Source organism: Phragmites australis, chromosome 17 (genome assembly GCF_958298935.1).
Source record: "Phragmites australis chromosome 17, lpPhrAust1.1, whole genome shotgun sequence".
NCBI classification, from domain to species: Eukaryota; Viridiplantae; Streptophyta; class Magnoliopsida; order Poales; family Poaceae; genus Phragmites; species Phragmites australis.
The window spans coordinates 10,500,267-10,572,355 of NC_084937.1; the positions used below are offsets into that span (position 1 = coordinate 10,500,267).

The 72,089-nt window shown below is 44.6% G+C and overlaps 2 protein-coding genes and 1 long non-coding RNA gene across 3 annotated transcripts; 1 reads left to right on the forward strand and 2 right to left on the reverse strand.

Annotated features, from left to right (window-relative positions):
• Positions 1-8,648: 8,648 nt before the first annotated feature.
• LOC133897673 (uncharacterized) lies at positions 8,649-9,154 on the forward strand. The gene is made up of 3 exons (XR_009905951.1): positions 8,649-8,716; positions 8,817-8,934; positions 9,030-9,154. It is a non-coding gene; the product is annotated as an uncharacterized LOC133897673 (long non-coding RNA).
• Positions 9,155-11,495: 2,341 nt separating this feature from the next.
• LOC133897674 (SEC14 cytosolic factor-like) lies at positions 11,496-29,644 on the reverse strand. Its single transcript, XM_062338471.1, has 11 exons — positions 29,362-29,644; positions 29,222-29,250; positions 27,363-27,446; positions 27,205-27,258; positions 21,623-21,700; positions 21,261-21,314; positions 20,873-20,932; positions 20,700-20,795; positions 12,739-12,840; positions 12,573-12,653; positions 11,496-12,189 (listed from the first exon to the last, which is right to left on the reverse strand). The coding sequence occupies exons 1-11, from the start codon at positions 29,414-29,416 to the stop codon at positions 11,875-11,877; spliced, it is 1,008 nt and encodes a 335-aa protein (XP_062194455.1). The 5' UTR covers positions 29,417-29,644; the 3' UTR covers positions 11,496-11,874.
• A 12,799-nt stretch (positions 29,645-42,443) lies between these two features.
• On the reverse strand, positions 42,444-42,941 carry LOC133896855 (uncharacterized). Its single transcript, XM_062337499.1, has one exon. It carries the CDS (start codon positions 42,939-42,941, stop codon positions 42,444-42,446), a length of 498 nt encoding a protein of 165 aa, XP_062193483.1.
• Positions 42,942-72,089: the final 29,148 nt, after the last annotated feature.

Below are 72,089 nucleotides of genomic sequence, written 5' to 3' on the forward strand. Positions count from 1 at the left end.
GAGGCAAACTGCCTCTGGATATAATGTTCTAATGAGTGCAATGCTTCCATCGCCAGACCTTCCGGTGAGAATAATTTCTCTGGGACTTTTTCTAATTCAATCAAACTTTGTCCCAGCTGCAGTGGCTTCTTAATGTATTGCATCCATGTGACCTACTAACATGTATTCTTGTTATTAATCATAAAAATCACAATCATGGCCTAATAGAGCCATTTTTCACTACAATCTCCCCCTTTTTGGTGATTGATGACAACACAACCAAAGCGAGAGGCAAATAATATCAATTTAGACCAATTAAGAGAATACATGATTTCAAAAGTTCATAAGGCCATACCTCTTTGCTTAGGTGTATGGTAAGAACAAATTATGATACTAATTGTAAGGCAATCTTGTCCTTACCAATTAGTATCTCCTGTTTTTGCTACAATCTCACCTCTTTTTATATCTCCCTCGATTGACCCATACAAGAGCTTCTTCATCTCCTTTGTCAACTCAAGATGAATCCCTCTTTGTCAACAACCTACTCGAAATAGTTCTTGCTTTCTCTTGCTTCTTGCTTTGGTCTCAAAATTCTTCGTCTTTGTCAACAATCTCAAAAAGGCTACAAACTCATGTTGAACTCAAGGGAAAGCTTTAGGGAATTTGGGAGAGAATTTTATAAAATATGATTCATATGAATGATACTACTTAAGATATGAGATAGTGATACCAATTGAAAAGATATACCAATTGAAAGAATAGGAGGCATTGATACCAATTACAAAAGACAAACAAGGATCACAAATCATGAAACTCACATGATATAATCTAAACTCCCCCTATATGTGTGCATTCATATGATGAGAGTAAAACATATGCACAACTAGATAATATGACAAGATAAGAAGTTTAAGACATATCATGCATGGAGGTAGCTTAAATGTAGAAATGAATTGACAATGATACCAATTTAATTTTTTAAGCATTGCATACCTCCGGGGATTTGTTGATCACTTCATGAGACAACAAAAGATATCACTTGAAACACATGTTAGTCTCAAAATCACAACCTATAATATATACTCCCCCTAAAAGTGTGCATACAAGTGTTGAATACTTGTAAGAGAGATGCACTTGTTATTGGTAACAATGGGGAATTTATCCTATGGATTAGTTCATGTAACATAAGGAATACTAATTGAAGAGCTAGTGATTACCAATTAAAGGACTAGTGCCATGAAAGAAACCAATAACTAATAAACCATATAGGTTTCTCATAGGAGAGAGAGAAACACAAGCAACCTACCATATGTAAAACCAACACTAGGCATTGCAATGAATTGAATTAAGCATATGCAATCCTAGGCAAGGCAAAGATACCAATTGAAAATATTTTATATCTAGTACCTTTCACCTTTGCATGGGGATTTGGGTATATGATGATCTTGATCTTCATCAATGCACTCAATCTTGTACACTTGGCTTTTTGCTTGAATTTTCACTTAATCTTGTGTGCCAAGTCTCCAAATCCCTAAATGCCTATGGACTTTAAGTCTTCTTTCGAACCTGAACCGATTGGGGTCCTTTCATTTGGTTATGACTTTCTTAAGCACCCAAATATGTTGGTTCCACCCCCGATCCTTTCTCCCAACTATGTGTGCAACCACTTTGCCATTGTTCTTCTTCTTGAGCTTGTAGTGGTTGCTCTTGATTTTGTTCTTGTAATTGGGCTTGGTGTAGATGTTGGATGTCTTTTTGGAGAGGTTTATCATCTTCTTCTCCTTGTTCTTCTTCTTTACTTGCTTGCATTGGAAAGACTTGTGGCCTTCTTAATGGCACTTGAAGCATGTCATGGTGGACCCCTCCGCAAGCTTCTTCACTATGGTGGAATGGTTATATTGAGGAGGTTGGACATGGTTCTTGCCCTTTAGTCTTGCCAAGTCCTTCTTGAGCTTCTCCACTTCTTGCTTAAGCTCACCATTTTCTTGTGCAATGAGTTCATTAGATGATTCTACAATAACATTCTCAATGCATTTCTCATTGCAAAGGGGTGAGCTAAATAAATCAATTAAATCATCACAAGAAGTGGAAGCATCTACCTTAGGTTTGAAATTAAAGAGAGAGATAGATTGCTTCAAAGGGACCTTAGGTTGAAATTCAATGCAGTCAAATTTAACCTTAAGTTCTTCATGCTCCTTCTTTAGCAAATTGAATTTGCACAATAATTATTCATAATTAAAAACAAAGGTAGCATGAATCTCATTAAGTGCATTGAATTTTTTAAGCTCTTTAGATTGTTTTTTAATGGCCCTTTGTTGCTCATTTATCAAGTCAAGAAATTTTTCTTGAGAGGGTGAATCCTCATTAGATTCATCATCACTTAAATCACTTTCCATACCTTTAGCCATAAGGCACTTGTGAGATGACATGCGCGATGATGATTTGCATGATGACGACCTTGAGGAAGAGCTTCTCTTAGAGGAGTGGATGGTGAAGCTTTTATCACTTGAGCTTGACTCTTCATCTTCACTCACCCATCTTCCTATGCTTGCAAATGCTTTGCTTCTTCCTCTTGTCTCAAGAACATGATATTTCTCATTGCACACATCCTTTGTGCCTTTATGTATTTCAATGAGACTAGTCCAAATATCATGTGCATTAGTGAGAGAATATACTCTATTAAATGCATCAACACATAAAGATGACAAAAGGGTACTCTTTACTAAAGCATCAAATTGTTTCTCCGTTTTGGTGATGCGTTCTTTCATCCCCTCTTCAGTGACCTCCAAACATCTAGACTTTTTGCTTCCAAATAACATGTCATAAGAATTTTCCAACGGGGGAAATTAGTGTCGTTAAAGTGTGGAGCACTACCAATATCCATCCCTAACCTCGGGCGTCATACCTCTATGCGGTTAAGCCCAATTGAAGAGCACGGGGCTCTAATACTAATTGAAGGGAATCGAGGACGTCCTAAGAGGGGGGTGAATTAGGACACTTAAGAACTATTGGCTCCAAAACTTTCATAAGATAAGCCTATATCAATTTCTATCTAAATGTTCTCTAGGCTTATCTAGAGTGTCTACTCTACTGCTTAAGAGAATTACAAGGTAAATTGCAAGTAAGTAATTGCGGAAATGTAAATGAGGTAGAGAGACAAACTCAGCACGAGCGATTTTTATCTCATGGTATTGGTGGCACACAAGCCACCCCTAGTCCAAGTTGGAGCTTCACAAAAGATATACTCCCATTCATCAAGTCTCTTCCGATCATGGCTCTTGAGACACCAAGTAATCAAGACAAGGCCTCAAGCATGATGAGCCACCAAGCCACCAAGGTGAGGTCTCGCCACTAACCTCTCTTCCGATCATTTGTACGTCATCTTCACTTTGGAGCTTTAGTCACAAAGACAAGAGCCTCCACGTCCCTGCACAATCTTCTTGCCGCCACTCCACACCAAGTCAGAGGATCAACAAGTTACCGGCGAGTTACCAAGACTCCAAGGTGCCGGTGTACCTCTTGGTACACGTTTGGATCACTCCTTGATCTGCATTCTAGGTTACAGCACCTAGCAACTCTTCTCTCTAGGCCTATAAGCTCTAATCACTCACTAATGGTGTGCTTAGTTGTCTTGGATGAACACTTTATGTTCTTCGATAGCTTGGATGTCTTTTTAGGTGTATGAGGGTTTCTCTGGACTCCAGCACCTTCAAATAAATGAGTGGAGGGGTATTTATAGTCTCAACCCTGCAGACTAGCAGTTAACCCAACAGCTCACATATAGGATGATCCAGCGTTAATAGAGGTACAAGCACCGACCATTCGATGTGTACATTCTTAGAAACTAGTCTATGGTACTCCACTCAGAGTTCTTCTGAACACCGGATTGTCTAGTGTAATCTTTAATCCATCACCAGACTATCCGATGAGTACACTTGAGCCTTCTCATCTTCAGCAACCTCTCTGTGTAAATTGCTCCGGCGTTCATTATCTTCATCGTCGGACCTTCCGGTGTGTTGAAATTCTCCTTTTTCTGGATTTTCCACACCTTCTGTTAAATGCTTCGGTGAAGCCTCCGGTGTGCATCACTTCATCACCAGACTATCCGGTGAGTAGATCTTTGATCTTTTGCGCTTGGATTCTTCTCTGCAAGAATTAGTCCAATGAACATCTTTTCTTATCACCGGACCTTCCGGTGAGTGCAATCCACTCTGACTCCTTCTGACAGAATTGCTCTAGCGTGTACACTCTTTATCACCAGATCATTCAGTGAGGCAAACTGCCTCTGGACATAATGCTCTGGTGAGTGCAATTCTTCCAGCACTGGACAATCTGGTGAGAACAATTTCTTTGGTACTTTTTCCAATTCAACCAAACTTTATCCCAGCTGTAGTGGCTTCTTGATGTATTGCATCCATGAGACCTACTAACATATATTCTTGACAAACATGTTAGTCCCAATGACTACGTTGTCATTAATCATCAAAATCACAATCATGGCCTAATAGGGCTATTTTCGCTACAGGAGGGAGAGTGATAAGGAGGAGCAAGCTTCAGTGATGAAGGAGGCGGCTGGGAAGAAGCAGGATGTCACGTCCCAAATTCTTAATCACACATTTAAGTAAAATCATTCTTCTTAAGCATTATGCTTAATTTTGCGTAATTGTAATTCGGAGCGCTAATGCACTTCGTTTAAAATCATTTGGATGAGAGAAGAAAATTAGGGGAGAAAAGAATAGAAATTGCATTGAAAATACCCATTTTCTCTAACATGTGGGCCCCACTTGTGGCCCCACACATCACCCACTCCCTCTCTCAAGTGGGCAGTACCCCACCTGCCCTCTCTCTCTCCTCACTTCCCACGTCTCCCAAGCTGCAGCAGCAGCTCCCCTCCCTCTCCCCCTCTCCCACTCAAGCACTCTCTCTTTTCTTCCAAAATTCGAGCTCAAGTGGAGGATTCAAGGTATGCATGTGGTACCATTGCATTCTCTAGCTCATGAGCTACTCATATATCCAATCCATTTTTGTTTTCGTGGAAGAATCGAGTAGTTCTTGAAGTTCTTGGTGTTCTTGAGCTTTTTGGAGAAAATAGAGTTTTGGTCGAAAATGAGCTATAGAGTCGTGTTGCTAGTTGATGAGCAAGTTCTAGTACCCTTAGATTATCCCTAACATGTCCCCTTTAGGCTTGGAAAGGATCGCAACTTGAATCAACCAAAAATCCACTCGAGAACAACTTTTCTAGCTAACTCGAATACTCCGGACTGACCCGGATACTCCGGATTCAGTGGAATGTGTCTGTTGAATTGTGTTCAAAATTGGTTAGGGTTTACGGTGCGAGATTGGTTTAGAACCTTTTGGATAGGGCATATGCACGTTTGTGTAGCACAGATTTGTAAAATGAGTCAAATCACCCGAGGGAAAAATCGTGAAGAACCCAAGTCTATATCACTCGGATTATCCGGACAAACCCGGAGAATCCGGGTAGTTATGTCATTGTGTAGCTGAGAGCTTCGTTCAGAACCTCACTACGGAATGTCCAGCACATCCCGGATAGTCCGGACCAACCCGGAGGTTCCGAGTCAAGTTAGAATAGTGCTAACAGAGAGCCTTCACCAGAGGATGGCCCGGACACTCCAGAACTCGTACATTCCGGATTCACCTGGATACTCCGGGCCAGCCAAATAAAAAGCAGCAACCGAGCACCTCTTCCGGAGGGTCACCCGGAGGGTTTGAGCCCAGATACTCCGAACCATTCCGGATACACTGGATGGCTGTTATTTTTCGGATTTCATTTAGATCATTTAGTATGGCGTTGATTTGCATATCTTATACTTCTAGTATGTGTTGAGCTTTGTGGCATACCTTTTTGCACTTCATTCATACTCATTTGCATTGCGCGCATTGATCCTTTATAGAGATCGCCGATCCGTCGATCCTGGAGGCCGAGGGTGTTCCCGAGGCGCCCCACCTGTTTGAGCCAGTGCATCCAGGCAAGCAACTAAGCATATTGATCCCTCTTGTATAATTGGATAGGATTAAAATTGATGAAATATGCTTATGTATGTATGCATGTTTAGTGAGTCAGTGTCGGGTACCAATGGGTAGAACCTATGCTGATTCCATTCTTCTACCTTGAATACATGTGTATTTACATTCTTTGTAGCCTTGAGATATTGTCAATGTCTAGGTATAAGTTTAACTTATATGCTTAGCCATGCTTAGGTCATTCGGTAGAAGTTGAACGATGGCGCATTCCGTTGTTCGCGAGCATAGGACCTTCTTATGATTACATACACTTATCGAGGTTGAGATGGTTGTATGAGTGGTGAGTATGAGACGAAGTGTGGACGATGTTAGGATGGTGTTTTGTCATGCCCGGATGTGGAGTTCCCCTAGATAGGTCAGTAGAGAAACCGGATACCGTAGACCGCTTTGCGTCGGTTAAGCACCGATCGTCGGTGTTGTTGGCTTTAGCACTTACCTTACTCACCACATGCCAATCAAATGGTAAGGCGAGTCGAATAGCTTCGTAGCTGTGGCTTTTTGGGTATGGACATCGACGATATGAGCGGACGGGCTTGTAGCAGTACTAGTTTGCTCCAGGAGTAGTTCTAGTACCGTCGCACCGAGCGATGCATGATCCAAACGGTTGTGGCTGGTTGGGAAAGGTTGTCACGAGTACCCCTTGTGTGCACTTTGGCCGGTGGCACAAGTCGAATGGTCCTCGTGTCGTGTGGCTCCAGGAGTATCTCCTTGCAGGGTGTATAAACAATTTGAACTGTCGCGCTCTCGATCATGAGCATGCTTCTGTCCATCTGCATCAATCGTAGAGTTTCGAATATGGTTTGTGGTTCGATATGTGGGAGATGGTGATGTTGGTACTTGTTACTTATTGTTATACATGTTGCTTACAGTTACTTGTGTTCAGTTGTTAGTTGCAAGGTAATTTTCATATATTTTGGTAAAGTTTCATTCGCTCACACATATATCTAGGATGCTTAGTGTATATGTTTTACCTAACCTATGGTTCATTCTTGCTAATGATCAATGCATAATTCTTGAAGTCGAGCTATGTATATGTGCTCTATATGGTTTAAGTCTTGCAAGTACCTCGTACTCATGCCTGCGCTTTCAGGTACTCCTGTTGCTAGAGAAGAGGCTGCTTTTGGCTACTTCGTGCCTACTGATCAGGGTGGTGGGCAAGAGTAGTGCATCCTACTCTGAAGGTGACGTGTTGAGATGGTGCCTAAGGGCATGTGACGCCATTCTCTTTTATTGTTCATAAGTTTAACTTTCCGTTGCGTAGTTCTTTTGTGGTTGATACACATATTTTTAATAAAAAATGTTTGAATATAAACATTTATTGTATTTTTGGATTATTTTTATTTAAACTTGTAATACTTATCAGTGACTCACTTCAATATGTAACAAAAAATAGAGAACATATTTGATAAAAAAAAATTCATCTATTGGTCTACTCTTAAATGCATTTATCTAAGTAATTTTGTAAAAAATCATAAGTTAGAATAGATTCGTGAGCAATTTAAAAATAGATTAAGCTAATTCATATCAGATGTTCAACAAATTTTAAGAATAAATTAGAATAATTCAAAGATAATATTAGATCTAGTTGCTACATATTTTTAATAAAAAATTAGAACAATTTGTGAATAATTTTGCTACAAGCAAATTTTAAAAAAACAAATTGATTCAAACAAGTTAGTAATTTATATACTTTTAGAGCAAAATAGGTATGTATGCTATATGACTAAAGCGTGTAGTTTTTAGATTTTACTATATAATTGTCCCTCCACAGTTAACGACAGATCCAACGTTTCACTCCATCGCAGCTGCGCGCTTCCACGGCGCCCTGACCGGCCGGGCGGGGCGGTGGCGCAGGTGACGGACGCAGCCAAGGAGGCAGAAGAAGTCCACGACGGGCTGGATCCGCCGGTCACCGTCACGATCGCCATCGTCTCCATGGTCTGGTCTGATCTGATCTCCCTACAGAGAAACCTTCACTTGTACAGCCGACCACTCTTGGCATATCGGTCTTGGATGCATGCAGATCTGGCTCGGTGAAGGAGAGGGAGATTTATGCAGGAGGACGGGGACTCGGTGTTGAAGCTGTTGGGCTGCCTCCACGGCTTCCGAAACGGCTATTTTGGGAGGGAGCAGTTAAGGGTGATTGGTTAAGGATATGCAATTTAATGTTAATGACTTGTTTCCGAGCGTGCATGCGTTGAGCGCGCGGCATGCACGCTGAACCGGCAGGGGCTGTGGAACTTTCAACTTGTGTCTGCGTTCACACAGCAGCAACGCACTCGTCGAGTTATCATTTGGGCTCATGAGGATTCGCGTGATTTTTTCACATCCGCTGTGTTGTGTATCTTGTACTATCTGATTATAAATATAGATTGTTTTAGTCTCTTTAACTATTCTTTAAATACAAATCATTCTCAAACTTTTATACATTTTTTTTTTCTTTTCTTATTTTTATTTAATAAATACTATCACTCTCGTAAATAAATGAGTTATCTTTTCAATACAGAGTAAATAAGAGACAACAAGATCATTCGATCTATTTTTTAATTCTTATATATAAATCTACAATAATCTATATTTACAATTATATACTTTGTCATTGTCAGTGATACGGAGAAACAAATGGCATGGGGAGGCGAGCAGTTTCAGGAGATGCCTATTCGAGTCATCGGCAGCCGCGCCTGTTCATTTTGTCTGCATCCTCTCTCTCACCAGGTTCGTTCTCTCTAGTGTGTTTTCGTTCCCTGTCCCCAAATCGATTTACAACGGTTTTGTTTTGGTGTTTGATCCAGTGGGAAGAGGAAATCATAATTTCGATGGAGGGGATCACAGAAAGGTGAGTCGTCATGTTTGGTGTTTGATCCAGTGGGAAGCGGAAATCATAATCATGATGGAGGGGATCACAGAAATGTGAGTTCATCATCCTGTGTTTTGTATTCGATTCCATTCCCCTTTTCCCAAATCATTTGAGATTCTGAGTTTTTTGTGATGGTGTTTTGATTCAGTGGCGCGGAAGTGGGGGTTTATGATTTGGCATGGGGACTTGCCTGACAGATGCAAACGCGGGGGGGGGGCTTGTCGGCTATCCCCCACATGGAGTTCGCCGAATCTGCCTGCCCTCGCGGTGTAAGAGCATCTCCAACCAAGCCCTCATATTTGACCCCCTATCCCTCTTATTTAGGGGCTCCTCATCCAGATTTCATCCCCTATTTCTCAACGTGTTCCAACCGACCCCTCATATTTGACCCCCTATATTCGAATCATCTTTATTTTATTAATATCTGGTAACTCTCTCTCTTCTCTCTCCCCTCTCTTCCTCTCTCTCTCTCCTCTCTCCCAAATGAGGGGTTGGATGAGGAGCCCCTAAATTTAGGGGATGAGGGAGGAGATTTGAGGGGTCCTCAAATAAAGGGGGTCGGATAGTGGGTCGGTTGGAGATCAATTTTCATCGTTTTTTTCTCAAATGTAGGATAGGGGGTGAGAAGAGGGCTTGATTGGAGATGCTCTAATGTTGCCTCAGCACTTCCAGCGGCTTCCAGCGAACTCCTCCGTTTGGTGTCAGCTGCCACCTCCGCTGGCAGGGGCTCCAGGATGGCGCGACCTCCACCTTCGCTAACCGTGGAGACGCCATCTTTGCCAGTTTGGTTATCCTAGGAATGGCGTCGCCTCTCCACCTTTGTCCGGTGTGGAGCCTCCTGATCTGGCAGCCTCCACCCAAATCTCTCTCTCTCTCTCTCTCCCTTCTCTGCTATACCAATTTTTTTTTGCATTTTGTATCGATTTGCTTATATGCTGCTTCAAATGTGCCTAGCTGAATAAGTCAAATTGTTTTTCTTAGTTTTGTTTGCAATTCTACAGCTTTGCCCATACACTGCTACATTTTGCCTAGCAAAATACATCAAAGTGCTTTTCTGGTTTGTTTCAGATATGTTTTTCTCCTTCTGGTGGTGATGCTCTATTATGCCTTTCCAGTTTCTCTAATTTTCTCTCAAAATTAATAAAAATGCTTTTTCACGTGATGATGAGAACTACTTAACAATTGACTTTTTCGTCCGATCGGTATCTCCCTGTGAGAGCTAATGGCACCCACAATCTAATTTGCTTTAAAGTTATTTTAATTTGCTCACTAAATTAATATAATTGCTTTTCAAGTGATAATGATTTGCTTTTGTCAATTCAATTTTTCTAACACTTATTATGTCTCAAGTATGCTTATTATGGGGGAATATGGGATGCACTGGTCCATGCATTTCAAGTGTGATGAGCTCGCTTCATGAGGTGGAGTGCTTGCGCTGGCGCTGGCATGGGTGCGCTATCGTGTGGGGTTCTTTTCAGGTCGTCTACCATACTATGAAGGTGCATAATCAAGTTCTTTCCTGATTAAGTGTGTACGGGCAGAATGACCTTAGGATGCACGGGTGTTAGCCACATTCTAATTTAATTGTTATTTTGTTGCAGAAGTTACAAAACCCTCACCGTCTTTTGTTCGGTCAGCAATCGCTCAGCAGCAACTAAACATAATCATTTTTGAATTATACAAATTGGCAAAGTTTAGTTTAACTGCATGTAGCCCAAAGCTGCATCACATCGCATCGCCTTCTGATGATCGGAGAGAGTGTATATTAAGGTGGTAAACATTTCGCAAATTGATTTTTAGGCTACTTCAAGTGCTAGTTTCTTAGATATTAATTAGGTATTCACATAAGTAAAAAGAAAATGTAGCAAATAATTTAAAGATGAGAGAATGAGATTATTTTTTATGGAATAAATTAGCTCTTTGAGCAATTCTAAATTACTGTGAGATAATAAATTGTTTTAGAACCCCTCAAGAAAGCTTATTTTTTAACATCAATTTCTTTTTTTTAAACATCACCTAAGAAACAAAACATTAGGGATGACTTTATGACATATAGTAAGAGTGATCATCTTGAGAAAACTAGCAGGGAGTACAAGAGTCTCCATATATAGACCACTGCATCGAGTTGGCAGTTATGTACAGGCATTATAGCCAATTTTGTCCTAAATTTTGCTCATAGGCTCAAATTAGTTCTTGAACTACCAAATTGGCCAGTTTAGTCCTTGAATTTTGCTCCGAGGCTCAAATTAGTTCTTGAACTATCAAATCGGCTAGTTTAGTCCATTATACCCTTGCTTTATTGTGAAATATCCATTATACCTTTGTTTCATTATGAAATGTCAGTGAACATATCTGTTTTGTAAACTAATCATGAATTCATAACATGGACAATATAATTTGCACTTAATTCACACATTTTTATATCTACATCAAAAAAGCAAGTTTCATTATGTGGACGTATACTATGGGTTCTAATGAAGCAAGGATATAATGAATATTTTATAATGAAGTAAAGGTATAATGTATATTTAATGTAGGAGGAAGGATATTTTTAGCCAAAAATAGATACTTCAGGTGCGAAACTAACCGATTTGATAGAGCTAATTTGAGCCTCTAAACAAAATTCAGAGAATAAATTCGCTGATTTGATAGGTTAAGGACTAATTTGAGTCTCTCAGCAGAGTTCAGAGACAAAATTGGCTATTATGGCTTATATACATTCATGGATACATAGGGAACACTCCTTTCATGGGTGGAAGCATCACATTTCCATGCCATAAGCATGAAATACAACGATAGTCACTAGGTAAACTAGAAACGACAATCTTGGATAACACAGACTCGGTTATTAGAATCGCATTCTCTGCTACACTCTCTACTCGTCCTAATCAAGCCTGCAGCCAGAGATTGCAAGCAAGAGGTACTACAACCCCAGCATAGGTTCCTGGGGTCCAGATAAGCTGAATATCTCATCTCCATGGACCGTCGCGCCCTCATGGACCTTCAATCTTGATTCTGTTGAATGAGTGGGAGAGCCCATTGCTTCCCCTCAAACCGTGGAGCTCCGACTGGATAGTCTCCACGATCTTGACCTCCTCTAGGTCAGGTGTGGGCACATCCACATGGAACGAGCCTTGCTTTGTGGGACCAACAAAGTCCTGGTTCAGAGATTGCTGCTTCATGTAGTTGTACAGCTGCTGGTGGAAAGGGTGATCGTAGGAGTAGCAATCAACTCCGTCGAGTGACTCGTTGGATGAACCTGACCCTTCTCTCTTGCAAAAGTGTGGAAGTGACTGGTAGTCCATAACCTGCGGGTGACAGAATCGAGATTGTTAGTCGGAAACATGCAAATCAATCAATGGACCACCCCATAGTTAGAAAAGCCTATGAGAAGGTAGTTGTGCAATGCTGTGCCCACTATCAAATGTCCCTTGTTAAGCAAGAGGGGTTTTCATTGCTCCGAAATGAGCAGCTAAGATGCACCTATAATTTCCAGAGCAGAATGGTTGGCTACAGCTTTTGTTGAGATGCTTTTAACATAATCACATCAAGGAGAACTTCAGACTAAGGCTCAAAACTTTCAAAATAGGGATGTAAAACCAGACAACGTTACTATGAGGCTATATGTTTCGTACCAGAAAAGTGATATCGTTTTCAAACTTAAGGGAAATGTAAAATGAAGGATCTTTACCTTCAATAACTCATCCCTTCCGGAGCCATACAAGACTTGGATCTTCTTTTTAGTTCTTTCTTGTAAAAGTGGCTTCACAACCTGGCCATGAGTGAAAAGAAACTTCAATTCAATCATGGTAGAACATGACAGCAAGGCAACTTAAAAATCTAATAGGTGCACTGACCTTCCAACATGCCGAAAAAACATATGGAGCATTCACAATGTAATAGGTCTCCGTTTTCTCAGGATAATTAAGGTCATCAACAGTTGTAATCATGGTCAACATCTGCAGTATGGGGAAACAATTGACAAGTATTACTGCAACATTTCTTCCTGTAAGTAATACAAGCACATGATTGGCAAATAACTTGAAAAAACAAGAAAAAAGTTTAAATTACTCCCTGAACTATTCCTAGTGTTCGGATAACCCATGAACTTTAAAATCATCTATTTAACCCCCGGACTTTAAAACCATTTATTTAACACTCTGAATTTTAAATACCGAATCACATAATCCCTTGTAGTGGTTTGCAATAGCGATTTTGATGACGTGGTTGCCACACGTGGCTACCACGTCGTCTCTCTCTCGTGCGTTTGGAACTGAGTTAGCTTGGGCACTGGTAGAACTCGTCGCATATGACTTGAGTCATCCGGCCCGAGAGAGAGGACAATGGGAGGGAGAGAGAGGCCAGCGAGAGGGAGAGAAAGGTAGAGAGAGAGAGAGGCCGACCGCAGGGAGTTGAGGCAGAGAGGCCGACCGGAGGGAGAGAGAGGCCGACAGGAAAGAGGTGAGCGAGAAAAATATGACATGTGCGCATGCATGCCACGTATGCACTACCATGTCAGCGAAAATGACATCGTGAACTGTTCGTCACTGAAACTACCGCCACGTCAGTAAAACCACCGAGAAAAATCACTCTAGGGGTTATGTGATCCGCTATTTAGAGTTTGGGGGTTAAATAAACGGTTTTAAAATTCGGACACTACGAATAGTTCCGGAGAGTAATTTGAATTTTTACCAAAAAAAAAGTATTGTTTATGAAGATTTAAAGAATCTACAGCTATTAGAGTCTACATAATAATAATAATAGTAAGAAAAATTTCATGTGGTGTCAGCTGGGAACTAGAAGGACTGAATTACCCTCCATATCTTTTAATTCTTATCAAGCATTATCCCAGGCAAAGAATGCATGAAAAACAGATTAAACTGCTCAACAGTATTTGTCAATATAATTCCCGTTCTCCCATTGAATCATTACTGAGATGTTCATTTTACAGCTTTCAATCATTCCTCAAGCAATGGAGACATAAAACATCATACTACAAAATCTTAGGAAGCCCTTGCCCGCTTAGCAATGCAAATATGCTCTAGACACAACTTTTACATTGGCTATTCAGCCTGTCCAACCACTGTAACTGTTTGGATACGCTGAATTTATATGTTGAAATTGTTTCGATAAAGGAAGCTTTATTATCTCTTATCGTTATAACAAGGAGATACAACTGCATAAGAGTTCGCTTTCAGTTTCTGCACCACAATATGCACCCAGCCCGAAAGACAAGTACAAACATCACAAACAAAATCAAAAACAAGGCTCTTCAATAGGGCAACTCGAAGTTGGCAGTATTATTATGGGGGGCTCATGATCCGAAGCCTAAAACCCTATCCACGTCCGACGAAGAGTGTTCTGATCACCTACTCCAGTCACATACATGCCACAGGTACCACCTGTTGAGAGTCCATCTGTTGGAACTTGAATTCTAATATTATTTCCTGTTATATATATGTCCACGCCATGCTTATGTCCATTCATTTTACAGTTTCAAATTTCATGTCTCAGAAAGCGTCTCCATGCATGTAACTTGATTCAAAGGAAAGGATAAAGTGCAAGCATAAAAATAATAGCTCCAAGCATTTTTCTAGGTAACATGTCGAAACATTTCATGAAAGGAAAATCTCAACATAGAAAAACAAATCTTGGAACATTTCAAGCCCAAAATGTTAAAAAAGCAGGCATAAATGTAAGTTTAAACAGTAAATATTACAAAAGCAATGACTCCAATTATATACATAAGTAATCCAGTTCGTTGTGGCCTCATAGCAAATACACGTCAATACAACATAAATGAAAACGAGGCCATTTTATTGTTTCAAATGGCATATTTGCCATTGATACTAACCCTGAGTCCTGGCCACTACTGTGCGCTGTACCTTACACTTTTCAACAAATTTGTGCCCCGTAGGCTTCAGGAAGGGGCACAATGCACAGCATTATGTTTTCTAATGCCAACAAAGTAATTCTCTGCCCACAATATGTACATGGTTGGTAGATACATGAAACTAAATACTGAGACTATGGAGATGGGGAATACTTGGCTTGATTATTACCATTGGAGTTAGCTAGCTTATATAGATGTACAGGGTGCTAAACTAGGAAGAGATGAGCTATACAAGCTAAGGGATCAATCTCTCTAAACTGGGAAACTGTAGCTACCCTATCTATGCATACAAATCCTTTCTATACAAACATAACCCTAATAGGGTTGGTTGGCGGCTAGGGTGATAGGGCCGGTCAGCTGGACCTAGGTCTGTCGGCTGGGCCTCGAAGGATAGATATTCCAACACCCTTCCACAATATCAACTTGTAGCCTCGCGCATGTTGAGACTGGAGCATAAATCCTAGAACACCGCGGTTGGCAGACCCTTGGTGAAGATATCTGCGTACTGAAGGGTCGTTGGGGCATGTAGAATGTGGATGTCGCCAAGGGCCACCCTTTCGCGCACCAAAAGCAAGTCGATCTCCACATGTTTAGTCCGCTAATGTTGGACCAGGTTTGTAGAGAGATACATGGCGCTGATGTTGTCGCAGTAGACCAGGGTGCCCTTGGTCAACAGGCAATGGATATAGGCGAGGAGTTGGCGCAGCCAGCAAGCTTAGGTGACGGCGTTGGCAACAACTTGGTACTCAACCTCAGCAATAGACCAGGAGACGGTGTGCTAGCGCATGGAGGATCAAGAGAGCAAGTTGTCACCGAGGAAGACACAATAGCCTAAAGTAGACTTGCAAGGGTCGAGGCAACCCGCCCATACTGCATCAGAGTATATAACGAGGTGGTAGGAGGAGCTACGGGAGAGTTACAGGCCATGGTTGATTGTTCCCTTGACGTACCACAGAATACGCTTGATCAGTAGGAAGTGTTATTCTCGTGGATCGTGCATGTGTAGATAGACCTGCTAAACAGCATGTGTGATGTCGGGACAAATGAATGTGAGGTACTGGAGAGCACCTGCAGGGCTATGGTATAGGGTCGGGTTGGAGACCAAGACGCCACTGCAGCAGCCAGCTTGGAGCATGCTTCAATCGACGTGGTGCACGGGTTCCATGTAGACGTGTTGGCCCGCTGAAGAATTTCTGTGACATATTTTTCTTGAGAGAAAAATGCCACAGGAGTCCCGATGCACAGAGATGCCGAGAAAGTAGTGGAGATCGCCCAAATCGGTCATCGTGAATTCATTGCAGAGTGTGTTGATGATCCGCTGAAGCAGGGACGTGCTTGATGATGTTAGGATGATGTTGTCGACGTACAGCACGAGGTAGGCGATGTCGGTCCTGCTGTCGTCGACGTACAGCACGAGGTAGGCGATGTCGGTCCTGCTGTGGTAGACAAAGAGGGAGGAGTCTGTCTTGCAGCCGCGGAAGCTGATGGAGACCACAGAAATCTAGAAGCGGTTGTACCACGCGCAAGGAGACTGCTTCAGACCGTAGAGCGATTTGTTGAGCCGGCAAGCGTGATTTGGCTTGTCGACAAAGCCAAAGGGTTGCTAGTTGAAGAACGTCTACTCGAGCTTGCCATTGAGGAAGACGCTCTTAACGTCGAGCCGGTGGATGGGCTAGTTGTTGCAGACGGCAAGGGAGAGCGCGGATGGTGGTCGGCTTGACAACAGGGCTGAAAGTCTTGTCGTAGTCGATGCCAGGCTGCTAGGAGAAGCCACGTAGAAACCAACGCGCCTTGTAGCGTGCAAGAGTTGTACTTATGGCAAAATATCCACTAGTTGGAGACGATGTTGGTGCACGGTGGAGGAGGCACGAGATCCCAAGTGTTGTTGGCGGAGACGACGGTGAATTCGTCAATTGTCGCGTCTCGCCAGTAGTCATGTCGCGCGGCCACCGGCTTTAGATGCGAAGTGAGGGTGGATTTGGATGGAGATCCGCCACCACTGCGTGTAGATCCATCATCGTGCCAGCTGGTGATGCGGCAGGGAGATCACTGGTTGTGGGTAGGCCCGCCTAGAAACATGGCAGGGAGATCGCCGGCTGTGGACGGGCCAACCGTCGCTTCTAGGTGGAGCGCCGCTGCGGCTGCTGCTCTGGCTGTCGCGGCAACCGATGTGCTGTGGTGGGGCGTCGCACCAACTGTCATGCTGTGCTGAACCAGTGGCCCAGAAATGACCTCACGCGGCCGTCGGCTGTAGACACAAAGCTAATGTGCCGTCACACTCGGGACAGCATCGGCCGCCGGCACGTCTGAGGGACCTGTTGGTGTTGTCGTGCCTCTTGTAGAAGCGCCACCAGTTGGACTGGTTGTATGACCTACTAAAAAAATCAATGGCTGCATCGAATGTCATGTGCTAGATGAGGTTGGTGTTTGTGAAGCAAAGAGGAAAACGGTTTCATCAAACACCACATGGTGAGATAAGATGACTCGATTTGTGGCCAGATTAGGGCAGCGATAACCTTTATGATTCTCTAGGTAACCGAGGAAGACACAGGCGACAGAGCGAGGAGCTAGTTTGTGTGTCATGGTGGCAAAGATGTTAGGATAACAAAGGTAACCAAAAACATGAAGATGATTGTAGGTAGGAGGATGACCGAACAGGGCCTGGTGTGGTGTAGAGGAAGGTAGAGCTTTTCTAGGTCACCTATTGAGGAGGTAGGTGGCGGTGTGGAGGGCTTCGACCCAGTAGCAAGGAGGCATGAAAGCGAAAGAGTAGTGAGCGAAGAACGTCATTGATGGTGCGAATGGCGCATTCGGCTTTCCCATTTTGCTGGGATGTGTAGGGGCACAAGAGGCGGAGATGAATGCCGCATGTGAGGAAGGAGTGTGTGGCATGATTGTCAAACTCTCGGTCGTTGTCGCACTAGATATTCTGAATTGTGATGTTGAACTAGTTAGTGACATTAGCATGAAAATTGCGTATGATAGGCAGAGAATCGGATTTTAGCTTGAGAGGAAAAGTCCAATAATAATGTGTAAAATCATCAATCGTTACGACATAGTATTTCTAACCAGAAATACTGGGTGCAGCAGATGTCCACATATCACAATGAAGAAGCTCAAAAGGTTTATTGGTACTAGAAACCGAAGCAGCAAACGGGAGGCAAACATGTCGTCCGAGCTGGCACGCATGACAGAGGGTTGGTGCCGCTTTATTTGTGGCGATGGCGATGCTAGCGCAAAGTCTAGAGAGGGGTTGGCTGACGATATGACCTAGTCGGTGGATGATGTGATGTAGGCGTGATGACGATGGATAGGCGACGTGAAAACAAGTATAGGTCGTTGGAGTCATTGCACTTGAGAATCACGTTCCTAGTGCGGAGATGCTTCATAGAGAAGCCAAAGGGGTCAAACTCGATAGAATAGAAATTGTCAGTGGTGAATTTACGGATAGAAATAAGATTGATAATAAGGTTGGGGGAAACCAGGACATTACAAAGAGTGAGAGGTCTGCCGACATGAAACTCAGCATAGCCGGAGGCAATGACGTGAAGGACAGAACTGTTAACGACAACGACCTGTGTTCTAGTTTTCGAGGTTGGAGAGATGGGAGAGGTTACCTGGGTCAAAAGACAGGTGGGAGGAGGCACCTGAGTCCATGAACCAAGGTGCTTACTGCTGCATGGACATGGCATTCATGGCTTGGATGAGGGAGGCCTGATCCCATGAGGATGGTGCAGCAGGCGAGATGTTGTACGCGCCAAGTGCAGCAAATGCATGCTACACACTAGGAGCCTGGGGTCGTGGGTCGAGGATGCCTTGGCTGACCCTAGGCCACATGGCGCTCTAGGGCCAAGGGAAGGGGGCGACGGTGACGTGGGCGTCGTTGCCGTTGTTGCGACGATTGTTCTTATTCTTGTTCCTCTTGCCGTTGTTGCCGTTATTGCCCCTGTTGAAGGTGGAGTTTCTGGTGCCAACACCATAGCCAGTTGAGTGGCTGGAGGAGTTGTGTACAACACGTTTGGTGTTGGTTGTGGCCACCAGAGCTATGGAGGAGCCGGCAGGCGCAGCAATCTTGAGGTTCGCCTCCTCAAGGAGGAGGGAGCGAGCCTCAAGGAATGTAGAGAACGACGTCTTTGTCTTGATGACGGTGGCGATGTTGCAAAAGGGGTCGAACAAACCATGCAACATGGTGAGGACGAGAGTATCCTCAGACACCTTCTGGTCAAGGCCAATGAGGGCGTCGACGAAGGATTTGAGGCGCTGGGAATAGACCAAGATGGTCTGATCTCCCTGGGCCAGGTTGTGGAATTTTGCCTCAAGGGAGAAGGCGTGTGCCATCCTGTTGTCGCGGAACAGTCTCTCCAGACTAGTCCAAATAGCGTGCGCAGAAGCGCCGGGCACGATGACGATGGAGAGTATATCCTCGGAGATGGACGTGTAGAGTAGAGAGATGGGCGGCGTAACTGGTCCCCTGTCTTGGTGTCTGGCTTTGGATGAGCCATCGATGTGGCCCTTGGCACCGAAGTTGCTGACGAGAACTTGGAACAATTCGCGCCAGCGGGAGTAATTCGGTAGGTGAAGCTCGAGTGAGAAGGGGATGTGCATACACACGTTTATGGTGGAGAGAGTGGAAGCTTGGGTGTTGGCCATGGTGAAGTAGATTGGCGCCAGGAGGTTGCTGCTCCGGTGGGGGTGCGGGTGCTGCTGCACTGATTTGTGCGTAGAGGTGGGGGGCGATCGGCACAGGGGAAGTGTGCAGGAGGGGGGCGCAGAACTGAATAAGCACAGGAGAGGGGGGGAGCTCCTAGTCTGATACCATGAAAGAGTATGAAGATGGGGGAATACTCGGGATCAATCTCTCTAAACTAGGACACTACAGGTACCCTTTCTATACATACAAATCCTTTCTATACAAACATAACCCTAATAGGGTTGGCCGACGACTAGGGTGATAGAGTCATCGGCTGGACATGGGCCTGTCGGCTAGGCCTGGTAGGATAGGTAATCCAACAAATACATTAATTATTTTAGTTGTCAATACTGGGTTCAAAACCTACCAAAGACATTTATTGCTGAACTGAAACTTTCATGGCTACGATTGAACAATGAATTAAGTGTGTATTCTGCTTCTGCAGTTGTACCCCAGCACCCAGCCCATAGATATTTTAATGGACTAGTGTTCGCTCAATGATAAAATTCTTTTTAAGATTGCGAAAGTCAAGAATAGCTTATGATGGAACCAATCTAAAACAAACATTTATTTTACAAACAAATCGGGGTCAAGAGTCAGGGCAAGACCATAATTGCACAAAGCCAAAAAGCAATAAAGGAGAAACTGATAAAGGAAGAAAATGGAAGAGACATCCGATAAAATTGGAATGATACAGAGAAAATGGAAGAGAGCTACGAAAGATTAATTGTGCCCATAGATCACTTGATGCTCCACATAAATTTTAGTCGTATCTCGACGTCTGCATAATCAGTACTTTAATTACTAAAGATTTGGACTAGTATCTCGACCCCAGAACCAACAAGACAAAATTACTAACAACCGGTAATCCTACCAGTGATGTAGTTTCCCAACACTAAAAAGGTACTATCGGTTTGTGAGCAAGATTCAGTTTCATCCTAGCAAAATTCAAGAGAGCTATTTTATTGCTTGAAACATCCCATTAAAATCTATCCTCAGTTATCCTGCAGCTCTATCAAACAGTGAACTCAATTCTAGATGTCTTCTTAATTCATCTCGCCTTCAATTATATTTTGTTAATCAGTTTCTTATTATGCCACGTGGCTGCAAACCATAACTGCCACCAACAATCATGTTCATCTTTTATAAACTAAAAATATATACTGACGTGCGACAACAATTCTCATTCAGATCACCACAGAGCTCTATCAAAAATGAAAATAATTTGAGCTCACCTTTATCTGGCTCAATGCAGACAACTTCAGGCCAGTCATATCCATAACCTTCAAGCAGGTACTAATCTGTCTCCCGAACCTCTTCGATGCAGCAGGCTAATGAAGAACACAAAACATATTTAATCTCTTTCTCAAAATTTGGTACCATTGATCATTAATAAAAAAGCACTTACCAGGACAACACGGTCTCGATATTCGTTCATCTGTATGTGTGACTGCACATAGTGGTTCACCTAAGGCAATATGAATAAGATATTTTAGAGAAAGCATCTTCTTTTTATAGAAAAATAGTATGCCGTTGCATGTAAAATGAGTAATGTTGATATGTGGTTAACTATAGATCCTACAACTGAAGAAAAAATTATATCATTCAGCTTATCCTTTATATTCATGGTACATTGCTACTCAAATTAAGGGTGTTTTTTTATTAACAGACATGCTGTGCCACGCCAAGTTAAGATCTAGGAATCTGATTCAGAACTACTATTAAAATCCCTTGTCATTATTTAAAAATAATCCAATAGATTTAGATTTTTTTTTTCAAAGACAGTTAGCACCTACCGAAGCCTTGTCAAAGGTACTGAGAGCAACGCCAAATGCATAAACAGGTTGTCCCTACAAAAAGGAAACGACCATGAATTAAAGCACATAATAAAAGCCTTTATCGATACAGGGAAAGCAAACTGCTGCAAACTAAATAGACTGCTTATGCACATGTTGGGATCGGTGATGCCTATTTTGCTAAAGCATGAGCAATGTTCGCATATCCTTCACACCAGTAGTAAATATAATTAGATATAAAACACAGCTCACAACCAGCAAAGGTTAGGCAAATATGTGAGGACTCGAATAGAGCAGAATGAATTGGTAAAAATGTACCATAAAAAATATTAAAATGAGAAAGATGAGTTTGATCATTGTACCTGCTTGGAGGATCCCGTCAATCCAACAAGTAGCGTATCCCGAATAGCCTTGTATAAATCAGATGGCACTATGGGTCTCTGCAACGAAAGCAAATGGTAGATGCTGGTTAGACAAATACCATAAGCTAAATCATAATGTTGGATTGTGATCCAAATTCTTGTTGGGCCATACAAGAGACGCATTTAGCTCATGTTCTGGACAGTCCATATTAAACTCAAGTCGTATGTGTCCACCTCTGTAAATATATCTTGTAAGCTGTCAAGAGAGTTGAGACGCTCATTGTAATCCCCTGCATTGTACACATCCCTGATACAGTGAAGATCGCCGATTGACGCTCGTGGTTATTTTCCGCAAAGGTTTTCCACGTAAAAACCGTATCTCGTGTTTGATCCTGTCGTGCTTGTTTTCTTACAATTGGTACTAGAGCCGGATTGGATCTACACGAGAAACACACGAGTACGAGAAAAAAAAAAGAATAGATCGGTTTCTTCTAACATCCTCGTCACCGTTGGTCAGGGATTCGTCGAATTCGCGGCACGCCCGATCGAGCAACCGTCATCGTCGTCCGTTCTTCCTTCGCGCGATTTGACGTCACGCACATCTGTTGGCCTAGATGTTCACATGTTTACGATGGAGCAGCGATCGGCGCTAGGCGCCAGATCAATTCCCGAGGCGACCTCTCGAAGTCCGCCGATTGCTTGCGCCTATTCCTTCATCTCGCGCGTCCACCAGAGAGAAGCCAAGCCGATTCACCTTGAAGCCATTGGATCAAAGAAAAAAAAGAGAGGATCAAGTCCTGAGGACACCTGGCCTGCTCTCTCATGTGAAAAGCCAAAAGTTGTGATTATGCTACGTGCACACTGGATATTACCTAGAAGAGTTTACTAGCTTCTTTGCAAATCGTACACAGGCTACAGTTTTCCTTCTTGCTAGAGTTACACGGCAGTATACGTAGATCACTACAGATTATTTTTCCTTCTGGTATTTCTTCGTCATGGCTTCTTTGAAATATGATATTCCGCTGCTAGATCGAGATACAAGGTTTTCTCTATGGCAAGTAAAGATACAGGTTGTTCTTGCGCATACTAATCTGGATGATACGCTTGATAATTTTGGTAACAAAGATCAAAAGTCTTGGTCCGATGAAGAAAAAAGAAAAGATCATAAAGCTTTGTCACAAATTCATCTTTATTTATCAAACAATATTTTACAGGAAGTTTTGCGGGAGAAAACTGTTGCTGCTTTATGGTTAAAACTGGAATCAATCTGCATATCAAAGGATCTGACCAGCAAAATACATCTGAAGATGAAACTGTTCACGCACAAATTACAAGAGGGTGGTTCTGTGTTGAATCATCTTTCGGTCTTTAAGGAGATCATTGCTGACCTGCAATCCATGGAGGTAAAATATGTTGATAAAGACTTGAGTCTTATTTTGTGCTCATTGTCCAGTTTTTTTGCAAACTTCAGAAATACCATATTATACAGTCATGATACACTAACTTTGAAAGAAGTTTATGAAACCTTGCATGACAAGAAAAAGATGAAACAGATGATATCTTCTGATGGCTCTACTTCTAACGGAGAAGGTTTGATTGTACGTGGCAGGACAAAAGAAAAGAATTCGCATAATAGCCAAAGAGAAAAGTTCGAACGGTTACAGGGGCCGTTCAAAATCTAGAGGTAAAGAAAAATTCTACAAGTATTGCAAGAAAAATAATCATGACATATCTGAATGTTATAAATTTAAGAATAAAAAAAAGAAAAGGTAAATCTAATGAAGAAGGTAAAGCTTCTGTTGCTGCTTCTGATAATAGTTCTGATGGAGAGACTTTTGTTGTTTTTGCTGGATGTGTTAGTAGTGGTGATGAATACATTATTGACTCTGTTGCGTCTTTTCATATATGTATATATAGAGTAAACTTATAATTCTGTTCAAAATACTGGTTCTGTTAAGATAGGTGATGACAACCCACGTGCAATTGTTGCATGATGATATTGTTAGAACTTTGACAGATGTGAGGCATGTTCCAGGTATAAAAAGGAACCTTATTTTTTTTAGTACTCTTGATAATAAAGGGTATGATTGGTCAGGTGAAGATGGTATTTTGAAGGTGAAAAAATGTTCTCTTATTGTAATGAAAGATGATTTGAAATCTGTCAATTTATATCATCTCCGAACCACTACAATCACAGGTGATACCGCTGTGAGTTCACATTCATTACCAGATTCTAGTGCTACTAATCTATGACATATGCGTCTTGGCATATAAGTGAACTTAGTTTAGTAGAATTGAGCACAAGAGGTCTTCTTGATGGACATAGCATTGGCAAGCTGAAATTTTGAAAGTATTGTATTTTTTGCAAGCATAAAAGGGTGAAATTCAACACTTCAGTTCATATAACAGAAAGTATTCTTGTTTATGTGCATTCTGATTTATGGGGACCATCTCGTAGACCTTCGCTAGGTGGTTCTCATTATATGTTAACTATTATTGAGGATTACTCTAGGAGAGTTTGACCTTATTTCTTAAAACATAAATAAGAAGCATTTAAAGCATTTAAAGAGTGAAAGGTTTTAGTTGAAAAGTAAACTGAGAAGGTAAAGAAACTTCGCACTGATAATGTGATGGAATTTTGTTCTGATGAATTTGATTCATATTGTAAGTCTGAAGGCATTGTGAGGCAGTACACTGTTCCTGGTACTCCACAACAAAACGGTGTAGCTGAGCGTATGAACAGAACTATCATCTCGAGAGCCCGTTACATGTTGTCTAATGCAGGTATGCATAGACGTTTTTAGGTTGAAGTTGTTTCCACTGCTTGCTATTTTATTAATCGATCATCAAACATTGCTATTAATAAGAAAACTCCAGTTGAGGTATGATCTGGTTCTCCAGCTAATTATTCAGAATTGAGAGTTTTGTGTTGTCCTGCTTATGCTCACGTTGATAATAGTAAATTGGAGCCTAGAGTTATTAAATGCATCTTTCTTGGTTATAAATCTGGTGTTAAAAGTTATAAATTGTGAAATCCTGTAACACAAAAGGTGATGATTAGTAGGAATATTGTCTCTAATGAATCTTCTATGTTGTCTAATACTCCTGTTCAGAGTCAACAGAGTTATAACGTGCAGGTAGAACATTTTATTAATGCAGAAAGTACATCAGATGTTGCTGTCCAAGATGCGCCTATTACTGAAAGTTTATTTATGGACCATGATTCGTCTAGTGTTCTACCTTCTTCTCCCGTTGTGCAGCCTACACAATATTCTATTGCAATTGATAGGATTAGAAGACAAATTAATCCACCCAAGAAGTTAATTGAGGAGTGTAATATTGTTGTCTATGTTTTGAATTGTGCAGCAGAAGTTAAAGGTAATGCAGAACCTTCTAATTATAACGAAGCTATTACTTCTTTTGATTGCAATAATTGGATGACTACAATGCACCATAAAATTGAGTCACTTGAAAAGAATGGTACTTAGGATTTAGTCAAATTGCCAAAAGAAAGAAGCCTGTTCGTTGCAAGTAGATTTTCAAAAGAAATTAGGGTATTTCTCCTAATAAAACAGCAAGGTATAAAACAAGATTGGTTGCTAAAGGCTATAGGCAGATTCCAGGTATTGATTATAATGATGTCTTCTCCCCTGTTGTGAAACATAGTTCTATTCGCATTTTACTCAGTATTGTTGCTATGCGTGATTATGAACTTGAGTAATTAGATGTTAAAACTGTATTTTTACATGAGGAGTTAGATTAAGATATTTATATGGATCAACCTGAAGGTTTTGTTATTCCTGGAAAAGAAGATCTTGTCTGTAAATTAAAGAAATCTCTTTATGGTTTGAAACAATCCCCTAGACAGTGGTACAAGAGGTTTGACTCTTTTATGCTCTCTAATGGTTTTAAGCATTTTGATTATAATAGTTGTGTCTATTTGAAGACTGTTAATGGTTCAGCTATTTATTTACTTCTCTATGTCGATGATATGTTGATTGCTGCAAAGGATAAATCAGAAATAACCAAATTGAAATCACAACTGAGTAGTGAATTTGAGATGAATGATTTAGGTGCAGCAAAGAAAATTCTTGGCATGGAGATCATTAGAGATAGGAAAGTTGGCAAGTTATATCTTAGTCAACAAGACTATATTGAGAAGGTCCTTCGTCGTTTCAATATGCATGATGCAAAACCAGTGAGTACTCCATTAGCTGCACATTTCAAATTGTCTTCAGCTTTATGTCTTGAGTCGGATTGTGATGTTGAGTACATGTCTAGAGTTCCATATTTAAGTACAGTTGATTCACTTATGTATGTTATGGTCTACTCTCGTCCTGATTTATCTCATGCACTGAGTGTTGTTAGTAGATTCATGGTTAATCCTGGTAAAAAGCATTGGAAAGCTGTTTAGTGGATTTTCAGATATTTGCGTAGTACTTCTAATGCTTGTTTGCAGTTTGAAAAATCTGGAGATGGACTTGTTGGTTATGTTAACTCAGATTATGCTAGTGATTTGGATAAGAGGAGATTTCTCACAGGTTATGTTTTCACCATTGGTAGTTATGTTGTTAGTTGGAAAGCATGTTTGTAGGTCACTGTTGATTTATCAATTACTGAAACTGAATATATAGTTATTTCTGAAACATGCAAAGAAGTTGTTTGCCTGAGAGGTTTGTACACTAAGCTTTATGGAGATAATTCTTGTATTAATATTTTCTGTGATAGTCAGAGTGTTATTTGCCTTACAAATGATCAGATATTTCATAAAAGAACAAAACACATTGATGTGAGGTATCATTATATTCGAGATGTCATTGCTCAAAGTGATATTAAAATATGCAAGATAAGCACTCATGATAATCCTGTTAATATGATGACAAAGCTAGTTTCTGCTACTAAATTTGAGCTATGCTCAAGTTTAGTTGGTATTACAGTTTGAGTTATAGAGACTTTTGACGTCGGTGATATTTATTATTGAAGGGAGTTCATGGATGATTCTTTAATTGCTACAAGATGGAATTCATCTTAATGTGGAGTTTGTTGAATTGTGATCCGAATTCTTGTTAGACCATACAAGAGACGCATTCGACCCATGTTCCGGAACAGTCCGTATTAGACTCGAGTCGTATGTGTCCACCCCTATAAATATATCTTATAAACTATCAGAAGAGTTGAGACGCTCATGGTAATCCCCTGCATTATACACATCCCTGATATAGTGAATATCGCCGATTTGTGCCCGTGATTTTTTCCCGCAAGGGTTTTCCATGTAAAAATCGTATCTCGTTTTCGATCCTGTCGCGCTTGTTTTCTTACACATAAAATAAAATAGAGTTTCACAAGCATGTTTGTATCAGTATTTAGTGCATGATACAAATGAAGCAATTTTTCAAAAATTATGCTGCCACCAATGTAGGAAATATGCAGACAAAAGATATTGCTATTTGCCTTTAATTCATTTGTCTATCTTTTGCAGTCATTATAAAACATATTCGAAGTCATTGGTTGGCAGTCCTGTCTACCTTTCTGCTTTCTTTGAACGAAAAATTAAGACTTTGTACAATAAAAAAGGTACTTACAGATAGCACAGTGTCAATCTCATTATGTATCCTCCAATTTAAGCAATCCATCAGCTACACCAAACAATTGTATGTTTCATTAGTTCTTGTCAAGAGATCAACATATATAACTTCTCGACCTGAATGTAGAAGTTATGTAAGAAGCCTTAGTGCCTTACCATTTTATGAGCTTTGGGAACACTCCAGTCTCTGGCCTTTAGAAATCGCACCAGAGTCCCTCTTGGGTATCCTTGATGCACGTTCTGCAAATATATCACAACTAATCACTTTTCGCTCGTCAAATTTCTATTTTCAAAATCTAGTATAAAGAATCACAAAAAGTTAATGAGCAACGACACAACATCAATTGTAAAAAAGGAAAGACAGCTGCAAACAGAACACATCTAGCATCACAAGGGGACAAGTAAATATTGTTCCCTAGTGTGAATAGCTCAGTTGGTTAGTGCCTCCAATTTATGAATACCTTCCTAAGAAATTGGTTTCAACGAGTTTTTTCTAGCCAGCCAGGATTCGATACTCCCCTATCTTAAATTTAAAAAATGCCCAGGGAGTCTTTCCTCCTGGTTGAGAAAAATATATATATATTGTTCCCTAGTGGACATATATTGTGATGCTAGCATGTCGACAGAAAAAGAAAATAAAAGTGTTGTTTTTCAGTGGACATATTGTGATTCCAGCACAGTTGCGCAACCCCACACCTCGTTCTGATATCATCCATGAACCTTATTAGCATACTTATCATGAGTCATGAGAAGGACTCCAGGACCACCACCAGGAACAGTCCAGGCCACAGATGTTCAGGAATCAGGAACACATCAATATCCAGGTCCACCCTCATCAGCACACGTCCAAATCAAACAACAGAAACTTCTTTGGCCATTAATTCGCTCTCATTGAGATCCACATGTCGTATGGATTACACAACTACGAGCTTGGACATAGTCACATGGAGTAAATGACTAATTCAGAATCCAACTCCTAACCAATATAATCTTGGCATGATTGACCTCCCAAAGTCCTACATGAGCTTAGAAAGTAGGAAGTCTAGAAACCCTCCTAGCCGGCAGACATGACTGAATTTAGTTACGAGTCAAATAAGAAAAGACGGAGCATTTGGACGCCAAATGGCGAACAGGGAACAGTGGGAACAGTAAACGGCACCGACACCACAACTGTACCAAAACTGCAATTAGGGAACCAGAGTACTACTTGTCATATCTGGTGATATCTCCAAACAAAATATCTCTGTATGCAACCAAAGCAAATAAGAAGAGTTCATTTCCAAATGTTAGGCATGATAACGAAGTGCAAACTTCTCCAAAATTCAAGCTATACGGCAACAAAAAGGTGTTTCTGAAAGCTCCTAAAACACTTCAACCCACATGAACTTTAAGCTTTATGGCAACAAACGATGCTCTCCAAAGAACCAAGTTGAGCACTCAACATCACTTCAATCCACAAGAAAGAGAAAAACAAAGACCAAAATTCTATCTTGGCCAAAAATTCGAAATAATAAACACGGATGAAAGCATACTTGAGCTCAAATCAGCTTCTCTCAAGAAAAAAACCAAACTAGCTGTTCAAGATCCAAACTTGGCGTCCAAGTGAAAAAAAAAGCATGCAAAACCCAAATTTGATCACAATTCAAAAAAGAGCGACACAAAGCTTAACCAAAATTGAGTTCTGGACACAATGAAATACCAAAAGATCTAAGCTTTACACAGCTAACACAGGACAACAGACTAACTCGCAATTTCTTCAGAAAAATACACTGCCATGCCCCCCCCCCCCCCAAAAAAAAAGAATCGGACAAAAAAATCGAGCACCCAAATCCACCAAAATGCGAGCTAATAAACAGCATGCGAGCAAGAACAAAGGAAAACTTAGCTTCAACATACGCATAGCAAGCAAAAACAACACAAGAGCCAGGGGTTTTTGGTCAGAAAACAACCAGGACCAAATCAGCCAGCAAGAAAGCAGAGATCCATCAGGAACAGCGAGTGGAGAAGATCGGGACCTGGAATGTGGTCTTGAGCGGCTCCTCCACTGCAAGAAAGAAATTACCACGCACCTCAGTAACCAAGATTCCCAGAGAAAAAAAGCTCTTTTTCCTTTTCTTGTAAAAGGAGAAGAAGAGCACAAGAGTAGAGGACTCACGCTGGTCCATGAGCGCGGCGAACTGCTTGATGGCCTTCTCGGAAGCGGCTGCCATTGCCGGCGGCTGTGGAGTCCGCGGGGTCTAGCGAGAGAAAGATGGACCTTTTCTGCCTTTTCAATTCCGCTCCTCCCCTTTTCTCCCTCTGTTCTTGCCTTCTTGTTCTGTTCTTGTGCGTTCCCACACCACACCGTGCGTATGTGTCCGCGCTGGTACTGTGGTGGTGTGTGGGGGTGGATCTCCGGTGATCGTAAGGTTTGGTAGTTAGGGTCCTTCAACAGGGACAGCCGAGCAGGCGAGATTTTTTATTTTCTCTCTTTTGCTTTGGCTCTTGAAAGCCTAGGTCACGATAATACGGTGAGTTGATTTTAGTCGATCGAGCAAATACAATATTGGATAAAAATAATGCTCTGGTGTATATAACATCTATCATCGGATCATCCGATGCATTAAATTTTGTTTTGCCTCTTTGCATTATTTATTATCCAGTGTGTACAGCACATTGATCACTAGATTATCCGGTGCTTTGATCTTCAATTTTGATGGTTATAACCTTCTTGGGACAAAATACTAATTTCAACATCTTTTCATGCTAAATTTATATTTAGTTCCAGCTTAGCTTTGTTGGTTGTGTAGTTTTCTTTTCTGTACCTTCTTAATCTTACTTAGACGTGTATATTTTGGTGTTGCAGTTACTGTTGTAGCAATAGAGTTGTACCTATCAAGTATGTACTAAGTAGATGAAATGTAGCAACCTATTTTGGGCATTTTCTGCTCACCTTCATGACTACCAATTTGCAGTTAAAGTTTTGCTTGTAATCACTACTCACTAGGAATCAGCCAACCCAGAGGGATATTATATGTTGTTTATTTATATTATCATTTTCACCCATATTAGTTCCGGCACTAAGCATTACTAATACAATCTATAGTAGTTTCTGTCCTTTCATGATGTAATCGGTTAGCATGAACTGCAGATGTTTTTATATCAAATTAGCATCGCTTGGATTGCTTGGGTAATCCTTTCCTTTTGTATTTACCTTTCGCTGATGCTATAAAATTTGTAATTCTCAAAAGCAAAGCAGCTTCTGTGTAATGTGCATTAACCCTCTCTAATGATCTCATTGGTCCTTTTGATCAGGGGTTTGGAAAGGTTTATACAGATAGATGGGAATTTGCAAATGAGGGTTTTTTGAGAGGAAAAAACATCTTCTGAAGACCTTTGGGGGGGGGGGTAGTTAGGTTAGATATGTTCTACTAGCAAGAAGCAGTTTATTTTCACCTTTCAGTTTAAAAACTCGCAAACAACCCAAGGCATGATGTGTGTGCAAAGGACATGGAGGTTATTTGGTCAGAGAGACCTCTTTCAGTTGCAACAAGGTGATAATGAGCTCAACTACAAGTGATTAAATGTTGTCGGATGGAATACTTGTGTTATCTGTTGTTCCTTTTCTAAATCATGTGTCACTGTTATTACACTCTGATGCTTAGCTTTTGGAAGTGATATATGTGAGACAGTACATGTTAAATATGTGTCATGTTGTCCTTACATTGCTCTAGTTGCTAGCTGTGTACTATCCTTCATTATGTTTGTGGTGTGTTCCATGCTGGAATGAAGATATTAAGTTCTTTTCTTCTGAATTTTCTTTGAATTTTTTTAGTTTTTAAGACCATTTTGTTGTCCTGGATTTTTATCCCCTTGATTCCTAAGTAGCAGCAGGGAACAAAAACCCAAGTGGGAATATCCTTCAAGGAAACATATTGCCCTCAAAATCCTCCTAAGGGATCTCCTTCCTTGGATTCCCTTTCCTTGCTTCTAAACATAGCTAGAGTTGAAAGAGATAGGAAAGGAGAATCCTACTAAGAGGCAGTACCCTAGCCCAGCGACCTTGGCCACAGTCAGGCTTTGCCTCGGGCCACCATGGAGACTAATACAGTTGGAAATCGAAGTTGGGCCAAACAAAATTGACTTTGGTAGCTTAAGACTTCAATTAGAAAGGGCAAATCGGTGAAAAGGCAGCAGTGCATCACTTCAAAATTCCTCATTTCAGCACCGTGCTGCCGCCAACCAGCCATGTATCGTGCAACACGGCATTGTAACTGGCCAACACCGCGTCCGCGAGGCCAGGCCCATGCCGCCAACCCGCTGTGCGGTCATCCTGGAGCTCCTCGTACGGCAGGCGATCCTACGCTCCCGTGGGGAGAGACAGCGTCGACTCTTCTGTGGTGAGCCGATGACCGAGGCGGCTCACCGAGGACGATGTGGCGGACATGGTGGAGGATCAAGGCATCATAGCCAGAGTTGCAGCCGATGTTGTTGCAGATGTGGGGGCCAAAGGCAGATTCTTGGTCTTGTACTCTTGTGTAAGTTTCAATACCGTTTCTTGCAAAGACTTCCATTATTTCTTTTATTGCAGCGAGATCACATCGATTATAAAAATTATACCAGAACATTTAGAGGATTTTACTTCTTTGTCTAGGTTGATTTCTATTGACGAGAGGGGTTCAGACCATTTTTTTAAAAAAAAATCAGTACATATTCAGCATTACTTAACACATGTACTATCCGTTTAGTACTGATGGAAGCTAGGTAACCTGCAACCTAATGTTTGCAATCAATTGCAGTTTTTTTTTTATTGAGACGTTGTATGGTGAGAATGAATGTACAAATCAGAATTTGTGGGGCCGTAGAGGAAAACTTTGACCTTTTAGGTGCCATCAAGCTAATAAAGAACTCAACCAAGGTGATAAAAATCTACTAGTAGTCGTATTTATAAATTGCGGTAATGTGATTTATGAATTTTCAAGAATGAGGAGATTCCTGATTCACACTACAAGAAACAACGATGATACTAGCGCAAGCGGTGAAAATTAAATAACTCAAGGAAGCACAAATATACCCTGAGGTCCACAACCAAACACGAATAATATTGTTAATAAATTTAATTTAGATGAAATTATGTGTGATCGTGCTCTTAAGAAGCAAATTTGTGAGTATGACTTTGAAATTCAAGACCAAGTAAGGATGGTATATATATTGAAGCATTCGACACAATCCACTAATTACACTTCTCCTTGCAAATACAAGATCACAGTCACAATCCAACCCCTAAAATTTATTATGTAAATTTCTCAAATCATGATAGTCCAATAATAAGTGATCAATTTCAGACCTATGTTATTCATGTGAGGAGGCATGATGCATTTGCTACTTACAAAGGCATTGCAAGTTTGGCAGTGAAGATGGTTGAATTTGAGAAACATTTAATATTCCCATTATTTTATAGGCTCATTGAGTTGGTATTATTATTGCTTGTCTCAATGGCAACTGTTGAAAGAGTATTCTCATCAATAAAAATAATCAAGTCTAAATTACTCAACAAGATGTTGGATAAATAGTTCAATCATTTGATGATTTTTTATATTGAACAGGATATATTTAAATCACTTGATGAAGAATCCATCTGTCGGTAACACAGGAACCAGGGTCCCCGAGTCCCGAGGCCAGATCAGCAGTTTGCCACGTGGCTCCCTTCCGCGAGGTACGAGAAGACTAAGTCCCGAGAGAGGGTGCTCGGGGCCATGAACAGTGGTCCCGAGTACCCGAGTTCTCCGATGATCCGAGAAGACCAAGTGCCGGGAAGAGAGTGCTCGGGGCCGTGAACAGTGACCCCCCGAGTACCCAAGTCCCCCGCCGACCAGAAAAGCCAAGTACCGAAAAGAGTGTGCTCGGGGGCTGCGAACAGTGGCCCCCGAGCACCCGAGTACCCCGAGGACCCAAGGAAGTTAGTTTCGGGAGAGAGTGCTCGGAGCCGTGAACAGTGGCCCCCGAGCACTCGGTTCCCCGAGGATCAAGAAAGGGCATATCCAAGAGAGAGTGCTCGGGGCTGTGAACAGTGACCCCCGAGCACTCGGTTCCCCGACGGCCTAAGAAGTCCTTCGCCGGTGGCCCCCACAGAGGTCCAGCGGTGAGGTGTCAACCAGTGAAAGGCCCGATGCCGCATTTAAGAGGACACGTGGCCTGTCACTTCCAACTGCTCCTGCCACGCTCGGTGTCAGTCCCTGCCAAGACTTGGCTGGGAGGCGTGGGGACATTTAATGCACGGGTCTCATCCCGCTTCATCCAGTGCACCTCGGGATAACATCACGAGGCCCAAGGCGCCCCGCCTGCCGCCCTGCTGTGTCAAGCGTACAAGACCGAGCAGGCACGCTGGACCGTTCAGTGGCTGCCCGGTGGGCCCTCTCCGCGGCCCTCATTTGCAGAACGACATCATGACGAACGAGACCGGACAGGGGCGCGTTTTCAACCCCCCTGTCACTTCGCGCAGCAGCCCATGATGGTTGCTTTCCATTTATGGCACCTTGGAGCTCGTGCCCTCCCTTTCTGGGCACGCTACCGCCGGCGAAGTATTTAAGGAAGGGCCGGCCGACATAGAAAAGGGGATTGAGTCTTTAGACAAGGAGGAAGCCGAGGAAGAAGACAAAGGTCTAGTACAAGCACAGAAGCTGAGATCACCGAAGAACAAGGAGCCCGAAGCTCTAGGATAGACAAATATTCTTGTAACCAGCAACATCCCTGAGAGACATTCTCAGTGCATTTATAGCATCCACACAGGAGTAGGGTATTACGCTCAGTGCGGCCCGAACTAATCTAAAAACCTCCAGTGCATTTACTGCATTCTGCATCCGATCATTCCATTCCACTTGCCATCGCATTTACGCCCATTTATTTCTCCCGCAAAACAGATTCGGAATCATCCCCCGGCCGAATCTCAAAGGGGGTCCCTCCGGATCCCTGCTTTAGGAGTTCACCCTCCGACAGCTGGCGCGCTAGGTAAGGGGTTGCATCCCTGAATTTGTCTTGTTTTCCTGCAGAAAAATGGCAGGTGGCCATCGTCTCCGACGCACCGGCTTCAGCTCAAGTGAGGAAATGGAGCCCCTCGCGCAGGAGGCCCCAGTCGCTGCTGCTCCTCAACAGCAGCCATGGTTCGCCCGCACGGTGCTCCCCTCTCATGGGGACCATGGCGCCTAGCCCAGCAGGGCAGCACCATCCCGCGGATAACCCCCCACGCCATCATTGTTGCGTTCCGGTAAGGTGTCCACGACGAGCGGATGCTCGAAAAGCTGGGCACGCATGAAGTCGAAACCACTGCGGAACTCTTCGCGTTGGCCGACAAGTGCACCAAGGTGGCGGAGGCTCGGGCGTGGCACGTTCCGCGCCCTAAGCAACCCGCTGCCGATCAACCAGGTCCTTTCTGCTCTGACAAGCGGGAAAAGAAAAAGAGAAGAAGGCGCGAGGCTGTCCCTGTCGTGCCAGCCCAGGGCCCTGCCCATGGGTAGCCCAGGAGCCTGACCGCCGGCCAGCGCGTCGAGCGGCCGCCGACAGAGGGCCCGCACCTGCAAGGGCTCCGGCCCCTCCGAGGGCTTCGGCTCCCGCGAGGGCTCCTGCTCCCGCAAGAGCCCCCGCTCCAGCGAGGCCCGAGCTGGGGAAGTGGTGCCAGATCCACCAGACCGAGTGGCATGAACTCACGGAGTGCCGCACGGTCAAAGGTCTCATCGAGTGGTGCTAGAGGGATCGCGAAGAGCCCCGCAGAGGCGGCGACAATAGAGCCGCCCCCGACAACCAAGAGCTTGGCTTTCAGGAGCCTGAGCACATCGTCACTTTCATTGACGGAGGCGCGTACACGCCCTCCTCCCGCTGCAGCGTCAAGACCATGCGGCGCGAGGTGTGCTCGGCGACCCCCAGCATGGAGGCCGCAAGGCCCCTGAAATGGTCGGACTCCCTGATCACGTTCAACCTTGCCGACCACCCCGCAAGTACTGCAGGTGTGGGGCGACTACCCCTAGTAGTGTCCCCCACCATCTGCAACGTAAAGGTCAGCAGAGTGTTGATCGACGAGGGTGCAGGCCTGAACCTCCTTTCCCGGGAGGCCTTCGAGAAGCTGCAGGTGCCTTCCAGGCGCCTAAAGCCGCCGCTCCCCTTCTATGGGGTGACACCCGGGCACTCCCTGCCCCTCGGGCAGGTCGAGCTACCCGTGACATTCGGGAGCCGGGATAACTTCCGGACGGAGAACGTCATCTTCGATGTCGTGGAACTCCCCCTCCCCTACAACGCCATCCTCAGGCGCCCGGCGCTCGCTCGGTTCATGGTGGTCACCCACTACGCATACCTCACGGTCAAGATGCCGGGCCCTATAGGCCCCATCTCTGTGCCCGCCGAGACCGGCAGCACCGTCTCCGGCGCCGAGCAACTGTACTCGGCCTTGTTCTCAGCTCGGGCCAAGGTCGAGGGTTACCCAGGAAGCCCGGGACCCTCTTCATCCAAACCTCGACTCGCCACCAACGCCTCCGTTCCTATGAAGGAGGTCGTGGTGGGCGAAGACGCTTCCTAGGTCATCCGAATCGGCGGTGACCTGGGTGGCAAATAGGAAAGCGCGCTCGTCACCTTCCTTCGGGCCAACGTAGACGTGTTTGCATGGCAGCCGTCTGATATGCCCGGGATCCCTAGGGAGGTGATCGAGCACCACCTTGCTGTGCACCCGGACGCACGGCCGGTGAGGCAGAAAGTCCAGCGGCAGACGCCAGAGCGCCAGGAGTTCATCCGGAAGCAAGTAAGTAAGCTCCTTGACGCCGGCTTCATCCGAGAAGTCCTCCACCCCGAGTGGCTGGCAAACCCAGTCATTGTCCCGAAGGCCAACGGCAAGCTCCGCATGTGCGTCGACTACACCGACTTAAACAAGGCTTGCCCAAAAGATCCTTTTCTTTTACCCCGCATAGATCAGATTGTAGATGCAACCGCGGGGTGCGATCTTTTATGTTTTTTAGATGCAAACTCTGGTTACCACCAAATTCACATGGCCATAGAGGATGAAGAAAAAACTTCTTTTACCACTCCGGTGGGGACTTATTGTTATGTATCAATGCCATTTGGTTTGCGCAACGCTTGGTCGTCCTTCTAGCACGCTATCCGCATTACCCTTGATTCGCAGGTTGGCCGCAACGTCGAGGCTTACATCGACGATCTCGTGGTCAAATCCCGAGACCGCGCCACCCTGCTTGAAGATCTGGTTGAGACTTTCAACAGTCTCTGCACTACCCGCTTGAAGCTCAACCCCGAGAAGTGTGTTTTCGGGGTACCTGCGGGCAAGCTCCTCGGTTTCTTGGTCTCTAGCTGAGGAATCGAGGCCAACCCAGAAAAAATCCGGGCCATCGAGAAGATGCGACCCCCGGCTCGACTCAAGGAAGTTCAGCGCCTCGCCGGCTGTATGGCGGCCCTCGGGCGCTTCATCTCCAAGCTCCGGGAGCGAGGACTCCCCCTCTTCAAACTCCTGAAGAAGATCGGTCATTTCGACTGGACGCCGAAGGTCGAGCAGGCCTTCCGCGACTTGAGGAAGTATCTCACCTCGCCGCCCGTACTGGTGGCCCCCTCCGAGGGCGAGCCTCTACTGCTCTACATCTCAGCCACTCCTCAGTTTGTGAGCATGGTACTGGTGGTGGAGCACGATGAGTGCTCGGGGCAAGGTGCTGGGTCCCAGCTCCCGGTCGCCCCCGGGTAGTCTCCAGTTCTCACGGCTCCTCCCGAGCAGGGAATCGAGCCCGAGCACCCGGCTCCTCCCGAGCAGGGAGTTGAGCCCGAGCACCTGGGTCCTCCCGACCAGGGAGTCGAGCCCGAGCACTCGGCCAACCCTGACCACACCGCTGAGCTCGGGGGCTGTGATAAGCCCTCGGGTGAAACCGCAGTCTGGGCTCGCCGTGTACAGTGACCGGTGTACTTCATCAGTGAAGTCCTCCGAGAAGCCAAGACAAGATATCCCCAAGCCCAGAAGCTACTCTATGTCGTGCTCGTCACTTCCCGGAAGCTACGCCACTACTTCCAGGCACACAAGGTCTCAGTGGTTACTACGTATCCGCTGGGGCCAATCCTCCAGAACCGAGAAGGCACTAGGCGCATTGTCAAGTGGGCGGTGGAGCTGGTGGAGTCTGATCTGCACTTTGTCAGCCGCCAGGCGATCAAAAGCTAGGCGCTCTCTGACTTTGTGGCAGAGTGGACGCCCGTCCCCGAGATCGACCAAGAAGAGGTTTCCGCATATCCCGGGCACAATACACCCGGGTACTGGGTTATGCACTTCGACGGTTCCCTCACGCTGAAAGGCGCGGGAGCCGGAGTGGTTCTCACCTCCCCAATGGGTGAAGAACTCCGGTACGTCGTGCAGTCGCAGTTCTGAGCAACCAATAACATGGCGAAATATGAGGGCCTCATCGCTGGCCTCCGGGCCGCGGTGGGTCTCGGGATTCGTCGCCTCCTGGTCAAGGGAGACTCCAAGATGGTGGTCAACCAAGTGTCGAAAGAGTACCAATGCACGGATCCTCAAATGGCGGCGTACGTGGCGGAAGTCAGGAGGCTGGAGAGGCACTTCGACGGCCTGGAGCTGCGGTACATATCTCATCGCAACAACGCTCTGGCCGATGACCTTTCTCGCCTGTTCTCTTCCCGTGCGCGCGTCCCTGCCGGAGCCTTTGAAGAAAGGCTCACACGGCCTTCCGTCCTGCCTGCCAACTAGGATGAAGGGGAACCCTCGAGCCTAGTTGAGGGGACCCAGGCGGTGCCCTCAGTGGGGAGCCCCGTCAGGGTGCCGCCTCACGGTGAGTGCACTGCGCTTGCCGGTGGTTCTCAAGATGCCTTGTGGATCGACGAGATTCGAGGGTACTTGAAAGAAAATTTCCTTCCCGGGGATGATGCCTCTACCGAGAGGATTGCACGGCAGTCCAAACGCTATGCCATAGTAGACGGGGGTCTCTACCGGCGCGGCACGGTGTCCTCCTGAAATGCATCACCTGGGCAGAAGGCGGTGAGCTTCTCACTGAGATCCATGAGGGCGAGTGCGGTGGCCATGCATCATTCCGCACGCTAGTCGGGAAGGCCTTTCGGCAAGGTTTCTACTGGCCTACAGCTCTCCAGGATGCTTTCGAGTTGGTTCGGCACTGCAGGGCATGCTAGTTCCACGCAAAGCAGATTCACCAGCCAACTCAGGCTCTTCACACCATCCCCTGTCATGGCCCTTCGCGGTCTGGGGGCTGGACATCCTAGGTCCATTCCCTCGAGCAATCGGGGGCTATGAGTAACTCTACGTCGCCATCGACAAGTTCACCAAGTGGCCGGAGGCAGTTCCAGTCATCAAGGTTACCAAGAACACGACGCTTCAGTTCATCCGTGGTATCCCAAGTCACTTCGGCGTCCCAAACAGGATCATCACCGATAATGGCACTCAGTTCACAAGTACCCTGTTAGGGGACTACTGCGAGGATCTCGGCATCAAGCTCTGCTTCGCCTCTGTTGCTCATCCTCGGAGCAATGGGCAGGTCGAGCGTGCCAATGCTGAGATACTGAAGGGGCTCAAAACCTGGACCTATGACGTGCTCGTAAAGCACGGGAAAGGGTGGATCGACGAGCTACCTGCTGTGCTATGGGCTAATCGGACCACGCCAAGCTGCGCCACCGGGGAGACGCCATTCTTCCTCGTGTACGGCGCTGAGGCGGTCCTCCCCTCCGAGCTCACTCTTGGCTCCCCTCGGGTGCATGCCTATTCCGAAGGCGAACAGGAACAACGAAGGCGCGACGACGTCGACTACTTGGAAGAGCACCGGCGGCGTGCCGCTGTCCGAGCAACCCGATGCCAGCAAAGCCTACGGCGCTATCATCAGTGTCACATCCGGGCCCGGTCTCTCGAGGTTGGGGATCTAGTTCTCCGACACGTTCAATCGTGCGAAGGAAGGAATAAATTGTCCCCTATGTGGGAAGGCCTCTTTACCGTGATCGGTGTCCCGCGAAAAGGCTCTTTTCGACTGGCTGCGGAGAATGGGCAGCCGCTCCCAAATGCGTGGAACATCGAGCATCTGCGCAAGTTCTATCCTTAGGTGGGCATGTTTGTGCTCGGGCCAACCAGGCCGGGGGTCCCCCCCCGCCCAAGTTGGCCGGGGGCTACCACCAACCATGTAAGTTACCCAATCTTGTACAAAATTGTCAATGTATATTATCATTGTCCAGTTCTTATTTCAAATTTTATTTTCTCTCTGTAATCCATATGTTTAATCTGTCTGGTGAGATGCTCGATTGTGCAAGAAAAACATGCTCTCTCATTTTTCCCGTTGATAAAAGAATCCCGATCGGTATGCGCGCAGGCAGTTACCGCTGACCTAAGTCTGTTGTGGTAGCTGTGGTGTTTGGTGTCATGGTAGTACCCCGAGCATCACCGAGCCTTTGGGGTTCTCGAGTAATCCTACCGCTTGAGCAAAGAGTGGTCGGGAGCCTGGACCCCAGGGGCAGGCTGTCGGTGCTCGGTCTGGTCAGTCCTTCCCGGGCGCCACCGAACCATAGGACTTGTGGGTTATGCCTCTATCTGTATACTTCACCAGTCCGGGTATTCGAGAGGTCTCGGGTCAAAAACAAGAGCAGTCTATAATGAGTACCGCATTAACAGAGCGCACCAAACAAAGAATCTTTTCCTATTTCCCAAAGCTTACAGATCAACAACTGAGAATAAAAGCAGCTCGACCGCAAGGGCCTCAGTGCCCAGGCCGCTACTCAAGCCTAGGGGGTCCTCGGGTAGTCCTACCGCTCGGGCATGAGTGGTCGGGACCGCCTGGCCCTAGGCTCCCTCTCATGCTTTCCATTGCTCGGGCGCTCTATCCGAAGGAACCAAGTTCCTGGGCACCCCGAGCTCGGAGCGCATACCCCTCCTGGATCGGCCGGCCGAAAGGCTGACAGCTGTCCGGTGAGTGGCTAAAGTCATACGAATTTACATTCTTACTTATTCAGCAATCTATTATTCCCGAGCTATCCTCGGGACCCTCGCATTCTAATCTGTTTGGCAAGATGGTCTCCTCGCGCACAAAACCCTGCCCACGTGTTCGTTTTTTCCGGAACGACAAAACAGATAGTAGACAAGTGTACCATACGAACGACAATGTCTGACCGAAGTCCTTCATGGTGGTCGTGGTGTTTGGCCTGCTTGGTAGTACCCCGGGCACTACCAAGCCTCTGGGGTTCTCGGGTAATCCTACCGCTTGAGCAAAGAGCGGTTGGGAGCCTAGACCCTGGGGGCGGGCTGTCGGTGCTCGGTCCTGTCCATCCTAGCCCGGTCACCACCAAACCGTGGGGACTCTTGGTCGCATTTCCGCCCGCACGTGTCTCTGGTCTGCTTGTTTGAGTGGTCGCAAATTGGAAAAGTGTTCACTGGTCGTGGCGTGCTCCGTGCTGGATCGACCTATCTCCCGAGCAAGGAAGTTCGTCCCTTTGTCTCTTGACTTAGCCGCTGCGGACTCGCGAGGGCTCGGGGGCTGAACGTGCGGATTGGTCCCACTACATCAAGTGAAAAGAGAAAAGACTTCATCAAGCATCAAGACAACATTGGAGTTGCGATCCCAAGGAAAAGCTTTCTTTATATTAAAAAAAGAAGAGCCATTCGGAGGGATCACTCCCATATTTACAACAAGTCAAAAGAAAACAAAAGACAAAAGCCTAATCTAGGTTAGAGGGCTCTGGAGGCGGTGAGGAGTCTTCGCTGCTGCTACCACTGCTCGGTACCAGCGACGGCTCCCGTGTGAAGCAAGCCGCCACCTCGGCGGTGACGCCCGAACAGCATCCCAGGCGGCCCCCTCCTCAGCCTCGACCTCCCCCTGCTGGGCTGGCTCCAGTGAGAAGTTGGGATCCCGGCTTTGGTAGCAGGCCAGGATGTGCTCACCGCTTGGGCCAGAGCGCGCCCTTCCCGGGAGGCTAACTCCTGCACAGCCTGAGGAAGAGCCTTCAGTCGCCGGCTGATCTCCTCGAAGCCTAGGGCGATGTGGCCGATGGTCTCTCGATCCATCCCCTTCTCACCCACGTTGAATCGCCCGAACCTGGCCACCCTCACGGACCTCCGTGCTTGCTGAAGAATGTCTCGCATCATCAGCTTGACGTTGGCCCGCTCAGCGACGACGGTCTCGAGCTCGTCCTTCGCGATCTGCAGCCGCTCCTTGAGGCTAATCACCTCGGCCGCGCTGGTCGGGACGCCGCTGGTCACCTGGGCTTGGCCCCGCTTCACCTGCTCAGCAAGGGTAGGAAGGGCCCGCTCCCGGGCGTCCAGCTCGGCCTCCCACTTGGCGGCCTGCTCCTCCCAAGCAGTTAGGGCCGCCGATGCCGTGGCAGCCTCCTCCTCGTGCAGGGTAAGCTGCTCCTCCCGAGCGTCCTGAGCCGTCGCCGTGATCTCGACGTCAGTCTCGCGGACCGCCACCTCCTCCTCCCGACGGAGGACTTCGGTGCGACTCCGCTCGAGCTCGTCATTCCGGTGGGCTAAGTATGCTCAGGAGGTCTCCACAGCCTTCTCACGCGGCACGATGGCCTCCTCCCGAGCACGTACCAGCCGCTCCCTGGCAAGCAGCTCTGCGGCCCGCCACCGCGATATCTCCCCTAAGAGGGCAGCCTCCTCCTGCGTGACGATGGCCTCCTCGCGCACCTCCTCCAGGGCCTCCCGCTCCTCGGCCACTGCGCGCATCGCCCTCTCATGGGTTGCGCGGGCTGAGGCATTGCGGGCCTCCAAAAGCCGGCCGACCTCCTCCAAACGTCCCCTCTCCTCGACGAGGGCGGTGCGGTCTGCCTCGAGCTACGCCCGCTCCCCCACCACGGCCACCTCTAGCCGCTCGATCACCTCCCGGGCGCTTCCTAGCACATCCGGGAGGGGTTCTGCAGCCTGGCTGGACAACGGCCGGGCACTGGGTCCCCTGTGAGCTCTCTCTGCAGAGGCGCTCGGGGTCCCCGATTGCTGCCACGTCGGTGCCGCCCTCACCGCAGCCATTTGCCCCGCCCCGAAGTGCTCGGGGCAAGCTCAGCCGGCGCCGGCTGCTCGGGCGCGGCCGCTGCCCTCGGCTCAAGGCATGGTGGCGCCTGTGGCTCCAGCTCGGCAGTCGTGCTCGGCTCAGGAGCGGGAGCCGACCTTGGCGCTTCTGGTCGCCTTTGGTCTTCGGCAGCGTCTTTGGGTGGCCTAAAAGCAAACAAAGGTCAGTCCCCTAACTTACTCCGTACGAAGTGTGCTCAGGAAAAGGAAAATACTCACGCTGACTTTGGTCCGTGGTATTGCCACCGGGACTCTGGGATCTTGAACTCCGGGCCCTGCAGCTTCGGCCCAGAGTCTGCCCTCCTCCTCTTCGGTGGGGGGCTCTGTCCCTCGGGCCGCTGAGGGGTCGCCGTGGAGCCCGTCTCCGGCGGCGGGTCGGCTTGGGCACTCGCTATAGAGCCACCACGCTGCCCTTGGTCTTTGGGCTCCCGCGCCCTGGACCTCGGCTCCGTCGCAAATTCCGTGTCGGACGACTGGCCGCCCTGGCCTCCCTCCTTCGCGCTGCCCGCCGATGGCAGTTGCCGTGGAGGCAACAGCGACGACGAGGACGACAGCTGCGGCACGAACATCTGGGGGCGCTTTCCCTTGTCCCCGGGGGCCGCCGCTCTGCTACCGGCGGCGCCTCTTCTTTTGGCCTGATGGCTGCTGCCTGCGACGGCCCCACGGCTGGCCTGCGACTTGCCGCCCGTGGTACCCCTACCGCCGATTTGCATCCGGCCGCCCGCGGCCTGCCACCTGCGGCGTCCCCACCGCCGGTCCTTTGGGTGCCGCTCGTCTCCTTGTCCACCCTGGGGATCTGGATGGTCCTGGGGTTCCGGCGCCCCGGTCGGTCGACCAAACCCTGGGCGTCGAACTCGGGCAGCGTTGCTTGCAGCGCCACCCGGCCCGGATCGCGTAGAGCGCCAACTGCTCTCGGGGAAGCACCGACCGGGTCAGGTCTTCCACGCCGGTCGCCACCCGGAGAAGGCCCGCCAGCGCCGCCTCATCCAGGTCCCCGTCCTCGCCGATCTGGGTCCTGGTGATGTCCTGGGGGCCCGTGTACATCCAGCTGGGGCGGACCTGCTCCTGCAGGGGCGCCAGGCGGCGGCGCAGGTAGTCCGCCACCACCATCACTGACGTTAGTCCCGCTTGGCACAGGTAGTCGCTGCGGTTCAGGACTGGACGCATCCTCTCGTCCTCCGCTAGAGCCGCCTCCCAGATCGACCTCTGGGGCTCCGCCACCACCTCCGGCAACGTGAGGCGGTCGTGGGGGCTGACGTCGATGTAGACCCAATCGCGTCGCCAATCGTCCCATTTGCTCTGCAGCACCTGGGGGATGTACAGCTCCACCAAGCCGTCCCACAGCCGATGACATCAGCGGTGGAGGAACCCCTCTTCTTCCAGGCCGGCCGCAGCACGAAGAAGTGGCGGAACAGCGCCACCGACAGCGGCACCCCCATGAACATCTCGCAGAAATGTGCGAAGATGGCCAAAATGACCACCGAGTTCAGGCTGAGGTGCGCCAGCTGGATCCTGAACGTGTCCAAGACATGGAGGAAGAACGTCGAGAATGGTGGCACCAGCCCGGCCGCCACGAAGGAGACGAAGACGATGATGCGCTCCGGCCGGTCCGTGACGGGTGGGAAGCTCGCCGGCCTCACCATCGAGGCCTCCCGCTGGCCTTCGGGCACCATCAACTTGTGGACCTTGTCCACCCCCTCTTCGTTGACAATCCTCGATGACTCTGGCAGTATGCTGTCGGGCCCCTTGTCATGGCGGCTGCTTCCTGCCCTCGGCATCTTTTCGGGGTGGGGAGTGTGCTAGAACGGTGGGGGGAAGAGAGTGCGCTGCTGGCTTAAGGGAGGGCAAAAGCTCTGGAGCGCAAGGAAGAAGAAGAAGGCAAGGAGGCTTGATTGCGAAGATGGCGTAAAGGGGCAACGGTTCGCTCCCCTCCTCCTTTTATATCCTAGGTATTTCAAACAACGCCTGCCACGGCGTGCTCGGCGAGACGAATTTCCTCGACCGGCACGAGTGCTAGTCGAATCTCCCTCGATTTGCGTGGTTGCCACGTGCGTCGCCTGCCTCGTTATCGCGTGCCGCCTACCTCGTTATCGCGTGCCACCTGCTCCGTTATCGCGCGCCGCCTGCCTCGTTATCATGCGCCATGTATCGTGCAACACGGCATTGTAGCTGGCCAACACCGCGTCCGCGAGGCCAGGCCCATGCTGCCAACTCGCTGTGCGGTCATCCTGGAGCTCCTCGTACGGCAGGAGATCCGTTCGGCTCCCCGCTGGGCCGTACCAGAAGCCTAGGCCAGAGAGGCCAGCGCCTAAAAACACGTCACGTGGCGTCGGTGCTGGGATCAGCCTCGATAAAGACGAGGGCCCTATCCGTAGTCTCTAGGCCATCGCCTGCCAATGGGCCCGGGGGCTGCTGTCGGTGACACAGGAACCAGGGGTCCCCGAGTCCTGAGGCCAGATCAGCAGTTTGCCACGTGGCGCCCTCCCACGGGGATCATCTCCGCGAGGTACGAGAAGACTAAGTCCCGGGAGAGGGTACTTGGGGCCATAAATAGTTATCCCCGAGTACCTGAGTTCCCCAATGATCCGAGAAGACCAAGTGCCGGGAAGAGAGTGCTCGGGGACGTGAACAGTAGCCCCCGAGCACCCAAGTCCCCCGACGACCAGAAAAGTCGAGTACCGGAAAGGGTGTGCTCGGGGCTGCGAATAGTGGCCCCCGAGCACCCGAGTACCCCGAGGACCCAAGAAAGTTAGTTCCGGGAGAGAGTGCTCGGGGGCCACTGTTCATGGCCCCGAGGACTCAGTCCCGAGGACCAAGAAAGGGCATATCCGGGAGAGAGTGCTCGGGGCTGTAAACAGTGACCCCTGAGCACTTGGTTCCCCGACGGCCTAAGAAGTCCTTTGCCGGTGGCCCCCACAGAGGTCCAGTGGTGAGGTGTCAACCAGCGAAAGACCCGATGCCGCATTTAAGAGGGCGTGTGGCCTATCACTTCCAACTGCTCCTGCCACGCTCGGTGTCAGTCCCTGCCAAGGCCTGGCAGGGAGGCGTGGGGACATTTAATGCACGGGTTGCCATCCTGCGTCATCCGGCGCGCCTCGGGATAACATCACGAGGCCCAAGGCACCCCGCTTGCCGCCCTGCTGTGTCAGGCGTACAAGACCGAGCGAGCACGCCGGGCTGTTCAGTGGCTGCCCGATGGGCCCTCTCCGCGGCGCCTGTTGCAGAACGATATCATGACGAACAAAACCGGACGGGAGCACGTTTTCAACCCCCCCCGTCACTTCGCGCAGCAGCCCATGATGGTTGCTTTCCATTTATGGCACCTTGGAGCTCGTGCCCTCCCTTTCTGGGCACGCTACCACCGATAAAGTATTTAAGGAAGGGCCGATCAACACAGAAAAGGGGATTGAGTCTCAGACAAGGAGGAAACCGAGGAAGAAGATAGAGGTCCAGTACAAGCACAGAAGCTGAGATCACTGAAGAACAAGGAGCCCGAAGCTCTAGGATAGACAAATATTCTTGTAACCAGCAACATCCCTGAGAGACATTCTCAGTGCATTTATAGCATCCACACAGGAGTAGGGTATTATGCTCAGTGCGTCCTAAACCTGTCTAAAAACCTCCAGTGCATTTACTGTATTCTGCATCCGATCATTCCATTCCATCTGTCATCGTATTTACGCCCATTTATTTCTCCTGCAAAACAGATTCAAAATCATGCCCCCCGGCCAAATCTTAAAGGGGGTCCCTCCGGATCCCTGCTTTAGGAGTTCACCCTCCGACACCATCCTTTGGTTGTTTCAAGACATCAAAGACTCAAAAAATGCAGTCATCTCGTAACAGTAGCCACTACTGCATAAAGGGTTATCACTGCCGGTTTAAAAGCTGCAATATTATCAGTTTTTGAAGCGACATTGATAATCATAGATTATCACCGCTGGCTTAAGAACCTATATTGATATTCACTATCACTACTGGTTATTATCTCCAATTCAATTGATATCTCTTATCACTGCTAGTTCCTGTTACGAACCAGCAGTGATATTCAATCATGGAAAAAAATCTAAATTGAAATCGGCATGTCATAATTAATTAAGCTTTATATTACTAAACTGGAACCACTATTTTTCATCACACTAATAAGCAGTCGTCACTATACACCAAAACAAATGACGCGGCCGCGTGCACAGAAGGAGCCCTAAAACTTTCAGTTGGCAGACATAAAAAAAGAACCACTACACCCGTCGCGCGCTTACGTCTACCACAATCAGTTGGGATTGGCTAACACAAAGAAGTCATCGTCGTCGTCATCCTCCTCCTCCTCTTCCTCCTCGCTCCAGTACCTCTTCGGCTTTGGATCATCGATGAAGAAGTACTAAACTTCATCGATGGAGGAGGACCACACCGATCCGAAGTTCGAGGATCGTGCCTCATCCGAGCTCTCTGGCAGCATCCGGATGAAGGTGCGAGGGTGGGTGGTGTGGCTGGAGATGGCGGCTGTGGTGAGGGGGAGCGGGGAATGGCTAGAGTCAGAGATGGTGGTGGAGTTTCCATCACGGTGATGGTAGCGGTGGAGGGGAGAGGGGGGGGGGGGGCGGAAGAGAAAGAGTGCGTGCGAGTGAGGCTTTGAGCTAAGAGATTGGCTAGGGAGTTAAATTTAAAGGCTTTCGAGAGAAGCCAAATAGGCGAAGGCTGGAAGCCATACTAGTAGTGGTCTAGCACTGTCAGTTTGGTCCAACCAGCAGTGATAGCCACTATCATTATTGTCAGTTATTAATGGCATGACTTTTTATATGTTGGTATCACTATCAGTTCTTATTACGAACCAGCACTGATACATTACCGGTTCTTATTACGAACTAGTACTGATACATCACTGACAGTTTGTAAAATGAACCGGTAGTGATAATTAACTTATCATTATTGATTTATTTTACGAACTGGCAGTGATAGTAAATATAATATCGGTTCTTGATGCTCAGCTTTTTATGTGCTAGTTGAGTTTATGAACTAAGTAGTGATAGCTAGTTGGGTACGGATGACCCTTTCTGTAGTAGCGAGTCTTGCTTAGTTAGCATTTTCTTTATATATGTTTCATTATCTACTTGTGAACATATTTTCTGTTATCTTACAATAGAGGAGTTGAGAAACCAAATAACTAATCTATTGTTTATTGATACGGTTCATTTGAAGGTATGGTATTATGGTTGAAAATTTATTGGCAGATCGATGAAGCTTTTGTGGCGAGGTAGTTATTGTCACTTGTTCCTTATTTCGAAATTTTGATATTTGGATGTTGCTTTATAAATTTTAGCATATTTTTAGTAATAAATTATTGTTTTATAAGTTATCATACGCTCTCTAAATTTTCTGGCTCCGCCACTGAGCATGAAATCAAATGGACGATATTATTCCTGATATTCCTAATACGGCACGACCCATTGTCCGACACGGCAAGGCCAACCGAATCCTTCTCCAGCAGCGTTTTAGCTTCTTGAAGGTTTGTTTAAGCAGCTGGTTTGTAAATTGACGAGCTGGGAATCAGGTCATTACTCTCTGGGTACTCTAGGCTACGATGTCTTGTTAGAGTATATTCGGCTGTGTACGATTTATCAGTATTTATCATAATCATTTTGATACGATCCGATGCTATCTTTGTATTTGTTTAGAACAAACTCTTTTGCTCAATAACACCCTCAGTTTGATGACAAATTTGCCCCCCAAACGGACTGCTTGATTTCTTGTCAATGTTTGACAATGCTTATTTTACCGTAATTGTGTAGCATTGACAAAATTTGGCTAGCACATGGTTTGCTACCAGACTTTCTAAGATTCCTTCCTCGATTGGAACTCTATAGAGTTCATGTCCTTGACAAGATTTGGCAAGTTATTGAACTAAAGTCCTAATGTTGGAAGAAATCTCACCTGACAAACCAAATGCTTGCCAAAATTGGTCAACATTACCAATTTTTGGTGAGGCAAGCTTTGGTATAGAACCAAACACCTACTTCTTCTAAGTTTATATTATTGAAATTAACATGACTTAAATTATGAAGTAGTATTATTATAGTGACTTTGTTTATTTCATTCTAATATGATAAATATAAATACTTTGCTATGTATTATTGCCAAGGTTTATAAGGTTGACCGCACGGCACCACATTTTAGCACAACATCTATTTTGGACTAGATAGTAATACATGTGGAAGTGTTTATGAACATAAGGTCAATATAGTTGTTATAAAATATATTAAATGTAGAATTTAAGTTACGCACAAAAGAATATGTCCAAGTAATTTTTATCTCAACATAGCAGGTAATTAATTAGGCTTTGATAGAATAGGAGAGTAAAGTATGAACACTAAGTAATTATGTGCCACGAATAATTGAACAAAGAGAAATTAAAAATATATGTGTGCGTTCAATGATGTTAAATGATATTTCTCAACAATGAAAGTTAAGAGGCAATTGAGGGGGCAACTTTCTAATGCTGATGAAGCGGTCTCTAAAACTATATCTTCTGCAGCCCTTGCGGTGTTAAACTAGAGGACCAGAAGAAGGTTGCCATAGGGTCGCTCCTCTTTGAATAAAAGAATAATGGAGAAATTTTCAAGAATTTCAATACTGTAGACAGTTTCCCTTTTGAAAAAATAATGTTGAAAGGATCAAATGGTCCAAGAGAGAGGGGTGAATTGGGCACTAAATAAAAATAACTTCTACCAAATTCTAGAACAAGTAACAATCTTAAACTAGAGAAAAGGTAATGCAACTACATGATCAAACTAGAGGACGGCAAGAAAATAAGTAAAGTACAACACAAAGTAAATACAAAATTGAAAACTTGCAAAAAAGTAAATATTCAAATTTTAATGCGGTAAAGTGAAGAGATAGATAAGAAAATATCAATTTTTTTTCTAAGGTATCGAGCATTTGACACTTCCTTTATTACTCATTAGAGCATCTACTAAGAATATCTCTCTCCTTTGAGTTACCAAGACTCAAATGCCCCCTCATGATTCCGGACTGGCAGACATCAAATCAAGTACATCGCTCTTCTCAGAGCTCCCACAAGAACTTCAAGAGCTCACCGTGACACCTCCAATCACCAAAGACCGGTTAGATGTTGCTAACCACCAAGAGTAACAAACCAATAGCTTTACTTGATCAAAATCAAGCCTAAACTTCAGCTAGATGCACTTGCTACTCTCTAAGCACTAATGATATTCTTAATCTTCAATTAGAGACTTTGCAAATCACTCTAGTGCTCTGTCTTACTTCTTAATGACACATAAAGTGTATGTGCTCCTTTGGGTTGCAGGACATTAAAGTGAGACCGAGTGAGAGGGTATATATAGGCTAGATGACCAAATCTAGCTATTGCCCAACCACCCACGCTTTCTGTGAACGTCGGAAGGTCTGGTGTGAACTGCCTCACACATGTCAGACCATCCGGTGTGTACCTTTTTTCAAACACTGCTAAAGCCAGCTGCCAATAGCCATTACTGCTCTAAAATGCTCCGGCGAAGCCTCCAGTTCACGTGTCAGACCATCTGACGGCTACAACTACGAAAACCAGATGATGAAACTCTCTCTACAAAAATTACTTCAACGAAGCCATTGATATTACGCGGACTTATCAACGAAATTTGTTCTTCTTAAGATCATAGTTATAGCCCTTTTTTCCCAACTTGGATATCATCTTTGTGGTTCTTCTCATGACGAGGGAAAACTCAATGTCGAAGTCATCATCATCATAACTCTCACTTGATGATGGAAGCTTCATCTTCTTCTTTTTTTTGCCAACCATCTTGGCCTTTAGAGCAAAAATTTTCTTGGATAAAGATTGATCACCTTGATCTCCAAACAAGATCATCTCATGAGCATAAATCTTCCCAATGGCATCAGTGACGATCAAGTCATTGATGTCTCTTTCATGAAGAAGAGAGATGACATTATTGTATTGTAGCTTAGGAAGCACCATCAAGATCCTATGAATGATGTCTCCTTGAGACAATTGAGTAAGCTCAAGTGAATTAATTTCCTCAACAAGCATGTTCATGCGAGAACATATATCATTGCATAACTCATTGGAAAACATCTTAAGTTGATTAAGAGTATTTATAAGCACATGATATCTTTCCTCTCGGAATTTCATAGAACCCTCATGAATTTCACAAAAAGTGGTTCAAATATCATGAGTGAATTCCTTACTTCTTACTCTAGAGAAAACATTTTCACTAATTCCCTCAAATATAGCATTTTTAGCCTTAGCATTCTATCTAACTTGTTGTTTGATAAAAGATTGATCAAACTCAATGGAAGTGGCTTGGCAAACTTCAGAGCAAATAGCCTCAAGATAGCTCACCGTGCGAACTTTTTAATAGGCAAAATTCTTTTCCTTGAACCTTGGCACACTACTTGCATTTCTTGGGGCCATTTGTCTAGGATGTTAAACCTATCAAGAGCAAAAGCCTTTGCTACCAATTAAAAGGATCAAATGACCCAAGAGAGGGAGGTGAATTGGGCACTAATTAAAAACAACTTCTATCGAATTCTAGAACAAGTAACAACCTTAACCAAGAGGAAAAGTAATGCAACTACACGACCAAACTAGAGGACGGCAAGAAAACAAGTAAGCTAGAATACAAAGTAAATGAGAAATTAAAAACTTGCAAGAAAGTAAATGTTCAAATTTAAATGCGGGAAAGTAAAGAGATAGGCAAGAAGACACTGATTGTTTCCCAAGGTATTGAACAGTTGGCATTCCTCATAGTTCTCGTGGGGGCATCCACCAAGGATATTGCTCCCCTTTGAGTCATCAAGACTCAAGTACTCCCTCATGATTCTCACTTCTCCATCTTTAGATTGACGGGCATCAAACCGAATACATCGCTCTTCCCGAGATTCCCATAAGAATTTCAAGAGCTCACCGAGACAATCCAATCATCAAATAACGGCTAGGTGTTACGAACCAACAAGAGTAACAAGCCAATAGCTTCATTTGACCAATATCAAGCCTAAACTTCAGCTAGATGCACAATTGCTACTCTCTAAGCACTAATGATGCCCTTAATCTTCAATTAGAGACTTTCCAAATCACTCTAGTGCTCTATCTCGCTTCTTGATGATACACACAGTGTATGTGCTCCTCTAAGTTGCAAGAGATTAAAGTTATACCGAGTGAGGGGGTATATATAAGCTAGAGGACCAAATCTAGCTGTTGGCCAACCGGCCACACTTTCTATGAACGTCGAAAGGTATGGCATGCACCGGCTCACACACATCAGACCATCTGGCATGTACCTTTTTTAAACACTACCAAAGTCAGCTGTCAATACCCGTTACTACTCTGAAATGCTCTGGCGAAGCCTCGGTTCATGCGTCAGACCATTTGGTGGGTACAACCACGAAAACCATACGATGAAACCCTTTCTGCAAATATTACTCCGACGAAGCCATTGATATTACGCGGACTATCCAGCGTGTTGTACTTCATTTTCTTTAGAAATTTCACATCTACTAAAAATGCTCTAACGTCTTTATCCTTAACGCCAGACCATCTGGCGTGTTGACTTGAATGTGCCGTTCTGAGTCAAAACACTCTGGCGTGTTTAATCTGCTGATCGTTGGACCATCCGGCATATGCAATTTTTTTTAAACTCGTCCAATTCAACCATTCTTGAGTTTTATCTTCTCAATAACTCATCCACGGGTTTCTCTGAGCTATCTAGTGCTAGAATTTCACAAGTGTGCATCAACTAAGTCTGAACTCACCTAGGTCAAGCTACTACTTTTAACCTATCTTTATAGTATGGTCAAAAGATTAAGAAATAGAACCTATACTACTCTAAATATCCTTCATCTTCTTATGACACTTGGAATTAAAAGATCATTAATCCTGATGCTTATGCCCTTTGATCGTCCATTTAAACACTTTAGGGACCAAGAATACCCAATCATCATTGTGAATGAAATTATTTGATACTCTTAAAAATAAATTTGTTAATCAATGATACGATTATTATTAATCATCGAAACACTTACCATTTACTTAGTGGTTTTAATGCTACAAATGGGCTTTCAAAATTCCTATAAATTTTGTATGAATTGGCTTATACTAATTTTGGATAAATTCTAAAACACGATGTCCAACATGGAAGAATCACTTTGTGCCCTTCTTTCTTTTTCAATTTTATGTTTTATCATTTCTGCGAAAAGATAGAAGGCAAGTTATGAAATGACAATGAAAGAAGCGGTGAACTATAAATTTCCCCTCGTATATGCTATAGTTAGCATTATTTGCATTTACTTCGCTATGATTCTTGAACCAGGCTTATAGTAAATACGACGAAACATTCTTCTTAACAAGAAAAAAGCCAAAGCAACAAAATTATATGCTTTTTTTTGTGAATAAGGCTAAGCCTGCTTCCACTGCTACTGTGCCGGCAAACGAGCTACTGTGCCAATACGGATTCCACTGCTACTGTGCCGGCAAACGAGTCGGCTTCCATTGCTACTGTACCGATACGTATTCCATGCGCCGGCAGCTTGAGCACAGTCGGCTTCTCCTGCTACAGTGATGTGCCTGTACTGCTAAGTGATATGTCAGCCTTCACTGCATGAAAAAACCTTATAGGTGACAGATAATAATCCTCTTGGGTGACAAGTCCTACACCAATTACTCTGAATGCGTTACTGATGACTAGTCATTGGTAATGGGTAAGGATCCGTCACTAATGATGTTACAAAGTTAGAGTGGAAGGTTGTAAATCGGCAATATAACATACCAGGTGCTATATGAGGTACTAATGTTACCGTATGAATTCATGCCATCTGTGCTAATAACAAATCTAATAATTCTTTATTTTTCAGCAAACCAACCAAATGTAGAATCAACGGTTCGCTACTATCCGCCGAGTGCCGTATCATTGCATCATTCTTACGACCCTTCTTATGCCAACGTACTAATTATGGCTCATTTTTGTTAGCAAATGAACGCTTCAGATAGGGAATTACAGAAAAATATGGCTTATTTCTGTTAGCAAACGAACGCTTTAGATAAGGAATTACAGAAAAATATCACACCATCTTCCTAGAATCACTTTTACTTTTCTTGCCTCTATCCTCGTCACGACCGTCATTTCTACGCTTATATCGATGGATTTCACAAGCGGGGCATTGATCCAACTCTGCATACTCTCCATGAAACAAGATATAATCTTACTTACATGCATGCATTTTTTCTATTTCCAGTCCTAAAGGATAAATTATCTTCTTTGCGTTATAGACACCCTCGGGCACCAGGTTCCTCTCCGGTAGCATGTACCTTAGCAGATCCAGCAATGCTTTGAAACTCTTGTCAGTCGAACCATAGGTTGCCTTCAGCTGTAGAAGCTTTAGGTTCCAATATCTGCGTGTACTTCTCCTTACAGTTGGGATAAAAGGGCATCTTGAAATCTTGCACAAAGTTCTGGAATTTAGCAAACTCACCATTGTTATACTCGTTGCGCCACTCGGCATCTCGCACCATCTGGTCCACATTCTCCACAAAATCCTCGAGATTATTATCATTAAAACCTAATATGTTTTCATCCTTGAGATCATGATCCATTTCACAAGGTGTAAGTCCTTGATCCACACCATTAGCATAGAGGGCCCGATCCAACTCTCCCTCATTAAGGTTTTGTTCTCCATATTTGTTCCAACATGTATAATTCCCTTTAAATCCACGTATGACCAAGTGTGCATAGATATTGTCTAGTCTTGGGAACTTCTATCATTCTTGCAGTCGCGATATGGGCAATACATTGCCGTTTTACCACAATCTTTCATATCCTCCAAGCCAGTACTCATGAAATGCTTCAACCCTCTCAGGTACTTCGAACAAGTATGGGTCTCAAGGTATATCCAACTTCTGTCCGTCATCTACAATTAATGTAAAAATATTCATTCTTCATTAACGATTATCTTAATTTGGTGGTTAAGCATGGGATTAAAAATTTCATACAAATACAGTAGATCTGTGGCATCTCACTGTAGATCGGGCAAACCTAGTATCAAATCTAACATAAATACAACTCACTTGTACTAAGATTTTGGATAAATATGCAAAATAACCGATTACAACTTAAAGCACAACAAATCTACTAAATAGAGATTAGAGTAGAAGGAAAGGAGGATAAAAAGGGAGATGTAAACCTTGAAAGACCTAGCACCAGTTCAAACTTAAAATCAACAAGATATTAGAAAATATCTATCAGAGCTTGTGAAAATCGTCAGTACTGTGCGGGCGGAACTATTGAGTAACTGCTCGCCCACACAGTGGCTAGCCAACTCATTAAACAAAGCTAAGTAATAGGTGACGAGTGAGAATATTACATGTCACTTATTATTTGTTATAAGTGACGGGTCATGTTACGACCTATCATTTATAACTGGCCCAGAAAGATCCGTCACCTTTGCTAAATCATTACCCGTCACTTATAGCTGGTGTAGGAAAACCCGTCACTTATAACTTGGTTATAAGTGACGGGTTTAATTATTACCCGTCACTCATGTTATAGGTGACGGGTAATATTACAATCCGTCACATATTATTTGTTATCTGTAATAGGTAAATACCTGATCCCGACCTGAGGCGATATAAGTGACGGGTCGTGTAATGACCCGCCACTTATGTGTGTCTGCTTTGTCTATTTTTCCCGTAGTGCTTATATTTGCTGATTCTTCTTTATCTCTGTCACTGTTCATAGAGGATGACTATGTTTTGAAAGGAGGAGAGTAATGAAAAGTAGAAAATAGAATAGTTTCTGGAGATGGAAAAATAGAAAGTATATTTTTAGAGTATGTACTAAAGATTACCTAAGATAATAGTGGCAGTGGGTGTAGACAGATCAGTATTAACAATCGTGATATTATCCTGTAAACGTTGACAAGCACATGCTAATTACTAGATTAAGTCCTCTTCTAGATAGTTTAAGGTTATGCACAAGTTAGCTTAAGCTTAACTGTTCACATAGACTCATGTTCATAGAAGTCTTGAGAAACCCGATGTCATGCTCTAAAAGACTTCTGAAATTTGAATTTATTGTCTGTGTAGAATGATAAAAAGTCTATATTATCCCTATATTTGTTTTATTTGTTATTTTAATCGATAATATGAAGAACCCACCCAATTAATCATGTATCATCACTTCCTCTTCTTCTGGAGACAACCAGAGAAAGAGTGGAGATTACTGGATAAAGAGCAGAGCGTAGTCGGCTACTGTAAGACATCAACAGAAATTGATTCATTCTCACATAATCATAACCAGGCCTATCTATTTTCCAAAACAAAAATGTTAATCAGCACGACTAGGTCATAGAAATACATTCGATTCATGCACACATGACATAATCTAAAACTGGCATTGCAATCTCCAAAGTAACAATATCATCAGTACAAGTAACCAAAAAAATCACAGCATGCATAGGAAGCAAGGACGTGCAGATATTCAGAACCACGGTGTAGCGAAAATAACCCTATTAGATTATGATTGTGATTTTGATGATTAATGACAACATAGTCATTAGCACTGACATGTTTGTCATGAATATATATTAGTAGGTCTTATGAATATAATACATCAAAAAGTCACCGTAGTCAGGATAAAGTTTAATTGAATTGAAAAAGTCATAGAAAGATTTGTCTCACCAGAAGGTCTGGTGTAGAGAAGTTTGCACTCACTAGAGTATTATGTCCAGAGGCAAAGTGAAGGCTGATGACTTCATCGGAAGATCTGATGCTATGTGTGTTGAACTCACCGGAGTATTTCTGACAAAGGGGGAGAGGGTTGAGGACCTCACCGGATAGTCCGATGATCTACAGTGGGTAGCACTGAAGCATTTCCTGCAGAGAAGAATGCAAATACAGAAGACTGAAGATCAACCCACCAGATGGTCTGTTGTTTAGTTTGTACACATCGGAGTATAGTACATAGCATTTCTTGCAGAGGTGACTGCAAGGGTTGAGGAATGAAGATCAACTCACCAGATATTTTGGTGTTCACAGAGATAGTTGTACCAGAGCATTCGAGGGAAAAGAAGAGAATGTTTAACTCATCAGATGATTTGGTGTGAATGGAATAAACACCGGATGAATACACTAGAGCATTTTACGTAGAGAGGTTGCATAGGCTCGGATGGCTCAAGATGACTCATCGGAAGGTCATGTGATGTATTTGAAGGCACACTGGAGTGTACGATGTTCACAGAGGCAATGAGTGGAGTTCCAACGGCTAGTTTCTGAGTTTATACTCATCGGATGATCCAGTGTTAGTACTATTGTCCTTACCGGATCATCCAGTGTTAATAGCTTTTCTGAGCCATTGGGAAAATGGCTAGTTGGGGGGGGGGGTTTGAGGCTATAAATATCCCTTCACTTAGTCATTTGAAGGTGTGTCATGCTGCTAGAGTCTAGAGGAAGCTCATATATAGTTGAGAAGACATCCAAGCCACAAAGTGCTTAAAGTTATTATCCAAGGTGATTAAGCACAAGATTAAATAGTATTTAGTGCTTATATGCCTAGAGTGAGCTGTAGCTAGGTGCTGCAACCTGAAAAAAGGACTAAGGAGTGATCCTAGCTTGTACCAAGTGGTGCGTTGGTGCCTTGGAGTCTTGATGACTCACCGGTATCTTGGGCCTTGGTGGCTCAAGCTTGTTAACACTTCTACTTGATATAGTGCGGCGGCAAGACACTTGTACGGGGATGTGGAGATCCTTGCCTTAGTGTCTTAAGCTTTGAAGTGATCACAACGGCAAGTAACCGGAAGAGAGGCTAGTGGTGAGACCATGTCTTGGTTGCTTGGCGGCTTATCGTGCTTGAGATCTTGTCTTGGTGACTTGGTAGCTTAAGAGCCGTGATCGGAAGAGACTTGACGACCGGAGCATATCTTTTGTGGTGCTCTAACGTGGATTAGGGGTGGCATTAATGCCATCGATACCATATTATAAAAATCCCTTTTGTTAACTTTGTCTCTCTACCTTATTTACATTTCCGTATTTACATACTTGCAATTTACCTTGCTAGAGTAGGTTGCAATCCTTTTAAGTGGTAGAGTAGACACACTAGATAAATCTAGAGCTTATTTGGATAGAAATTAAGATAGGTTTATCTTTTGAAGTTTTTAGAGCCAATTTGATTTAGGCTTCTTGAAAGTGCATCTAGCCCCTATGTGTGGTTTGGTAATTAATGATAATACCTATGGACTAACAATGGTGTTGAGTTTGTTAGTAGGTTGTTCCATAGGTGATGCATCCATGAGAGATATGCATGAGCTCTAGGTGAATGGGGAGATTAAAAATGCATCAAGATGAATGAGCTCTAGGTGATGCTCGGGTGAGTGATGACAATGCCTATGGACTAACAATCATATTGAGACTTGCTATTAGGTTATTCCATAGGACATGCATAAATGATGAAGCATGGATTCTTTGAGAAATACCATGAGTTCAAAGAATTACATCAAAAGTCATTGAGATTTTAGTGATGCTCATAAGAAGAAGAAGAAGCTCAATAAGATTAGCAATAAGCTAGAAGGATAAGTTACTTGTGGAGATCAAGTAACTAAAGATATGACTTCTCAATAGAGTTTTGTGGACTAACCTGTGTGCTATGTGTTTAAGAATGAGTGGGGTTAGGTTCTATATGAAGATTGACAATATGCATGAAGGCTAATAAGTTACTTGTGGAGATCAAGTAACTTAAGGTATAAAAGTTATCATTTAGGTCTTATGGACTAACTCGTGTGCTATGTGCTTAAGAGTGAGTTGGGGTTAGGATCCATATGAAGGTATAAGTTGAATTGAAATCATATATGCCAAGAGTGAAGAACAAGAGTGGACTCCATATTTGATAAAATGAATTTCTTGAAGATGTCGAATACAAAGTGGTTTTTTATGGCAAGACGGTGAAGGGCAAGCAAGACTCGGCTGCGATGGACCATCCATGGTGAAGGGCAAGCAAATGGCTTGGCGCTGAAGGACTAAGGTGGTGGTGAAGCGCAAGTGAAGGCTTTGCACCGATGGACCGTGCGTGGCCATGGGAAGCTATGGATGATTCACATCAATTGAATCAAGTAAAGAATATATGGAAGTTGGCCACCCTCAAGGTTTGAAAGAAAGAAACGGTACTTGAAAGTTTTCAAATGCTCAAAGTGGTTCAAACGAGTTTTATCTTTGGTATGTCACACTATTAAGAGGGATGCAACATGAGCTAATTGTCGTATCTCAGTGCTCAAGAGTTTCTAACCAAACCTAAGTGAGAGTTCTTTTTAGAAATCCTAGTGTGGAAAGTGTGAAAGTGTCAAAATTGGTTTCGGAGTGTTCCTAATTTGATCCTATATGTTTTAGGTCATGAATTCAGTTGGGATGTGTAGCCCTCTGAATAAGCTTTCCATACAGCCCAAAATCGTCAAAATCGGACTCCGGGATCAAAAGTTATCGCCGTTTTTCAGTGGATCTACTTGAAATCATCACTTGGAACACACGATATCACTTGGTTTGATCTAGAACTCTTTACCCATTCTTTACATTCAATTTCAAGCCAAGTTCTGTACAGAACCCAGAGAATCTGGATCAATCTGGAGATTCTGGACCTGTACAATACGGAGTATCCGGACTACCCCGGATATTCCAGATGAACAGTGCCTTCAACCTTTTTCAATTTAAGTTTTATTGCATATCTCTCGCTAGATTAGAGTAATTCTTGTCACCCTAGGATTGTAACTTTCACACTTATTTAGGATAATTATGAACTAGTTGAGCCTAGTATATTTAGATTTTTCACTTGTGAAAATCCATTAGTTTATATTTCGCTGCATGTTTAGACCAACGCTAAAAGGGGATGAATTTTTGCAAAAACCCTATTCACCCCCCTCTAGGCGACATCATTGTCCTTTCAATTGGTATCAAAGCCAAATCTCTCTTTTCGGGCTTTACCGTGTAGAGTGTAAAGATGTCGACTAGCGAATTAGTGCACATAGAGCCACTCCTATTAGATCTAATTAAAAATTCTACCGCTTTTTAAAATAAATAACAATCTTAACCTAGATAAAGGAGATTGCAACTACGTGATTTAAACTAGGACAAGGCAATTAAACAAGCAAGATAACTAAGAGGGAAAACGGAAAAAAGAAAGACTTGCAAGAACCAAGATACTCAAAGTAAAATGCGGAAATGTAAATAGTTGGAGAAGAGAACACCAATTTTTTCCCGAGGTTTCGAGAAGTTGGCACTTCCCCCTAGTCCTCGTTGGAGCATCCACCAAGGATGTAGCTCCCCCTTGAGTCACCAAGACTCAAGTGCTCCCTCTTGATTGCCCCTTCTCCATCTCCGGATTGGCAGGCATCAAACCAAGTACATCATCTCTTCCCGGAGCTCCCACAAGTCCTCCAAGAGCTCACCGAGAACACCTTCGATCACTAAGACCGTCTAGGTGTTGCCAACCACCAAGAGTAACAAGCTTCAAGCTTCACTGGACAAAGACAGCTAGATGCACACTTGTTACTCTCCAAGCACTAAAGAAGTCCTTAATCTTCAACTAAGAACTTGAGATTAAACACAAGTGCTCTCTCTTGCTTCTAAATGACACACCAAGTGTATGAGCTGCTACAGGGTCGCAAGAGTCAATGAGAAGTCCAAATGAGTGGGTATTTATAGGCTAAGGATCAAGAATTAGTCGTTGCCTAACAACCCAGAATTTTTCTTAACGTCGGAAGTTCCGGTGTGAATAACTCACTTCACATCGGAATATCCGGTGCTAATACCCCTGACAAAATAGCCGTTAACTGTTCCATTAGCCGTTAAAGCTCCGGCGTTTAATCCGGACTTACGTCGGATCATCCGGCGCATGGAAACGGGCCAGATGATAGTTTGCAACCTCTCTGTATAAATTCATCTGGTGATTACTCTTTTCTACGCTGGACCATCCGGCGCATTGAAACCGGCCAGACGATAGTTTGCAACCTCTCTGTATAAATTCATCCGGCGTTTACTCTTCACAACGCCGGACCATCCGGCGTGGACTTCAACAATTTTTCGACTCAGAACTCTTAAGAAATTGCTCTGGTGAGTATACTCTTCATACAGAGGATCATCCGGTGAGTTGAATTTTCGCTGAATTTATCTAATTCAAACAATCTTGAGTTCTAACTTCTTGGACACTGAACCAAAAGCTTTTATGACCAACCTACGTCTAGAAATTCACAAGTGTGCATCAACTATGTCTAGACTCACCTAGGTCAAGCTACAACTCTTAACCCCCCTTTATAGTACGGTCAAAAGACTAAAAAGAAAAAGAACCTATACTACTCTAAGTGTCCTTCATCTCCTTGTGACACTTAGAACTAGAAGATCCTTAATCTTCTTATACCGGTCCTTTGATAGTCCATATAAGCGCTTAAAGGGCTAAGAGTATCAAGGCATCATTGTTAACTAAGTTTTTCTTTTTCGTTGATACTGCTCAAGACGCATACGTTAGTCACAATGATACGGTTGTCATTAATCACCGAAACTCTTACCTCTTACCTAGGGGCCTAGATGCTATAATCTCTCCCTTTTTGGTGATTGATGACAACACATACTAGAAGTAAAGATGTGAAATTGAAGAGCACCCTACCAAACTATGCAATCATCGGCATATATCAATTAAGCAAGAGAAAATGTTAGAATAAATAAGAATTATGCACGCATGAAAGTAAACACAATGTAATGACAAGCGAAACACATCCATATAGAGAACCAAATAGCCTGTCATTACATCAAAAACCATAAGATCCAACAATTCGAACTAAAACTACCCAAAAACCTAAGCTCCCCCTGAATCAAAAACTCACTAGACTCTCCAGCTACTCTCTCTCTACCAACTCCCCCTATCACTAGACTCTCCCCCTTTGGCATCGAAGCACCAAAAAGAGGAAACTAGGACACGACTAAGCATCCGGAGCTGGAGGAGACTGAGGATTTGACGCTGCCGAAGTAGGGGCCACGACAAACTGAGAGCCGTCGATCTCGGAGTCTGAGCTGGACGGACTGTGCCCCGCAGCTGCTGTCACCTCATCAATCTGATGTTGCACTGACTGAAGGGTAGCATCTGGCTCATCAAGTGTAGGCTCAGTGACTAGTGGAGGCACGATTGGCTGCTGCTGCTCAGGAACTGTCAGCTGTGGAGTATCTTTGAAGCGCAGAGGACCAGTGGGCAGAGGTGAAGTCAATGACGGTAACACTAGCCTCTGAGATGTCCCGACAGGCTCTGAGAGAACTCTGGTGGCCAAAAGAGTGGACAGTGGAAAGCTAGACTCCGGAGTACTGAGCAGACTAGTGCTACCGCCAGGGAGGGGACTGGGGACTGGAGCTGGTGCTGGCAACTGCTGCCTTGGCTGCTGGAGCAAATATGAGAATAGCCGAGTGTTGGTCTCCCTGTCGGCCAATAGAGCCTGCTGCTACTGTTGGAGAGACTGGATAATCAGTGTCTGCTGCTCCTGCTGGCGAACAAAATCAGCCTGATACTTCAACTGCCTCTCCTCCTGGGCTGCCTGCTACTAAATGATCATCTGCTGCTGTTGCACCATCATCTGCTGCTGCTGCATCTGCTGCAGGAACTGAGAAAACTCTGAAGATGGTGCAGCAGGAGGTGGCACTGGGGGGATCGTCTCAGGTGCTGAAGGAAAAGAGGCTAAAGGTTGTGCACCCTGAGTAGACCCGCCTGCCTCGTGATCGTGACGTCGTGGGAGAGGTGGTAAGAACTCCTGGTCCGCAAAGTCTAAGTCACTATCAGAGGCTATGTCGAGGAACGCCTGTGGTAACTCAACCTCGGCCTCTACAAGGGCCTCATCCTCAGCAGCCACTCTCTCTCTATCCTCAGGTGGGATCTGCTCCTGAGCATGAGCCATCGCTCGCTGACCACGACGTCAGTCAGTAGGGGGAGCTGGAGCATACACCTTGAAAGACCGAGAAGACTCGTAAGTCTCAAAGAACTCTGGGGGTCTAGTGGTCTGAGCAAGCAGGAAAGATATGATATGAGCATATGGCTACTGTCTGACCATCGTCATCCCATCGGCGATCACATCCTCGATCTCACACAGAATGAAGTCCACAATATCAAACGGCTGGTGAGTGAAGATGGATAGAATCAGCCACTGCTGAAGGCTCGTGATCGACTCTGCGTTCCCAATCCTCGGTAGCAAGCTATGCCTCAGAGCATTATGAATGACTCGCACCTCTGGGATCAGCATATCTGGCAGTCTCCGAGAACCGGGAGGGAACGGCGGCCTGAACAGAGGTCGGATCTGGTCATCAATCGGGAAAATCCCTCCAGTCAGACCACGGCGAGGAGCGCTGGCTCCTGGATAGACAATCTCATGCAAACTCCTGTCAGACTCCTGCAGCCTCAAAGCCTCGAGAATGTCGGTCTTGTACAGCCTCTGAAACTCTCCCTGGAACATGAACTGCACAAAAGATCTGTCCTCTGCGATCCAGGCTGTAGTATAGAATACTCTCACCCAGTCCTCAACATAGTGGTCTACATCTTTCAGCAAATCAGTAAGGCCTACGATCGAATCAAAATGGCACCTCACATCTGCTCCCCCTGTGGCTATCCCCATATATCTCCAGTTGAGCGTCTTGTGAATGCTCAAACTGACCTTTAGCTTCTGATATGAAACATAGAAGCTCCCCTGCAAAAGGGTATGGAATCTCGGGTCTTCTCCCTCTTCTCTCTCCTCAGGAAACCACTTGTCAATAGGTACAAATCGCAGCTTCTTGACCTTTGGTGACTTGTAAGAAGTCAAGTCACGCAAACGTCTCTCTGCCTGTGGCTGAGGCTCCCCTGACTGCTGCTCCTCCTCGGGCTCAGGCTCCTGACGAGCCCTCTTCCGGCTGTCTGATTGGCCGGAAGGCGTTGAGCTCACTCCTCTAGCAGAACGGGAGCAGGTAGATCGACGTACAGGGGTAGCAGTGTCTCTGATCTGAAACCCCTGCCCCTGCTGCTGCGTATTGTAGGCATCCACTGCTGCATTCACTCTCTCCCACTCCTTCTCAGATGGAGTCCTCTTAGCCTTCTGAACCATCTTGCCCTTGCCCTTGTCAGTGCGCTCACGATCCATCTGAATAGATGAAAGATAATGCCGAGATGAGCGAATGCATTGAGTTTATGAGATTTTCAAGAAAAGAACCCTAAACGAACCCTAAGCATGTAAAAGATGGGAAAATCAATGAACATGCTAGGATTTGGATTACGATACAAGAGAATGGATCAATCTGCAGAGTATTTGAGCCTAATTTGAACAATTTGATGAAAAACAAGAAACTAAGGCAATATTGGATGATTTTTGACGAATTTAACAATTGAAGCTCAAAAATGATGAACATGTACTCAATTTATGATAATTGAAATTCGATTGTCACAAATCTCAAGAATTTGATTCAGATTTGCATGAATTTGGATGAAATTTGCTTGGATTTGCATGAATTTGACCAAATTTAGCACAAATCGATGAACATGTACTCAATTCATGTCAATGAGTGGGAATTCAAGCTAATGAAACAAAGTTTGCCTTAGTTTGGATCGAAATTTGAAAGAAATTTGAATGAATTTAGTTGAATTTGATCTAGGGTTTGGCATTTGTTTGAAAATTGAGTTGAAATTGTTGCTCACCACTCCTTAATGGGTGTAGAGGCCGGCAGTGAGGGAGGAGTGTGAGGGAGACCGGCCGGCGACGGTGGATTGCGGCGGCGCGGAGGGGAGTCACCGGCGTAGAGGAAGAAGGCTGCGCCGGGGACTCGGGCTACGGTGGAGAGAGAGAGAGAGGGCGGCGCGGCGACGGCGGTGCTCAGGGCGGCGGTGTTCAGGGCGGCGGTGCTCGGCGCGGAGACAGCGAGGTCGGTCGGCGACGAGGGAGAGGAGAGTACGGGCGGCGACAGGAAAGATTGAAGACGGGCGCCCGATGAATCGTTTATATGACAAGCGGGACCCGCTCAAATTTGTGAACGCCGGAAGATCCGCTGACATAGGATTTTAACGCCAGAAAGACACCGGATCAAAATTCCCGGGGCATATTCGACCTAGTTTGTGAACGCCGGATAGTCCGATGATTTGGCCACTGAACACCGGATAAACACCGGAACAAATTTTCCAGAGAGCACTTTAAACTGCCTAAGAAACATCTTCTGCACGCCGGACGTTCCTCTGAGGCATGTACTGAACGCCGGACCTTCCGGTGCATATTCTTTTGAGCTCGTTCTCATTAAATTGACCAGATAATCCGGTGATAACTTTGAGCAGACGTCGGATCATTCGGTGATAAAAAAAAATTGCGCTGAACTAAAATCTCTCACTGAGTCCAAATTTCAAACAACCACTCAACAAAAACACATATTTGGACCTGTTTGAGTGAAATCTTTACCCTCTCAAACACTCATTTGCAAATATTCGCCAAAAGGCTTTACCATATATAATTTTTGAAATAAGCAACTAAGAACCAGAGAAAGAGGGAGAAAATTCCAAAAGAAATGTTTGAGTCACATTTCTTATGAACTTAAAGATTAAGGCTTTAAATTCGATAGGGCATGACTCAATTGGCATTAAGCACTTATATCAATTTAAGCACACTTATAGAGTTGTATGTTCACATCAAGAATGAACAACTATCTCAAAGAGTGATATTCTCCTTTGTGATCTCTCTACTGCCAATGCTTATGCAATGCAAGATACATGCATGAAAGTAAACATGAGTGCATATTGTATGACATGTGAATGCGAAGCGTAAAATTAATCTATCTTGTCGTATTACTTCCCTTCTCAAGCTTCTTCATGGTGAACCCAACAACATGCCTTGAGAAAAACTAGAGAACCACCATCTCAAGCAAAACCCGTGTTCACCACTATCTTGAGAAGGTTAGACAAGCTCCTATTATGAATGCATCTATATGACAAGGCATCACATGATATTAGAAGAATCGATCACATTTAGTTCATTTCGCAATATACTAAAAGTAGCTTCATCTAGAGGTTTAGTGAAGATATCCGCCAATTGATCTTCCGATCCAACACTACTAAGAGAGATATCATTATTAGCCACATGGTCTCTTAGGAAGTGATGACGGATATCAATGTGCTTTGTGCGAGAGTGTTGAACGGGATTGTTAGCAATTTTTACGGTACTCTCATTATCACAAAGGAGTGGAACCTTCTCTAGATGAACATCAAAGTCTAACAAGGTTTGCTTCATATAGAGGATTTGAGCACAACATGCTCCGGCGGCAATGTATTCCGCTTCCGCTGTGGACAAGGCTACTGAGTTTTGCTTCTTAGAACTCCAAGAGACTAGGGATCGCCCTAGCAAGTGGCACCCACCTAAAGTACTCTTGCGATCCACACGGCATCCGGCAAAGTTCGAGTCCGAGTATCCCAGGAGTACGAAACTAGCGCCTTTCGGGTACCATAAGCCTATGCTAGGTGTATGCTTTAGGTATCTAAGGATTCTTTTTACCGCGCTAAGATGTGATTCCTTAGGATTAGCTTAAAAATGAGCGCACATGCATACACTAAACATAATATCGGGCCTAGATGCGGTAAGGTAAAGGAGTGACCCAATTATAGAACAATAGAGTTTTTGGTCTATCGATTTACCCGTTTCATCCAAGTCGAGATGTCCATTTGTTGGCATGGGGGTCTTGATTGGCTTGCACTCATCCATCTTAAACTTCTTGAGGATATCCCTCGTGTACTTCTCTTGATGGATGAATGTCCCTTCCTTCAATTGCTTGATTTGGAATCCAAGAAAGTAATTTAGCTCGCCAATCATCGACATCTCGAACTCCCTAGACATCATGTCACCAAATTCCTTGCAAAACTCTTTGTTAGTTGAACCAAATATTATATCATCAACATAAATTTGACACAAGAAAAGCTCATTGTCGATGATCTTTGTGAACAATGTGGTGTCCACCCTCCCGATCTTGAATCCTTGGTTGATGAGGAAGTCACGTAGGCGTTCATACCAAGCTCGTGGGGCTTGCTTGAGTCCATAAAGCGCCTTGACCAACCTATAAACATGATTAGGATATCTAGGATCTTCGAAACCGGGGGGTTGTTCAACATATACGAGTTCATTAATAAGTCCATTTAAGAATGCACTTTTCACATCCATTTGATAAAGTTTAATGTTATGATGTGAAGCAAATGCAAGAAGGATACGGATGGCTTCAAGCCTTGCCACGGGAGCGAATGTTTCGCCAAAATCCAAACCTTCAACTTGTGCAAAACCTTGTGCGACAAGTCTTGCCTTGTTGCGTACCACCACACCATGTTCATTTTGCTTGTTGCGGAAGACCCACTTGGTTCCAATCACATTCTTGTCTTGAGGCCTCTCTTCAAGTATTCATACCTCATTGCGGATGAAGTTGTTAAGTTCTTCTTACATTGCCAACACCCAATCCGGATCCTTGAGAGCCTCATCTACATGTGTGGGTTCTGAACAAGAGACAAACGAGTAATGTTCACAAAATGAAGCACACTGACGAGAGCGAGTTTGTACTCCCCTAGATGGACTCCCAATGATCAAGTCAATTGGGTGATCCTTGGAAATGTGTGTATGCTTCACTTGTGGTTGTTGAGGTGTATCTTGTGGTGATCCAACATCTTGAGCTTGAGCTTGAGCTTTCTCTTGAGAGATATAGATGTCATGTGAAGGAAGTGGTTGATCATCCTTGTCTTCATCTTTATCAACTTGGGGTGCCATTGAGCTGTGCGGAATTGAAGTAGAGGGTACATCTTCATCATCCTCCTTAGGATTGATATCCCCAATTGCCATATTCTTCATTGCATCTCTCAAGGGTTCATCACCTACATCATCACAAGAAATATCTTCTCCTTGGGAGCCATTAGATTCATCAAACTCCACATCACAAGTTTCTTCAACAAAAACGGTGGCATTGTTGAATACTCGATATGCTTTGGAGTTTGATGCATAGCCAACAAGAAAACCAACATCACAACGTTTTTCAAACTTGCCTAGGCGCTCCTTTTTCTTGTAGATGAATCACTTACACCCGAACACCCGGAAGTAGGAGACATTGGGTTTTCTCCCAATGAGAAGCTCGTATGGCGTCTTTTTCAATAGTCGGTGGAGGTAGACTCGGTTAGATGCATGACACGCCGTATTGATTGCTTCCACCCTAAACTTCTTCGGCGTACCATACTCATCCAACATTGCTCTTGCAAGCGTGATCAAGGTCTTGTTCTTCCTCTCTACTATGCCATTTTGTTGAGGAGTGTAGGTGGATGAAAACTCATGCTTGATGCCTCTATCATCACAAAAATCTTCAATTTGAGTGTTCTTGAACTCCGTGCCATTGTCACTCCGGATCTTCACAAGTGTGGACTCAAACTCATTTTGAGCCCTCTTTGCGAACTTCTTGAAGATCCCAACGGTCTTGCCTTGTCATCTAAAAAGAAAGTCCAAGTGTATCTTGTATAATCATCAACAATGACAAGACAATATAGATTATCACCAAGACTTTTGTAGGTAGTTGGTCCGAAGAGATCCATGTGTAGAAGTTCCAAGGGTCTTGATGTAGACATCATGGACTTGTATGGATGAGAACTTGCAACTTGTTTTCCCGCTTGGCAAGCACTACACAACTTGTCTTTTTCGAAAACCACGTCCTTCAAACCAACCACCATTCCATTCTTGAATGCCTTCTTGAGTTGGCTCATCCCAATGTGTGCAAGCCGACGATGCCAAAGTCAACCCATAGATGTCTTGGTGAAGAGGCACGTAGTCAAGCTAGCTTCATTAGAGGAAAAATCCACAAGATAGATATGCCCATGTCTAAAACCTTTGAATATTAGGTCATTATGCTTCTTGCTAGTTATGATAACATCAACATCACTAAATAAGCATGTGAAGCCTAAATCATATAGTTGAGCTACGGAAAGCAAATTGAAGCTAAGTGACTCTACTAAAAGAACATTAGAAATAGAGAGATCTTTTGAGATAGCCACCTTACCCAAACCTCCCACATTTGCCTTAGAGTTATCACCAAAGGTGACTTTATCATGATCGCCCACTTCATCTTCTAGAGAGGTGAACATCGTTACATTGCCGGTCATATGTTGTGTACATCCGCTATCAAGCACCCAATATTTTCCACCGACTTTGTAGTTCACCTACACACATGTGATCAAGCTTTTTGTTTAGGTACCCAACCAAGTTTGGTACCTTTCATGTGAGACACAAGAGATTTAGGCACCCAAAGTTGCCTAGGAAGTTTGCCCTTAGCTTGAGTTCCAATGAATTTTACCATGATTTTACCATTTTTAAGCTTATGCAATAGAAAATGATGATCATTAAATGTGGACTTGTATTTAGAAGGCAAAATTGGAAGGAGTTTAGTAGGAATTGGACACTCCCTCGTGTGGTGTCCAGTGACTTGACAATGTTGACAATATGAACCAACTTCCTTGATGAAACAATTTTTGATCTCCGGTGTCTTCATTCCCCTTTTTACCGGGTTAGGGAAGCATCCAAGTCCTTTCTTGTTGTAGTATAAAGCATTCTTCATGAGAATTTCCTTGTGCTTGTACTCCCCCTTAGTCAACCGGGCCACAAAAGACTTGAGACTTGCAATCTCACTTTCAAGCTCTTGCTCCCTTGCATGGTTAGTCTTAGAGGATGATGTAACATCACATGGTATATCAAGAAGATCATCACAAGAGGTAGATGCATTGACCTTAACTACATCAATATCAACCAATTCATTCAAGCTACGATCAATGGCATCATAAGCATACTCAAGTTCTTGGTGTTTGTACATCAAGCTATTATTCTCAAGTTTTAGCTTGTAGTTACTAGCCTCAAGAGACTTGCTAGATGCAACAACTTCATCATGTTTCTTAAGCAAATTATTGTATTTAGCAAGCAACTCATCATGACTAGAACTAAGCATGGAATTAGCATTTTCAAGAGACTTGATTTTAGCCTTTTGCCTTTTGATAATAGTAGCATAGTCATTCATTAGCTTAGATAGATCATTAGGTGAAAGACCATCATCGTCACTACTATCATCTTCCTCACTACTCACCTTGTTGTTACCTTTTGCCATGAGGCACATAGGTGGTGGAGGCAGAGGTGGATCATCATTGACAATGGCGAGACCTGCGAAGTTGTTGTCATCATTATCACTTGAATCATCACTTGAGCTTTCACCGGAGACCCATTCACCAACAATGTAGGCCTTACGTCCTCCACCCTTCTTGTTGAAGAGCTTCTTCTTCCTCTTGTCTTGATCCTTCTTCTTGTGCTTGTCCTCATCCTCACTTGCATCAAACTTCTTGGACTTGTTCTTGTTTCTCTTGTCGGGATGAGGGCAATCATATGATATGTGACCAAGGTTACCACAATTGTAGCACTTCTTCTTGTCTCTGTCACCAAACTTGTCAAATTTCTTTGAGCGAAATTTGTTCTTCTTGGGATCATAGTTGTAGCCCTTCTTTTGAAACTTAGAGATCATCCTTGTGGTTCTTCTCATGAGAAAAGCAAGCTCGGTGTTGGAGTCATCATCATCATCTTCATCATTATCATCATCTTCATCGCTTTCACTTGATGATGGAAGCTTCATCTTCTTCTTCTTGTTGTCAACCATCTTTGTTTTGAGAGCAAGGTTTTTCTTGGATGATGACTCATGATCTCCAAACAAGAACATCTCATGAGCACATATCTTTCCCACGGCATCGGTGATGGTCATGTCATTGATGTCCCTTTCATGAAGAAGAGAGATGACAATGTTGTATTGTGGCTTGGGAAGCACCATCAAGATCCTACGAATAATGTCTCCATCGGACAATTGGGTGAGTTCAAGGGAATTGATTTCTTCCACAAGCATGTTCATACGAGAATACATGTCATTGCATAATTCATTTGGAAACATCTTGAATTGATTAAGAGCATTCATAAGCACATGATATCTTTCCTCACGAATTCTCCTAGAACCCTAATGAATTTCACAAAGAGCGGTCCAAATGTCATGAGCGAATTCTTTGCTTCTAACTCTAGAGAAAACTTCTTCACTAATTCCTTCAAATATAGCATTCTTTGCCTTAGCATTCCACCTAACTTCTTGTTCGGTAAAAGGTTGATCAAACCCAACAAAGGTGGCTTGCCAACACTTGGGGGAAATAGCCTCAAGATAGCTCGCCATGCGAACTTTCCAATAGGCAAAGTTCTTTCCCTCGAATCTTGGCACGCTACTTCCGCTCCCCGGGGCCATTTCTCTAGGATTTTAAGCCTATCAAGAGCACGAGGCTTTGATACCAATTGAAAGGATCGAATGGCCCAAGAGGGGGGGGGGGTGAATTGGGCGCTAATTAAAACTTCTACCACTTTTTAAAATAAATAACAATCTTAGCCTAGATAAAGGAGAATGCAACTACGTGATTTAAACTAGGATAAGGCAATTAAACAAGCAAGATAACTAAGAGGGAAAATGGTAAAAAGAAAGACTTGCAAGAACCAAGATACTCAAAGTAAAATGCGGGAATGTAAATAGTTGGAGAAGAGAACACCAATTTTTTCCCGAGGTTTCGAGAAGTTAGCACTTCCCCCTAGTCCTTGTTGGAGCATCCACCAAGGATGTAGCTCCCCCTTGAGTCACCAAGACTCAAGTGCTCCCTCTTGATTGCCCCTTCTCCATCTCCGGATTGGCAGGCATCAAACCAAGTACATCATCTCTTCCGGGGCTCCCACAAGTCCTCCAAGAGCTCCCCGATAACACCTTCGATCACCAAGACTGTCTAGGTGTTGCCAACCACCAAGAGTAACAAGCTTCAAGCTTCACTGGACAAAGACAAAGCCTAGACAACAGCTAGATGCACACTTGTTACTCTCCAAGCACTAAAGAAGTCTTTAATCTTCAACTAAGAACTTGAGATTAAACACAAGTGCTCTCTCTTGCTTCTAAATGACACACCAAGTGTATGAGCTGCTACAGGGTTGCAAGAGCTACTGAGAAGTCCAAATGAGTGGGTATTTATAGGCTAAGGATCAAGAATTAGCTGTTGCCTAACAACCCAGAATTTTTCTTAACGCCGGAAGTTCCGGTGTGAATAACTCACTTCACATCGGAATATCCCGTGCTAATACCCCTGACAAAATAGCAGTTAACTGTTCCGTTAGCCGTTAAAGCTCCGGTGTTTAATCCGGACTTACGCCGGATCATCCGGCGCATGGAAACAGGCCAGATGATAGTTTGCATCCTCTCTGTATAAATTCATCCGGTGATTACTCTTTTCTACGCCGGACCATCCGGCGCATTGAAACCGGCCAGACGATAGTTTGCAACCACTCTGTATAAATTCATCCGGCGTTTACTCTTCACAACGCCGGACCATCCGTGTGGACTTCAACAATTTTTTTGACTCAGAACTCTTAAGAAATTGCTCCAGTGAGTATACTCTTCATACAGAGGATCATCCGGTGAGTTGAATTTTCGCTGAATTTATCTAATTCAAAGAATCTTGAGTTCTAACTTCTTGGACACTGAACCAAAAGCTTGTATGACCAACCTAGGTCTAGAAATTCACAAGTGTGCATCAACTATGTCTAGACTCACCTAGGTCAAGCTACAACTCTTAACCCCCCTTTATAGTACGGTCAAAAGACTAAAAAGAAAAAGAACCTATACTACTCTAAGTGTCCTTCATCTCCTTGTGACACTTAGAACTAGAAGATTCTTAATCTTCTTGTACCGGTCCATTGATCGTCCATATAAGCGCTTAAAGGGCCAAGAGTATCAAGGCATCATTGTTAACTAAGTTTTTCTTTTT

Excerpts from the sequence above, each read along its gene's own strand:
- LOC133897674 (XM_062338471.1), bottom strand. The coding sequence starts at position 29,416 with ATGGCAGCCGCTTCCGAGAAGGCCATCAAGCAGTTCGCCGCGCTCATG. Across the intron at positions 29,251-29,361 it reads CGCCGCGCTCATGGACCAGC|TGGAGGAGCCGCTCAAGACC; the intron begins GTGAGTCCTCTA and ends TCTTTCTTGCAG. Across the intron at positions 12,190-12,572 it reads GAAGGGATGAGTTATTGAAG|GTTATGGACTACCAGTCACT; the intron begins GTAAAGATCCTT and ends TGTCACCCGCAG.
- LOC133896855 (XM_062337499.1), bottom strand. The coding sequence starts at position 42,941 with ATGCAAATCGGCGGTAGGGGTACCACGGGCGGCAAGTCGCAGGCCAGC.